This window comes from Hippopotamus amphibius, chromosome 8 (genome assembly GCF_030028045.1).
Source record: "Hippopotamus amphibius kiboko isolate mHipAmp2 chromosome 8, mHipAmp2.hap2, whole genome shotgun sequence".
Classification (NCBI taxonomy): domain Eukaryota; kingdom Metazoa; phylum Chordata; class Mammalia; order Artiodactyla; family Hippopotamidae; genus Hippopotamus; species Hippopotamus amphibius.
In genome coordinates, this window is record NC_080193.1 from 129,562,290 (window position 1) to 129,634,378 (window position 72,089).

The following is a 72,089-nucleotide window of genomic DNA, read 5'->3' on the forward strand; positions in this document are numbered from 1 at the left end:
CATCAAGGAAATGGACAATTTAAAGTGGATAAATTCAATATCTGAGCATAATCCTTTTCTCTAGTCCTGAAACAGGCTGATTTCAACACAAATTCTTAGATATTTGCCACTTACCTTTCAGGCTTGTAGACAAGGTTGTGGTAACAGATCTCAAGATGTGGAGTTGATTCAATGACAAAATTCATTTGAGCACTTTCCTTCATGGCTACTGCAACCACAAAATCAATTTCTCTCAAGGAGATTTCAGTCTCAGAGGGCTCACATATAATCTCAATCAGTGAAAATAATAGGCAGCTTTCTGTTTATTCTTTAAACTAAAGATATCTTAGATGGAAGGAAAAAAGGGAGTAAAACAAAAATTAACCTAGGAAAAATTTTTTCACTGACATAGATATCTAGACATCAGTTCATAAAGCACTGGGAGATCTACAGTATACTATATGGTATATTTAAGGCACAAAGCGTTAAGAAATTTGAGATGGCTGCTCACAACAGGAGCTTAAAGAAAGATATGAAAAAAAGATACCTTATAAAAGAGACAGAATTTAATAAAATCTTAATTGCAAGGAGTAAATCAAAATGAAAATTTGAAAAGTTAAAGCATATTTGTTTTTATTTATAGTTATCACATGAATTATAAAGAAAAAAGAGTATCAGAATGGAACTGGATAGACATATTCATGCTATGGCTAAGAATAAACAATATTCCTATATATTATGGTTAGTGAGAACATTATCAGTATAACAGGGAATTGTGATTATTTAAAAATATGTAGAACTTATTTAGTCTGTGCTTTAGAAATAACTGTATATAGTGCTATAAGCTGAAAAGACTTCAAAAGAATAATACCAAATATACACCTGTGTATAAGAATTCAGAAAAGGCTGCATTCTGTAAAGTCAATCAGCTGTATTAAAATGACACGAATCCAAAACAAGATGCATGTTATATAAAAAGAACTTTGTAAGATTTGCTTGCTGCATTAAATCCACAGTTCAATCCATGAAACTTCCTTTTAATTATCATTTAGACAGAAGCATGCAAATAGTTCTAGGATCTACTTAAGAGTCTTCCCCAAATCCACTAAGGCTACATATTCCCTTTCCAGGAGCTAAGCAGGTATTCGGGTAGCTGCTTCCTCCTCTGCATCCGCTCGGTTTGCGTTAATTTCTGCAAGTGTTCGGCCAAACCGTGCCCATTCATCATTTCGGGGGACAGCAATCTGCTGTTAAAAGAAATACAATGTTTTATGTACACTGAAATAAAAGATCATCTTACCCACTATTATTCAGTGTTTTCAAATAATTTTTCCATTAAGAAGTAATAACTGACCTGAATGACCTTTCCATATTACAGAGACTATACCAATGATTTATAACATTTCAAAACAAAAGATAGTGTTTGTGAAGTGTGTTGTGACAGCCTCAGAAATGATTCTGCTATTATGATCCTCTGTGCGAGAGAGAATGACAATGATGCTCTGTAAATATAACTCCTATGTACTATCTCATGGATTTTGCTGGTGGGCAGGAATTCCTAAAAAAATTTTAATTCTTGCACCATTCCTAGTATGAAATAATTTGTGAAGCATGGTTCATAAGAGCTGGTTTCTTATAAATATTTTTGTTTGGAGCATAAGATAACCTTTCTTGATATCTTAATCCATCTTCATCAAAAGGTATGCTACTTCTTACCACTTTAGTGATGTACCAACAGCAAAAGGGGAAAGGAGGCTTGCGATGCTTCTGCCTCACTAAAGCAGTCCAATAACCAAAAATTTTTGACAGTTGTCATTATGATACTGGAGGAATCTGGCATGCCATATTAGGGCACAAAGCATTCAGTGTGGCAAATGGATGTGCCTACTTCTAAATCTTTATGACTTTAGACTAGATTGCAAAGTGATACCCAATACAGTAGCTACCAGACAAATGTGACTATTTACATTTAAATTACTTAAAATGAAATAAAATTGAAAATTCAGTTCTTATGTTGTTCTAGCCACATTTTAAGTGTTCAATAGCCAAAAGTGGACAATGGCTACCACGTTGGATGGTGCAGATACAGAGTAATTCTATCTGTGCAGATAGTTCAACTGGCTGTTCTACATGATTCACTCTACCTCCCTCCAGATCCAGTTGCTAGAGGCTGTGGGGTTTCCAGAGAGGATGTAGAGTCATAAGACACAGCAAAAGAAAGAGTGACTAAGGCGCTAGCCACGGCTCAAACATGAGGAAATCACTCCTAAACATTGTGTACAGTTAACCCAAACAGTAAAGATGAGAAAGCTGCAACTCATCCTGTTGGGTTCAATACTAATGGCTTTGCAACAAGGCTCAAGGAGTCAAGACTGACATTTCACACAGTCATCAGATAACTCTTTTTTTTTTTTTTTTAAATTATTTTTTTGGGGGGTACACCAAGTTCAATCATCTGTTTTTATACACATATCCCCGTATTCCCTCCCTTCCTTGACTCCCCCCACCCCGAGTCCTCCCCACCCTCCCCGCCCCAGTCCTCTAAGGCATCTTCCATCCTCGAGTTGGACTCCCTTTGTTATACAACTTCCCACTGACTATCTATTTTACAGTTGGTAGTATATATATACACAGTCATCAGATAACTTAAAAGATATTACTTCTGATTTCCACTACCTGGCCCAAACAAATCTACAAATACAGAAAAATAAAATCTTATCTCAATATCAATCCTGTAAAGCCTCAAAGCTCAACTATAACTCTAAATTTCTTCTGCCTGAAGAATTTCTAATTTCCAGTAATGCATGCTTGAAGGTACTTCTAACATACGATACTGCCCTCAAAATCTGTTTTATGGGGACATGGGACACTTAATTTAGAAAGAAAATTAATCTCAAGAGTTGCTTCTGTAGTGAAAAGTAAGTTTTATCTTTATAAACATATGGTTTATACAATTCATGAACCTCAAAGACTAGTTTTAGCCACAAAGATACTGTCACTACAATGCCGTGAAAGCTAAATAGATGTGTCAAAATTATAGGCAGTGAGCCCCATACCTCTCCCACATCATATATAACAATCTGTCCTTCAGAATCACCCACGGCAATCTCTCTTCCAGAATGGGTCCATCTTACACGATTAAGAGCAGGATTACCCTCCACAGAAATGCTGGCAGTTGGCACCTAGAGTCATTTAAAATATAGTGCAGTGTTAAAAGTTTCATCAGGATTTCTATAAACATGTAAAACAGTAATTCTTCTTTCTTCCATTTTGGCTACATTTTTAAAAACAAAGATGAAAATAGATAAGGAATTTTCCCAACTTTCTTCCTGTTCAGTGATACATTCTGAATGACATTATAGTCAATCCTTGAAAACAGTTTGGGAAAATAACTTAAGTCCTTATATAAGAAATTTTCACATGACTGGACACATCATTTTGAAAGATCTTCTCTTTAATAAAGGATTCTTTGTTGTTTTAACAACTTCTTTAAGAAGTCAAGCCATTTGAAAACAGATGGCCAAAACCTCATTTAAAGAAACATCTCAAAAGCCCTCATAAACAGATTATGGTTCAATTTTAGAGGACAGGAATTACTTTTGTAGCTTGCATCTCTGTCAGCTAAAACCTGTCATTTGATCCACAGTTCCTAGGAACAGTTCATACTGAAGATGCAGTATGGGTCTTTCCAAAGCCCTTGTTCCCATGAACTGTCTGGAGCAGGGCAGGATGATGGTAACAACACGATGGCCCCATCCCTTGGAATCTGACTGTACCCTCTGCTATGCTGAGGAAAAAGAAATTATTTGCCAGGCAAAGAGCAAACCTTCAATGTTTGACTCAGAACAGAATCACAGTAACATTTTTAAATTTTTGAAATCTGATTAAAAATAATCCTATTTGTCACAGTCATCCCCAAATGATTACTTGTAGAATACCAGAACTGTTGTAAGAGAAAAATTATAACAGATATTTTCTCTGAGTTAGCAAATCATAGAAAAGATCCAAATTTAATTGTAACCACATATGTCTAACACCAAAATCCAAATTAAGAAAATAAAATTGGTACCATTTTAGGTAACTAGAAATGTATAATCAAGTCCAATCATTTAGCCAGGGCTCAATACCTTTCCCTAGCAGTATGTGAATGTTCCTCTTCAAACTACTAAAGCAGGAGTTAGCATGGTGTTAAAATTCTTACATTTCCAATACATAATTTCCTTGTCCTGTAAAACCAACTAATTTACTTCAAGGGATTTTAGACACTTGCCAATAGAAATGTGAAGAGATGTGGGAAAAAGTGGGCTGTGGGGAAGGTACCAAGAGACTTTCTCCTCAAAAACTTTTACTGATAGAACTGCTAACATTACCTCTTACCACAACACAGCAATACAGTAGAACTCTAAGGACACTTTAAGCCTCTCTACATTAGTAAAAATAAACCTGGTTAAAAATAAATAATAGCTGCAGTTAAATTTCATTCCTAATAAGTCATTTTAGTATAGCAGTTAGGAAATTTGACGATTTCTATATTAATTTTATAGTAACAGTAATACTGTTTTCAATCTTTCATGGGACAAATCATCAAAATACATTTTGCTTCATTCATATAATTCAGCCTAAGACTAATATTTATGGATGATATACAATTCTATCAAGACTAAGAGATAATTCAGAAATTCAGAATTAAGGTTAACATACGTCAAGAGTCTGCAACTATCTTTGCTTTCTAGCCTATGAACAAAAAATATCCCAGGTGCCTTATGAATGAGACTTTGCCAGGACATTAGAGACACGATAGTGCTTTTTAGAAGTAAAAGGAAATGCCCCAGTGCTCTTGGCAACAACATTTCTCCCTTCAGTTCTGCACAGTATGCTGTTTATTATTTAGGGTACAAAGCTTATTTGGTTTCTTTGTAATGAAGCTACAATCACAGAGTTCTTTTACATTCCTTGGGATAAAAGAAATTTCACAAATTATTCAATAAATCTCCAATTTTCTATTTTCAGTGCAATTTTTGTTATTTTCCTGCTCACCTCTGTGTCATTATTGAGATTCCACAAATCCAGCCTACCCATGCCATCCACACAGGCAAACAGGGCTGGGTGGGTGGGTGACCACATAACATCATAAACATAGTCTGAATTATCTTCAAATGAGTACAAAGGCTTGTTATTCTGAAAGGGAAAAGTTGATTTTTAGCACAGTCAAAATATGGCATACATTCAACAGGTATGATAACATTTTATGATACTTAACTCAGCCTAGAAAAAAGTTCCTATAATTTGTTTCACTACAGAATTATCTGGTGTTATGAACTAAGAATCAACTGGACTGCATTTTCTGTTTAACCTGTGGACACCACACTGTTTACAAAAAGGAACAGAATGTGCTTTAAAAACATTTCAATGAAGGATTCCAGAAAGATGAGAGCAATGGCAGTACACTTTTTGAATCTCCTCTAAATCTCCCCATAAACCCAGACAAAGCGATGACGATAGCAAACCCAAAGATTCACAGACAACATCTACAACAAAAGCAGGAGACAGAACTCCAAATGTAAGCAGTAGTCTTAGTAAGCAGGACTACCATGAGACCTGTGCAGTTACACCTGTGTGGGAAGAAGTATGGGAAGGTGCGAGGGCTTCTGACAGCTGAAGAATAGAAGAGAAGAGCCTCACAGTCCACAGCAGGTGCTCTGGACAGCGTGGGGGGCCGTCTGAGAAGAGCAGCAGAGACTGGGAGGGAGTTCAACACAATTCCATTTATAAACAATTGCAGGCAGACTCCAGTGTGACATAACTAAGGTCTAATGATGCAGTCTGAGCCTGATAAACTCACAAAATTAACAAATCAAAGTTCTCTTTTCAAGACAAAGTCTTATCAAAAAGAAAACTGCCGGGAATGGAATCCAAGTTGCGGAATACAGCACAATAAGGACAAAGGGAAGAGAAGATTCAGATAAAGGTGGTGGTGAAGAACAGAAAAGGTACATTTCAGAAAGCACAAGACAGAGAGATATACATCCACTTTGCAAAAAACCCAGGAGAGTTTTCACCTAGACTATGAAACAGAAAAGCTATCCTTGCCCATTCTCTCCTTCTTAAATGGAAAGAAAAACATTTCACTACTAGACAATAAGCAACAAAAAAAGGATCTCAGTCAAATCTCACACAAAGTTATCGTGGCAGATCTTTGATAAGGGTGCCATGACAATTAGATTTCAACAAATGACGTTGGGACAACTGGATATGCACGTGCAAAAGAATGAAGCTGGATCCCTGCTTCCTCACATCACGCACAGAATTAACTCAAAATATGTCTTAGATCTAAATGTAAGAGGTAAAAACTATAAAACTCAGGACAAAGCATAGGAATAAATCATTGTGACTTTGAACTTGACAATGATTTCTTAGATAACAAAAGCACAAATGACAAAAAAAAAGTAGATAAATTGGGCTAAATCAAAATTAAATACCCTCCAAATGTACTTCAAATAATACCCTCAAGAAAGTGAAAAGACAACCTATACAACGGGCAAAAATATTTGGAAATAATATATCTGATAAGCTACTTGTATCTAGAACTCTTACAACACTTTAATAAAAAGGCAAATAACCCAATTTAAACTTGGGCAAAGTTTTAACAGACATTTCTCCAAAGATCTGCAAATAAAAATAAGCACTTGAAAAGATGCCCAACATCATTATCCATGAGGGGAATGCAAATTAAAACCACAATGGAATAATATCATTTTCATATCACCAGGATGGCTCTAATAAAAACCAAAAACCACTGAATTGTATACTATAAAAGTTAGTCCTATGGTATATGAATTATATCTCAATAGCACTGTTACTTTAAAAAAGAAAGAAGAAATAAAGTGAGTTTTTAAAAAAGTGACAAAGAAGATTAACAAAGGTACAATGGCAGGCCCTAAAAAAGAAAACCAAAGCAATACTACAGAATACAAAAATAATAATTTTAGAGCACTCTCCTAAAATAAAAGGCAGCTCGAAATTTCATACTAAAGAGTATCCTGTGTATCTAGGACAATCAACCCTTAAAAAAAATAAAAGAAAAAAATGATTTGATCATCCAGATTTTTAAAGACCAAGTCATGAGTAAAGAAAAAAAAAATCAGACTGTCATCAGACTTTCTGATAATGCCTTTTGCCAGAAAACAATAAAGTAACATATTTAAGGTAATCAAAAAATATAAACTGTGGATTTTATATACAGCCAAACTGACCTACACAAATAGACAGACTCTTGTGAATATGGGAATAATGCACCCATGAGCACCTCCTGAAGAATATACTGCAAAGTAAGCTTCAGATGACCAAAAAGAATGAAGAGATGTCAACAAAAGGACTGGGGACACCAAGTGATTCATGAGGGTAAGCTTCTCTTTACAGAATTATAAACAATCTACAACTGTACACAACAATATGAACAATACCATAAGAATGCAAAACCGAGCCCGTGAGAAACTAACAGGACAACCAACCTGGTTTCTTCAACAGCAGCAGCAGAAAAACAAGACAGGAAAGGAAACCCTATTTTAAGAGAGAGCCTCAAAAGATATGTCAATTGCAAATAAACGAACCTCATTTGGATCCTGCTTCAAACAAATAAATAGTGAAAAAAATTTTTAATTGAACACTGATTGGCTATTTGATGAAATTAAGGAATCACTATTCCTCTTGGGGGGTGCAACAATGTTATGGTAGTATTACAGTTATTTTTTTAAAAAAGATATATACTGCATATTTATAGATGAAATATCTCTGCATTTAAAATAATCCAGGGGTAGTAAGGGAATGTACCCAGGAATAGGTCAAACAAGATTGGTCACGTGTTGATAATTTTAGAAGCTAGGTAACGAGTACAATGGTTTCATTATACTCTTCTTTCTGCTTTTGTGTCTATTTGGAATCTTCCATAATAAAAAGTTTAAGATCATAAATTTAAAAATTTCAGATATCATTGTAAATGTCAACTGCATGATTATCTTAATAGCCAAAAATGTCTGCTTGTAATTAAGAAAACAAAAATGTTAACAAAACTTAAAAGTAAGCTAAACACAGAAACTAAGAGGTTTTTTTTTTTCCCTTCTTAAGATCATTATTTTCCTATAACTCTCCTTGGCAGCAATGCCAGGTGAAGGCTCCCTCTGAGGCAGTGGTTTTCAACTGGGGATGAGAATCACAATCATCTTCAGAGCTTTTAAAAAATCCAGATGCAGGGCCCCACCATCAATGTACCTCATCAGTCTTTTTGGTGTTGCTCCACTAGAGATTCTGGTGCACATCAACGATTAAGAAACATCGTGCTACAGTCTGTAAATCCTGAGGTGACTGTATACTTCTTCGAGAAAATTTCATTTTTAGGCAATTTTATGGTCTCTCATCAAAGACTTAAAACAGAAGTTGTTCACAGTCATGTGCACATGCTTGACATACGCAATATGTATCGGTCTGCAAGACTTTTTTAAATTTTCAATTTTTATTTTTAAAGAAGGGGTTATCAACAGAAAAATGGGCAAAGACTTGAACAGGCACTTCACAAAATGACCAATAAACACATGGAAAGGAGCTTAAGATAACCTCATTAGTATCAAGGAAATACAAATGAAAACCACAATGCAATGCAATGATACCCATCAGAATAATTAAAATGAAAAAAAAAGCAGAAAATACCATGTGTCAGCAAGGTTGTAGAGCAAGGGGAACTTTCATATGCTACTGGTGAATTATAAACTGGTAAAACTATTTTGGAAAATTGCTTGGCAGTATCAACTAAAGCAGAACGCACGCATATCTTATGGCCAAGTATTTCCCTCCTAGTATATGACCGACAGAAATGAGTGCTCATGTCCATCAATAGACACCTACAACTATGCTCATAGAAGCATTATCCATAACAACCCTGAACTACAATCAACCCAAATACCATCAGCAGCAGAATGGATAAATAAATAATCTCAGTATATATCTGAGAGAATGAACAACCTACAATTACATTCAACAATATGGAATGACTCTCACAAACATAATGTTGAACAAAAGAAGCCAGACACAAGTAAGTACATATCATATGATTCCACTTTTTATAAAATATGAAAAATGTTGTTCACAAATTAGATTAAGATGTACATAAAATTATATTTAAAAAGAAAACTGCTGAGTATCTCTGGAAATTATTAAATAAAATAGTTCATCTATTCAGTGGACTATGATGCAGCCAGAGGAAAAAAGCAGGATGTACTATAACTGGGTAAAAGATTATATTAAAAATGAAAATAAAAATACAATAAATGGCAACATGTTCCCAAATTTTAAAAATGTAATTAGAAACATTTTGTAATTTTTTTTCAAGTTTAACTTAAAGAACATAGTCATGGGACTTCCCTGATGGTCCAGTGGTGAAGAATCCGCCTTACAATGCAGGAGACGTGGGTTCGATCCCTGGTCAGGGAACTAAGATCCCACATGCTGTGGGGCAACCAAGCCTGTGTGCCACAACTACTGAGCCGGTGTGTCTCAACTAGAGAGCCTGTGTGCCACAAACTACAGAGCCCACATGCTCTGGAATCTGCATGCCACAACTACAGAGAAGCCTGGGCACCACAATGAAGAGCCCCCGCACCACAATGAAAGATCCTGCATGCTGCAACTAAGATCTGATGCAGCCATAAATAAATAAATAAATTAATGAATGAATAAATGAATAAATCTTAAAAAATAAATAAATAAAAAGATAAAATAGGGACTTCCTAGATAGCCAAGTGGTTAAGAATCTGCCTGCCAATGCAGGGGACATGGGTTCGATCTCTGCTCCAGGAGGATCCCACATGCCGTGGAGCAACTAAACCCGTGCACCACAACTATTGAGCCCATGTGCCGCAACTCCTGAAGTGCGTGCACCTAGAGCCCATGCTCTGCAACAAGAGAAGCCACTGCAATGAGAAACCCACACATCGCAACGAAGAGTAGCCCCTGCTCGCCACAATTAGAGAAAGCCAGCGTGCAGCAATAAAGATCCAATGCAGCCAAAACAAAAACAAAAACAAAAGACTGTAGTGTTCTTTGAATGATAGATAGCATCTGAATAATCAAAGGTAGCTCATTCTAGTACAATGGCGAAAATAAACACTGTATAGTCAAGGAATGAACCATGTTTTTTTCCTGAGTTCTTTACAGTACAGTAATGTATTGGGTTAAATAGTGTTCCCCGCTCCCAACCCCCTGCCAAATACAAGTCCACCTGGAACATGGAAATGTACTGATACTGGAAAAAGGGTCCTTGCAGATGTAATTAAGCTGAGGCCCTAAACCTAGCATGACTGTTGTCCTAAAAGAAAAATCTGGACAGAGACAATAGGAAGAGCTCTATGTGATGACAGAGGCAGAAAATGGAGTGATGCAACTGGAAGCCAAAAAGCACAAGATTGCTGGCAACCACCAAAAACTAGAAAAGAGGCATGCAAAGAGGAACAGATTCTTCCTCAGAGTCTCCAAAAGTAAGCAACCTTGTCAACAGCTTGATTTCAGACTTCTAGCCTACTGTGAAAGAATAAATTTCTGTTGTTTTAAGTTATCCAGTTTGTGGCAATTTGTTACAACAGCTGCAGGAAACTAATACAGTAATTCTATATTTTTCTGGGTTATCTGGGAAGTTCTAGATTAATAACCAGAAGAGCCCCTGTAGTAAATTCATGAACATAAGAGTGAGGTGTTCTTCAGAGAAATGGGAAATAAGTATGTCCTCACTTGGATCAGGACAGAAATAAACAGATTCTCATTAAAAAGAAATAATTCCAAGGGCAGAAATACCTTCCTATATAACCTGATGGAAGATACTAACTTTTTGAGAAGGAATGTGTCTGTTAAAAATAATGGAAATACAAAGAAGCAGTCTTATAAGAAAAATGAAGACAGTGCCCAATTCATGCACTGTTCAGGAGAGAGCATCTCAGTCAATGGATTCTAGGATTACCACCCATGGCAAGGTTACTGCTATGTGAAGAGGAACGAATCAGGCTATCTTTGCTTGATGCCATTAAACATTCAAATTAGAAAACTTCTTTTGTTCCAATTCCGTGCTCACCAAGCAACCTTCTGATTATAATTTGGCTTCCCTTGTGGGTTGTCTACAGGGAAACAATGAGCTTGGTCAGGCAAGCATGAGTATCTGGGCCTTCTGGCAGTTGTTTCTCATTGTAAATTAATAAATTGACCTTCTCCAATGTATCAGTGTCTTAGAAGCCTGTGAGTTCTCATCAGCACTCCCAAGCTAATCAGCTCTAGCAGACTGACAAAAGTGAGTTTCTGGATATGCAAAGGACAGGCTGGACACTGACCAATAACAAGTTACTATTGTATTTTCTAAGAGTTAAACAGGTTAAAGCTTTTCAAATAAGTGTTGAGGTTAGAATACACTGTGCATACATTAAAACATTTTGTCCTCCAAATAAATAATTCTTACATTTTAAGAGTAAATTGTAACAAGTATGGTTAAATGTGGTTGGAATATTAAGCTCATTCATCAGGTCTACCCCTAATCAAGTGCTTATGGAATCCTCAGGTTACCTTCAAGAACCTTCTACCCCTCACATATTCTTTCTACCATTTTTCAGGTCTGCCAAGTGCTTCTGTTGTGAATTCTTAAATCTGGTATTTTAAAAAGTTAACAGTGTCCTTCAAATATATTTGAAGCAATATCTTGATTGGTTTAAATTCACCAAAATGTGGAAAACCATCTATCTTCTTTTGTTTATCTTCTTTACTAAAAATAACAGAGTTTAAAAAAGTAAAGAAAACAATTTGATGATCCAGAACCCTGTCACTGCATTAAAATTCCTGACTCTGAAAAAATTAGCAGCACACAACAGAAGTAGATTACTTGAAACTAAATTTGAGGCAGTGCTAAACTGAGATTTCTAGGGATCTTTTAGAGGGCTTACAGAAAGGGAGAAAATGAATCATGTTTCACTATTGGGGCACAGCCAGATCTTAAAGGATATAAAGATACAGCAATATCTAATGATTCATTCTTCCAGTTTATGGGGCTCAATTCCTAGAGTCAGAAAACACTTAAAAAGCAGAGGCAAAGAACAACATTTAAAGTTTGTTAAATTCATGAATGTGAAGATACTGGTTTAAAAAGCTTAAAATGGAACTGGAACAACGTTTTTAAGAAGAGATTGTTTTAAAACCATTGTGTTGGAAAGCACAGAGGCGCTACCAAGTTTTCAGGGAAGAAATGAACACCAGCAACACAATTAACTATAAAGTATAATTCCAAGATCAAAACAATGACCTTGGGAGCCATAATACAGCCAAATAAAAAAAAAAAAATGTACTCAGCAGATTGTTGCTGTTCCAGTCTTCATAGAGTAGAACCATTTGTGTGAAGAAAAGTCAGAATAAAAGGTAATTCTTCTGATAAAGTTTTAGAAAGTACCTCCTCTTCTATAAAAACACCCTATTTTGTGTTGGCCTATTCTCCGGCCACTAACATTGGAGAGGTATGTATGTATCGGGTGCGGGGGAGCAGAGAGCCATATATCATAATTGAATGAATAAATGAGTCTTCTATACAAAGCTCACAGAAGGAAGCAAGGCCTAAAAAAGAGATATGCCTGGCTGTCACTGTTATTCAGGAGGCAGTTCTACGTTGAAATACAACAAAATACAAGAACGAAAAATATCGACCACCAATCAACCAGCTGTGTAGTACCACAAAAGCATCAATCAGTCTGCTATCACAGATATAAGTTCTCTTCTTGTTTAGGCAAGATGAAGTCTTGATCTTCCGATTCTACTTGGTAATATATATAAGAATGGAAGCCTCAAACTTAAAAATAAAAGGATGGCAAACTGAAGCCCTGAGATATTAAAAAATAATAATAAATCTACAAATAGATAAAAGATTCTTTTCAATTACTGGAAAAGGAAGCTGGCCAACAATCTAAGAAAGATGTAACCTCTCCTGTGTCTCTATAAAGGACAACTAAGGTGAAAGCATAACCAGAAATCTAGCCACTTATGTGGCTGCCTACAGCCTAAACAGAAACAGTTGGCTTCATCTTTACAATTCTACATCTTGCTTTGGTTTTACTAGCTGAATTATGCATTTCTTTGCTTGTGGTTGTGAGAATCTTCTACCTCTACCTTTTTCCACTGTATAAATCTCATTCAAAAAAACAAAAATTCAAGAACAATCCAGGAAAGAAAACAGATGATTGACTAAATGCATTCAGGCTCTGTCTGATATCCATGAATGGGAAAAGGAAGAATTGAATGAACATTATTAAGTGCCTATCATGCTAGACACTGTGTTAATAAGCACTTTTTAATGTTTTTCTTCATTAGACTTAAATGCTATTTTTATGCCTGCTAATTAACCCAAAACCTGAAAACATTTAATTTTAAGAGGCAAAGTTTTCTAACTCACTTCCTATTAGACTTAAAGAAAGCATCAAGAAAGGACAAGAGTGAATAGTGAGTTCATCCATGATTTCTGAAGCCAGCCAGCACTTGATAAATAAATGAGTTCCACTGTAAGAGTGAAGAATATCTCTTAAGAGCACTAGGTTTTCTCAAAGAAACTGAAGAATCAAAGTTAGAATGAGACAGATGGAAAGAAGAAAAAAGATAGCTTAAAATTTAACTTAATTTAAATAGACTCTGATATTCCAAGTGTGCAGCTTTGCCAGCAACAACGTAATACTGCAGAAAAGATAGACAGCAAAGTCAAGGCACTTTAATTTTTAAATGAAGTCAAATGAAACTACAAGGCCTATCACAGGGAGAAATGTTCCCCACCTGGATCTGCCTTGAGACTTGCAGTGAGGCAGGGCAGTGTCACATTTATCTGGAACTGCTGGAGGATCAGGAAGCACTTTATAACATAAATGGTTTTTCAAAGTTTATTAAAACCCAAACAAGCTATTTAAATTATGTACTGTGGAAAACAAAAATACATATGCATCCATATATATTTATATAGAGGTATTTATACAATCCTTTCTTGACGATTCAAGTTTATAATGTATAGTCTTATTGTATAAGACATACTGTACATCAGCTTTTATCTATCTTTTCTCCAGTTTCCATCAGCTCTGTGAGCCACTGCAGTTCCAAACAGCCTCTAAAAGAGCAAATGCACAGTTTTTGTGTTGGGCTACAGGGCAAATACATGAGTGCCACGTGAGACCCTCAGGGGCCTTTCCCGCAACTCAGTTCAGGGTAAGCAGTTCTGTGCTTAAAAAGCCTGAAGTGGTGGGAAGACTGGTCTTGGTTATGTGTGGGATTACCATACCTGTCAGTATACTTTCAAGCAAACTTCAGCATCTACTTGTTCACTCATGTTCTGTGTAACTTATTAGTTCTGATCTATCATTAAATCACTCTAAGCTTTTAGGAGGCTTTCTGTCTTTCCCATGTAGTAATAGAGCACCACCTTGTGTCAGAAACCTGAGCACCTGACTAGACATCTGTTTTTAGATACCTTAGTTGTCCAAAGTTTTACTGTCCAGTCAAATGATGAAGTGACAAAAAGATGTGAGAAGTCCACTGCTCCAACAGCTGCATGACAATGAATGCCAGTAATTGGTCCTTGATGTCCCTCGAACATCTCACTGATTCCAGCTTTGCTGTTTCATTAAGAGTGAAAACAGGGATATCTCTTGTAAGTAGACCACTTATAAATATATGTAACCATGGGTTTATTTATTACACTTTGACATAATTTCAACAAACTTAACTCTGTGCTCATAACACATCAGAATAATTATGTTGAGTGTTACTCTATTCAGATTTGATAATGCTACTAAAGCAGTAAGTATATTTTAGAGCCATAAATATCATGCTATTGATGACAGAACTCAAAAGTCCAATATCTGAGGTGGTAGAATAGAGACAAAGGGATGCTACATGTAAGGGAGAGAATCTGGGCTACTTTTAAATCAAAAGCTTTGAAGTGAAGGTGATCTGTATTTGAGATGAAATCTGGATGCTCAATTTTTTTTAAAGGAAGCAATTGATAAGGTACAGCTAGACAATTTCAAAACAGATTGAACAGCAGGAGAAATACCCGTCAATTTAAAATGTGTACGTGACATTACTGTACAATTATCAGGAGGGCTGAACTAAGGCTCAAAGTCCAAGTAAATCGAAATGGAAAAACGGCTGAAAACCTAATTTACAACTTTAAAGGTCAGTATGTGGCATGTGTATTTTGTATTTGTAATTGCTGAATACCACTAACTTTTGTGAGTACGTCCACATGAACAAAAACCACAACATACCACAACCCTCAAAATCCAGAACACAACACGATCCAAAATAGCCTTTTATTTTTAAAAAGTATTTAAGTTTTAATTTTATATACCTGAACTTAAATAATTTGTCACAAATAACGAGTGGCTCTAGGACAGATTTCTACTTGAATAAGAGGCAGTTTGTTTTAATGAGATTATTCAAGGGAAAATTTTAAATAATTGCAAATTCCAGCTTAGATTTACCTTCCATGGCGGCATGCTGTGTACACAGAACCTTCTTCACTCCCAACAACGAAGTTGTTGACATCTCCAACAGGGAAGGACATAGATGTCACAGCGACTGCCTTTGACTGTTTATGAACCAATTCCATGCTATCCTACACAGAAAAAATTGAGCATATTATTTTGTAAACTTACGATTTTTTTAAGAAAACTTTCTAGTCTTAATTAGTCTGTGACTAGTTCTTTTACTATACTGCTCATAAAAATTTAGTTTTATTAAGTGAAGCAGGTTTCAAAATGAAGTATATACACCACAAATTATATTTAATACATGTTTAGATTTATACACTACTACTATAATACTATTATAAAACATTTATGATAAACATAAGCTGGGGTTTATATAGACTTAAAGTACCAATATTTGCCTCAAAATTTCAGAGTTTTCCAAGTTTAACCTACCTGTGGATGGGAAAGCATGTCCAGACTCCATGAACAAATTTTTCCATCAGTAGAGATACTAATCAGATTGTGAGCATTCTGTGTTCCAACAACATTTACACAATATACAGGGTGCTAAAGAAAGAGATATTAAAGAAAGTTTTCTGGGATTATTTTACCAAAAAAAGAAAGAAAGAAAGAAAGAATTTTTACTGTATAATCACAGGTATTCTGTTTCATATCCAAACAGTCTAGTATCTTGAAGGCATTTTTAATGTGAAGTTTCATGCTAGTCTGTGGATTAACAAAAGATTATCTCAGAAGAGACATGAGTTTCTAATAAAACAGATTCCCAAAAATACAAAAAAAAAAAAGAGCCTTCATTCTTGGCTGCTAAATAATAAGGAATTCACACATCAAAGGAAACACATTTTGAGACTACTCTGATGGATATTACTAAGTATTTAATGGTGAAGGAAGACAGAAATCTAATGGAAATAACCTCTTTAACTTACTGTGTGTGCCGCAGCTGACAGTGGAGTTCTTTGCACTGGAGTTCTTTTATTGCTACGGTTATCCCACAGCACAATTTGGCCTGAATATGTGCCACCAACAACCAGATTGGGATGAAATTTTGCAAATGTAGCAGACATAACAGCTGACTGCAAATAAGCAAGATTTTTATATTTAAGGTTCAAGTGGAAGAAGTGTGACAAGTTATAAAAATGAATCTATCTCCAAAACATTTTCCCCTTTATTGTAAGGTATCAGACATTATAAAAACCAGTAAACAAATATTCTTAAAAATTTCATTTTGCTTTAGAACATAAAGATACAGCTTTGGAATAGTTTTACTTAAAAGTCAAATGTAATGACTGTTTACAGAAATGCTTAAGCAATTTATCAAAGAAAGCAAAAATTATTTGATTACATCATTAAATCGAAAGATACCTGGCTCTACTTTAGCCTCTGACAGTAATCTGACAACAGAGTATATGCTAGTTTTGATTCAGTTAAGTTTTTGCAGAATTATGATATTATTAAAAGATTATAACTTATGCAACCAGAAAGGCCTGCAAATTCTAACCTCCCATTAAATCCACTTTAAAAATCTGCATCTGTTTCCTACTTCAAACATATGTTTCTACTTAAAACTATCTAGTTCCAACTCCTCAGGCCATGTACAAGTAATTCAGTGGGCCAACCATCTAATTGTATATTCAGCAAATAAGTTCCTGAGAAATTCCCCGTAGAAGAGACATTTTATAAAAGATTCCTTTTATACAATCAATCACAATAATAGAAAATCACAACTGCAAAGGACTTTAGGTGTGATTAAACATAAGAGATGTCAGAAAAGCTAGAAAACACAGATCTTGTTGAACTGAGAAATCTTCAGTTTTTTGTTAACATCTGTTTGCAAATATGGGGTGGTTGAGTAAATGCCAATCCAATGATATCATTATGTTGACAAGAAAAGAAAAAAGGCACTTGTCTAAATTCATTAGTGTATTCTTAAACTTGAGGAAGACTGCTAAAAGACCATCTTACCTGGCAGTGAAACACATACTCCGGAGTAGTTTTCTTATATTTCATATTCCACACAAGGGCCACACCATCAGGCTCGTGAGGAGCATCTTCGTTGTTATTGTAGGAAGCCACAAGTAACTCTGGGTACTGCTCAAGTGGGAAGAAAATGCTATGCATAATAAGAACTGTTTCACATTCCTAGTTATTCAACTGTCTTTATCAAATTATTCTGAAAATACAAATTCCTCACACTTCACCAAGAAATATATATCTAGAGTTATGCTCACTGGAATGTTAGAAAAACTTTAAATTAGTATAGTTATTTTAAATGTTTTAATGCTAAAATATTTTATTAAAATATGTGTTGCAATTCTATCCAAAGGATTTGGTGAGCAATTAAAATTAGCAAAACTGGGCTGTGGCATAAATAAAATCTTGATTTTTTTTTTTTGTTTGTTTTTGTTTTTTTTTTTTTATTTTTTTATTTTTTTTTTGGGGGGGGTACACCAGGAATAAAATCTTGATTTTTAAATATAGTGTTTCCAATCCTCTCTTCCTATGTATGTAAGACAACCATAACATTAGAACGATCATCGGTATTTTTAATAATATAATTGATTTAATTATACAGTTTCCATAATTAAAACTACCTGCTTCTTGTAATTCAAAAATCAGTTAATAGCAACCAATTTTGTTATAATTTACCTGAGATGACCAATCCAAACAACTAACAACTCGATGCTTTGACCAACGTTCATCAAAAAATTGTCGATTTAATGACAGTTTAGCACCTGCCTGAATCTCTCTACAGAAAAAGATGGGGGAAAAAAAGAAAAAAAAAAACCAACAACTGTTACAACTTCCCATCTTAATCTGAAAGTAATTCAACACTGCTGAAGCCATAATTTTAGCAATTAAACATTACCCTTCTTTGTCTTCCAAATCTCTTCCACTGTAGTCAAAGAAGATGTTAATCTGCTCAGAAAGAGCTCTTTCTACAATTCTTGTAGAATGGTCAAAGAAACTTAAAAATTCCTCAGAGTGCAAGATTTGCTGCTTTTCTTCTTCAGTCAGCTCATGAGGGGGGGCTGTAAAACAAATGTTTTTCTGAAGTCTGATTTATGTCACTCAAATCATGTCATCTCACTATCACAATTTGGATCAATGAATGCTACTCATTTTTTTTCCAAGCAGATTCACCTCTTTGATTTAGAGCATTTTATTCTACTTTAATACATAAATAATAAAGGCAATCATAACAGGAATCAACAAAATTTTTTAAATTCTTTTTTTTTAAGTTAAATTCTTTAAGATACCTTTACTATCACTTTCTTCATCTTTCTTTAAAGTTTTCTCTTCCTCAGGTTCAATAGGTGGTTTAGGAGTCACTACATCATCTTCTTCCTCTTCATCTGAAAAAAAAGAATAACACAATTATTTTTATGAAAATAACTGATAACTCTTGAGGTAATTATTTCAGAAAGTATCACAACTTTTTAGATAAAAGCAAACCGCTGATAAGATAGAACAAGTACAAATAATATAAATTTTATCAATACAACTTTAAAAAAAGAATTAAGTGGAACTTCTTGGTTTTTATACATACCTATGTGGTAACTCAGCAATAGTCATATCAAATTCTGTAGCTACATAAACTGAAATAAGATATATAAGCAACTAGGATGAGTTCCTCATGGAAATCTCTAAAAGCTTGCAAGCATTTATTCCAGACAGAACAACATGCAACTCCTACACAGTTTTATGTAGCATGCTGACACATTAATGCTGTAAAATGAAGAAAATCAAACGTCTAAAATAGCCTACAGAGCTGGCTGCTTACTTGTGATCTGACACCATCAGTGTCTAATGGGTGTTCATATGGCATAAAGACGGCTTACATTAACTCTCAGGTTGCTATTTGAGAGGCAGATTTTAAAGATAATAGCTATGAGGCCACATTTTCTGTTCTGTCATTTTAAATGCAAGTCTCATTATCTACCGTTATATGATGTGGCAATAAGTGCTTAAAATACTGTTTTCTTAACTTGAATAAAAATACATATTGAGATAATATACAATGTTTATAAGACTTTTAAAAATTATTAAATCTCCTTATACCCCCAAACCAGGAAATAACTTTAAATTACTTATTTTAAAATGTTCTAGAACATACAACTTTGCCTACCTTCTCTTTCACTACATACTGAGGTGGATTTTTATAAAGAAAACGCTTATTTTTATTGCCTAAACAGATATGTCATTTGTCTATGAGGGAATGGCAGTAGGCATCTGCAGCAGCATGCATCTCAAGTAATGAGAGCCCATTCAATAAGGGGACTTTACTTGTTAGTTATAGTCATTTCCCTGACCCACGTTCAAAATTATCTAAAACACACACACACATGACACACACAAAAGAGTGGTCAAGGATGGGAACCAGCTGCCAAGTCATGGTCCCAGCAGCCAGGCCAGCTGACTAGATAGCGACAACCAGATGGCACTGCTGGGATTGTGTCTTTCTGCTACAAGGTGGCAATGGGATGGCATAACATTCTTCCGCTTGACTGCTTCCAATCCTCTCTCTCCCCAATGGCGAGCCTGTGCAATTACCCACACTCCAGGAGGGCTACAGATAAGCCTTTACCCTGCAAACAAAATGCAGCTTGTAGGCCACACCAGCTGCCAAACCACACACATAGTGTTAGGTTTGGAGAGCTATGAAAATCTTTCTAACTCTATAGTATAAGCAATAAAAATATAACTGTACCTGTAGGAAAGAAAGCTTTAAATGACACTGTATAATGCACACAATGATACAACCTCCAACTTAATCAAAATGATAATGACGTATGCCAATCCTACATTACTTGAAATTGAGCGATTTTTACGTTCTGACAAGTTTACAGAACTAGGATAAATGGCACGAATGATTTCAATATATGCTCATACTTTTGAACCAAATGGTGAAGGTTAAAATTTTTCCTTTCAAGGGCCTCAATCAGCCACAAAGGAAAACAGTAATCACTGTCTTTTCAGCCAGCCCAACCGCATTTGTCAGCCCTTTCTCCGTCAATGCAGCCAGAGCAATCAACCTGCCAAACATTCAGAATAGAAAAACAATCTGAAAATACAGGGTATAATGCACCTGCCAGTGAAAATGGCCATTTCAAGAAAAGCTAGTGATCTCAGTGACCCCGCTGAGGAGGCGGTGGTGCAAAGGGGAAAGAACACGTAAAAGAATTCTTAGTGATCACCACTCTCTTGCACACTGACACTTCCTTACAAAGCATGCCAATTACAGCTTTTGTGCTACTTAAAAAAATGAAAGCTTTTTTTGGGCAAAATAATCACACAGAAAAACAGAAAGACAGTACTCCTTTTTAGATGAATTCTCATATACAATGGATTATTAATCTGAAAACTATAACTGGTAACACCTCTATGGTGTACTGCTCAAACATTACGATGAAATTCTACCATAAAGTCACCTGCCAGTGTAATGTAATAAAATAATTTAATTATATTTAAGTTGACTTTTAGAATAACAAGATATTTACTTCAATTAAAAATTAAGTCTGGGGACTTCCTAGGTGGCACAGTCGTTAAGAATCCACCTGCCAATGCAGGGGACACGGGTTCGAGCCCTGCTCTGGGAAGATTCCACATGCCACCGAGCAACTAAGCCTGTGCGCCACAACTATTGAGCCCGTGTGCTGCAACTACTGAAGCCCATGCACCTAGAGCCTGTGCTCCACAACAAGAGAAGCCACTACAATGAGGAGCCTGCATACCACAGTGAAGAGTTAGCAGCCCCTCTCAGCAGCTAGAGAAAGCCTGTGTGCAGTAATAAAGACCCAATGCAGCCAAGAAATTAAATAAATAAATTTATTAAAAAAAATTAAGTCTGAAAATATGTACTTTTCTATTTTCTGCTGATACTGTCAGTTATCCTAATCAATTCTGTTGACTAGTAGGGTTCACTGTATGTAAATCCTAAAATCAAAGATAGGGAATCTGAGTCACCCTGGACAGGTCATTCTTTTTTTTTTTTTTTTTTTTAATTTATTTATTACTTTTTTGGGGGTACACCAAGTTCAATCATCTGTTTTTATACACATATCCCTGTATGAGGTCATTCTTAAGCAATGTGAATTATAAATTATAGCCTCCTATCCACACCATATTTTCCTTCCTCAACTTGGTTGCATTATACAGCTTCTAACTATCATTTCCAATGACAGGTGTCAAATTCCTGTCATAATGCATATGGTCAGTACTTTGGTGCTAAGTGACCTCGTAATCTACATATTTAACAGAAAAGATCGTGCTTATAGACACTCTTTTCCTTTTAAAATTTAAAATGTAGATGAAGTATGGTAGACAGTGATCTATATCTGCCTACTTTATGGCATTTGCCATGCTTATTTGCCCATACAGATTATCTTCGTTGTATCTGAATGATGAGTATAATCTACTTAAATACTTGTTTTTAGGACTTTATTTTAGAATGAATGTACACACCTCTCTTCCTACATGAACTAAAAACTGATTTAAAAACTATGATAGATACTTAAATCCAAGCTTCATGAAAATGACTAAGCTAAATAAAAATTCCAGGAACATTACAAAATGACCTGTCTTTAAAAAGTACAAAACAATATTTTTATTATAAAGCTGATTATCTATATATACCAAATATTTGGGAAGAAATGCCTAACATCAGTAACAACAGAGACTATTCCTCTGAAACAAATACATTTCTCTTATTAAAAACTAATACAATTAGCTACTAAAAAACTATTAACATGACCAAAAATATAGTATTACAATTCTAAAGATTTTCTAAGCTAGTCCCTATTATATGATAAGCTATAATATATTTAAAACTGAAAAAGACTGCAATAGAGCAGGAAGACTGAAAAATGGGAATGCCATGTCACATCAATTTATTGATGAATATTCATTGCAATACGCTAAGTGGTTAACTCCATGCTTTCTCTGACAGGGAATCTAAGGTTATAAACTGAACAGTAAAGAATGTATAAAAGTACCAGTTACTTTTAAAATGACAAATCTCTTGTCAATGAATGCTAAGACTAGGTTTAATGAACCATTGAATTTTTACTGAGTTAACATCAAAATTGTGATATATTTTGGTGAGATGGAAAGAAAAGCAGTGCTGTAAATTAAGCTGCACCTAGAAATAACACCGAAGAATGAAATTCCAGTTGTTGGAATAATCTGTTACAATGGAGTAGGCTAATCAAAGTTAAATCATCTGTGAAATGGGTGGCTTGTTAAGCTGAAGGAAGGAGTCTTCAGAGCAAGTTTTCTCATCTGTATGTCATGCTATGTTTAAGAGACATCTAAGAATAAGCCACAAACACACTTTGAATTATTTTAAAATATTACAACACATTTAACAGGTAACATGCAAGATCCTAGAAAATCCTCACTAAACACTTTATCACTTATCACAATTCTCAGTGTGGGGGGTCAAAAATAAATCTCATCATCAGGGCATTAATGTTGTTTAGGAAATACATTTGTTGTCTTTAAATTTATTAACTAGTTTCATCATACTGGTGTACTGTATTTTAAGATAGTTTAATATCCTATGAAGAATCCCTAATTTACAAAGTAGTCTGATTACTCATGGTACAAAGGAAGTTGCTACTAAGTTCCAAAAATCAGGAAATGTGTTGCATATAAAAACATAATTTACAAAAATTCAACTTATAAATAACTTCACAAACAAAATGAGAATATTAAGAGGGAAATGCTTCAATCATAAGTTTAAAAATACATGTTAGATATGAATGATTTTCCTTTAATATTTGCAAAATAATCCTTTCTTTTCTGGATCAACATTCTTTTGAATTACTTCATTTTGATCCATTTGTCCATAATTTCACCATCTCATACCTTACTCTTTAAAATCAATATTAAGAAAATCTTATATTAGGACAGAACTTCATGAATATGTATCAACAGAATTCATTCCTTTTATTTTTTCTAAACACCTAGAATCAGATGCAAGGTCACTTGGATTTCCTCAGTAATTCAGATCTTCAACAATGGAAAATTTTAATTAGGAAATACTTTGAGTACAGATCTAAAGCTAATTTGGGAGATAAATAAAAAGGGAGTAATAATTTAATTATACCATTTACTTTAACACAGAATCCGTCTCTCTACATTGTCTCTTTTTATGTAAAATTCAGATTTTATTTAGGCAGTATTGGCATCATTAACACAGATCCTGTTATCTGTGATCTCATAAATATTACATTTTTCTGAAGCCACAATTTCAGATATGCTGATTAAAGTCTTTCAATCAAGGTTAAGAACAAATGCTTCAACTTTCAATTATTTTTATATTCTCACAGATTCTCTGAGGGTTAAAACTAATTTATTACATGTGTTATTTATCCCAGAATTTTTTTTAAAAATCCATTTTAGACAAGGGTACTATTAACCACAAGATCCACAGATTTAGTCTACTTGGGAAGTGTGGGCTCCAGATGTTAAGATCATGCAGTAAAAAGTTAAGAGCTATTTACATATAACATTTTTCTACACATTATAAATGTGTAGAAAGTCAACATGTACCTGCGGAAAAATATCTGACTACTAACTCAATACCAAAAATAATTACAAAATTCCACACAGATAAGAAAGTGGAATGATATGAGAAACAAAGCACTTCACTGGAAATCAAAAACCAGGTTCTGGCTGTAGCCTGATATTCTCTTATATTGTGACCACAGGGTCATCACTGAACTTCCTTGGCTCTCAGTTTCCTCAGATGTAAACAAGCTGATTAAACTTTGGAATTTCTTCCTCTTTAAAAATCTGTGTCTAAAAATTGCAACAAAAAAATCCATACTGAGGATGTGAATAAGAAAAAATAACCGCATTTTCAAAGAGTTAAAAACTTTTAAGAGGTAAGAGAAGAAAGTAACTTTTCCAGGAGCATACCTGTGGGCACCATACTCCTGCCATGAGAAGTTTTTTCTTGCCTGCCGAGAGTGACATTGACTGAGGTCACATGTTCCTAGTCAATTTCATTCACAGTAGGTGCTTTAAGACAGCAAAGTACCTCAGTTCAGAAACAGTGCTACCAACTTACACAATAAACTTGAAAGCAAGAAGATGGCTAGAATGGGGGAAAAAAGGGGAAAGAGCAGGATAAAAACTGCTTTTTAAAAGAATATATTCAGCCATTTAAAAAAAAATGAGAAAAACAGTTACGTCTAAGACCAATTTTTATCTTCAATTTGGTAACTCACATTACTTCTGCACTAATTACACTGTCTACCCAAGTTCAATTTAGTGTCTGTTACACTCAAACTGTGATTTCAGCAATTTTGTCTCATGGTAAGTTTTGGAATTTGTTACATAATTCGTAAATGCAAGCCAACCAGGCTAAGTTTGAGAGGCACTGTACTAAACCAATGGATAAGCAGAAGTACAGTTAAGCACAAAGTGTTTTCATTATAAAACCGTAAATTCAGGGGTTTTTTCTTTCCCTCTTTCTAAAACCTCCACAAATTGGGAAAAGAAACAATGTAAGAGCCTTGGACATGAAAATCATTGTAATGATATAGAGAGGAAATGATTTCACTTTTATAAATAGTTTCATAGGCTAAGGATGGCTCCAAGGTATCGGGGTACGTTTCTCATTTTCCTTCACTTATATACCTCAACCTGAAACTAAAAAAAACAAAGAAATAATCGAGTATATACCATATACTCAATAAACTTGTAGAATCTGTGAATTCTTATTAGGTTGCAAATGAATAAACGTGGACCTTTATAAAACTAACATCTAAGTTTAGTCCACCCAGGAAAATTTTAAAGATAGTTGTGTTAAATAGACATACCCGTTAGAAACTGGGCTCAGCTCACCCATCTTGCCATCTTCACCTACTATCAGTGAAGATAAGAAAAACTGTACTTAACACCATGAAAGATCAAAGCTGTTTATTCATTACTCTTAGCCAATCACTACAAAATGATGTTATCCTGATGCAACTTTACCAATAAGTAAGTTAACTAAGCCATGCTATCTTTTAATGAAGTGTTTTCCAAACTACAGGTCTAAGCCAATAAATTTAGTATGTTATAATCAACACTGAAAAAAATGAAATATAGCAAGAGCGGAGAAAGCGTTATTTCATAAAACTTTTGTATCAGTTACAAGTTTCCCCCACTATCCTGAAAGTACAGCAATCCTATGAAAACTTTCTTAAGCTGAAATGGTGTAAAGTGAAGAAGTAATTACTTCAGGACACATCCTATTAACAGATGCACAAAATAAATACAGCACAGATGCTCAGAGACACAGTTCAAAGCTATGGCAGCTTTCTGCTGAGATGCTGAGTGTAGTTCCCAGAGAAGAAGCTTGGCAGTGCCACACTCTCTGCTCTGGTGGGCACCACCTCCCAGTGAGGTGTAAAGTGAACTTTTGAAATTTGAGGGATACCTGTACACATCTGTATCTATGTTTGTACTGGATTGTAATGTAAATTGAATTTCTTACCATAGATGACTATCATAAAAGCATGAAAATGCACTTCAGTGGCAGCATGAGAGAGAAAGCACACCTTGGAATCAGTCAAACTTGGTTTAGAATCTTAGATACTAGCTATGGGACCCTTGATAAGCTCTCTCTTTCAGCTTCTGCTTCTTCATATGTAAACAGAACCAGTATTTAACTCTCAAGGTTTTGGTAAGAGGATTAGAGAGAATGTAAAGTGCCTTACACTATACCTGATATGTAGGAGGCACTCTTTGCTGTTAAAATTTTCAGTCATCAATTTGAACATGAGGTTTGAAGAACTGTTACAAACAAGTAGCTAAGATAATATATTTGAAACATGCTAACAGGTCCAATTTTGTTCATAGCATTCAGAGGGATACACAGAATATAAAAGAACAGCACATGTTTGTATCTACATACTATGTCATCATAGAATTCAAGAAGGCTATAAAGGAGAATGAATGTTCCATTTATGGATCTAAGGGCAAATAATGATTAGAACATGATATATTCATATTAAAACCAAGAACTGAGACTAATTACACTTTTTCACCTGATTTCATCGATAATTATATTGTAGCATTAACATTTGAAAATAACCTATTTTCCCTGCAGTTACTTTCAGACTAAAGGCATGGGGGAAAAAAAAAAACCCCAAGTAAGTAAATCGTTCTCCTGATTAGGTAAAAGCAATTAATTCCTTCACCAAATATTTACTGAGTTTGTACTCCCTACATGCCATACACTATTCAGACCAGAAATTATAACAATGAAGAAGAATCAGTCCCTATACTCATGGAAAATTTGTCAAAGAAGCTGAAGTACGATGATGCTAAAAGTCTTGCCTTAAATAATTTCAGAGTGAAAAAAACACAGTTTATCTTGAACTTCTGGGTCATCAGCTTAGTTTACAAATCACAATCTTTTAAAATTTCCAATTACTTGAAAAATAAAAATGGGAAAAAGAATTTTTTGAAAACTGCCAGTCACATACTATGTAGCGATACATTAAAATTTGTTCAAAGACATTGCTACATGTTCACACTTCAAAATTTATATGCACGTCAAAAATAAGCAATTAAAAACGCAAATTTCAGGTAGAAAATAAGAGCATATGTGTGTACATATGTGTGTCTGTGTGTCTAAATGTATACATATATAATTTTTGAAAAAATGTATCATGGAAAACAGACTAGAAACACAATATCGTTTGGCTATTACAATATTGTATGGCTTTTACACAGTGGTATCATAGACATTTCCTATCCTTTCTGTCTTCTCTAAATTCTCTATGATATACTACTACAATAATGGAAAAAATTATTTTTAAAAATGGAAGTCTTTCACTTTAAATATAATTATAGGTATATTATAATAGGTATTATCCAAAACAGCTTCAGAATGGTTTCTATTTCAAACAATCTAAAAAGCATTTCATAAGTAAAACTAAATCTCCAAATTACTATTAAAAGGAAAAAAAGCCTAATTTTTTTTAAATGAGTCACTGTACCCTCATTTTGGCTAATCTGCTCACTTTCTGAGTTAACATATCTAATAATGTAACTCCCAGAAGACAGACACTATAACACTTCAATAATAATAAAATAATATTCTCTGGAAATTATAGAATCCTACAGTATTACTTTTCTCCATACTGGTAGTTCAACACTTTATCTTTCCTCTTCTCTTCTTTTAAAGTTGTTTATGTCTCAAAGAAGTTTACCATCAAGGTTTCTTTTTTTTCCAATAAGATGAGGATTTTGTACCTGTAAAAGCTATCTTATCAATCGATGGAGCAGCATGAATGAAAAAAATGTATCCATAGAAATGGACATTCACATGGTCAGTAAAAAACAACAACTACTACTCTTGGATAAAAATGTTATCCTGATTTCCTCAAAATTTTTACATTTAATTGCATATACGATAATGTCAACTCCTTTTGGGAACAAGATGAAAGTGAAAGGAAAAGTTTAAGATATTTTTATTTTATGTCCATCCTTAGTGGGCATGGAAAGGAGAGTTGTTAAAAGTGCATGTGATGATCTACCATTAAGTTAAAAAAGGCTGTAAATAGTTATAATCCTAATTTTCTTTTGACGTATATATAAATATGAAAATTTAAAGATTTTCATTGGAATAGCTAGGGAGTTAAAAGTTTTTTTCCCCTCTTTTCCTCACTTGTATTTTCTGGGCTTTCTGCAATGAATATTACTTCTGTTTCTTCTAAATGGAGAAATGTGGTAATTTAACTGAAATTTTAAAGATAAATTAATTTAAGCATTTGATAAAGTGCTTAGTTTGACATTCTATAATTAAACAGGAGTAAATCTTCCTGGCTAAGGAGAAAAAAATGTTCTTTATGCACGGACTGCTAAAAGGATTATTTATTATAGACTGATAATTCCAAAATAACATCAACTCTAAAATCCATAATTCATTTGGTGGTAAACCCTGACATGACCAGAGGTAAAGCTATTTATAATCATTATTTATCTCATTCAGTTTGAATATTCATATCTTTTGCTGCTGAAATATTAATGCCCAAGATGCTGCTGGAGTGTTTGTATGTGGTATGTATACTTTACTACTTTTCTGAAATGTGAAAAATTCTGAATTCCTATATATATACACCTTCAAAGGATTCAGATGAGACACTGAATCTGTATTAAGGATCTTAAGTAAACCTTTTATATGTCTAACATAAATTTATTAGATTCCCTTGGAAAAACAACTATCGTATTAACTTTATGCTTAAATCATTAGCTTTCTGATGAGATTTCAAAAATTAGTCCCCACTGTAAAAATGTTAACTCGTTCTGGTTTAAGAATCAAAGAACTCTACATTTAATATAATGTCTATGTATACTCCCTCTGTTTCACAGAGATTAAAAGCTGCTATATAATCAACAAAGTAGAGCCCTTAGATCATAAAAGAGCAAGTTTATGAATTAGGTTTAGATTTGTTCATTAATATGGATAACAATGACAGTATATCAGAATACAGTATGTTCCACAGAAAATACTGAATAATTTACATGATTTCATTTACTATGGGATATACTGATACTCTCATTTTGGGAAGAATTATGTTCATGACACAGAAACAGAACATTAAGTTTTTCTGCTTCTAAAACAGCACACAGCAACAATAAAATGAACACTGAAATATTTACATTTACATTAACAAAATTAAAAACATACATACAGCTTATACTTCTATTAACTTCTAAAGAAAAAGTTTTAAAACTTTAAAGAACAAATATATAAATATAGAAACCCAAAGCATTACTTTTATATAAAACAAAAAAGGAAGGAAAAAAAAGAATCAACTTACTTAACATGACGGCTTAATGACAATCATATTAAGAAAAGATACTCACCTTCTTTGGGTTGAGCCATAACTGGAGTCTGAGTTTCCTTTGTGTATGTGACAATTTCACGAGGAGGAAAGTCAACTTGCGTAATTTTAGCCATTCCAAGTTTAATAGGTCCTCGTCTAAATAAAGTGAACACATATGTTTTTAAATACTACAAATGATACACTTAAATTACACCAAACCATGTTATTTTGGAAAAGGAAGAATTAAACATTGTATATCCAACAGTGTAATTTAAGTACCCATTCTATTCAAGAAATTTTAAATGAACAATTAATTGGCTTTATTTTAACAAAAGAATTAGAAGGTAGCAAAAAGAAAAGATATTTCTGAATCATTCAAGGTGTTTATTTTTCACTTTAAAGAGGCAAATAATTTAGTTTCTTAGAACAAATGTGTGGGTGATAACAGTAAGAGGATAGAAATTTCAGAGTAGACTGCTGAATATGGTTGGTTATGAGAACTGTTTTTAAGCAGGGATGTGATTCTGGACTTGTTTTCAAGAGTCAAATATATGGATCTCACTCAGACCACATTTAGTTCCCTTCACCATTAGAAGACTTCAGCTTTAAGAGTGAGAAAGACGTTTCTGTTGAAAACTATTTTTTCTAATTATATTCTGCAGAAATTGAGAATCATATAGTCAATTTAGATTTTAAAATAAAATATTTAAACTTTAAATCTCTAATCTCTGCATGGTCAATACGGTCCTTGATTCACATATGGACAAACTACTGTGCAGATATTTTAGACCTAAATCAAAGCCACATATCTTCTGAATACCATGAAACTACTAAAGTCACTTCTGTTTTAAATGGGGGGAATATTCTTTTTTGACAAACAGAAGAAGAGAGTTGTGGCTATTATAGTAGACATCTAAATTCTAACCAAATATAGCATGCTTCCCAACTCCCAAAGTTCTCAATAATGAATATGTATTAAAAAAAAATACCTAGTAAAAACACTGGTGTAACTTCTAGAATATAAAGCAGGGTATCTGAAATATATATACACGTGTGTGTGTGTATATATATGTATCTCATTGGTAATATAACTTTTTCCTTATATAAACATCCTTTTCAAAATCCTGTACAAAAATGTTTAATAAAATTAGTACATTTAAAGGATTACTTTTCTCTAAGGTCCCAAATGTGGACCATAAGAAATTTTTAATGTGTTTTCTACCCTGTGATTTTCTTACTTAGCCTTAAAGAAAAAAAAAAGCATAATCAAAGAATTAAATGGGAAAATTTAAGTACATCTGAAGTAATCTAATATTCTAAGAACAAAATCTGAAATAAGAAACTTTATATTCTGATTTTTAATACGTAAACCATATGAAAAGTAAATCACTCACATAACTGAAAACAAAATAGTCAAGCCAACAACATTCGGAACAAGTTACTAACCTGAGTACATATAGGGTTTAATAGATAAAAATCACAATACTAGAACAAACAAAATATTCTAAGATTTAGGGATAGATTCAGGGAGGTAATACCTCACTTATCCAAAACCGCTTTTACTGAGAACAGGCAAGCAACTGGGGGTGAGGGAGCCTCAGGGCAGCCAATAGAGAGGCCTTCCAGCTAATGTACAAGAAGCTCATATACTTTTCTTATATGGCCTAATTCAAGGCTTATTTACTCTTACTTTAGACATAACTTCTAAAGGTATTGGTTATATGTTTTAGAAGCTGCAAATTATCAAGGGGAAAGAGCTATCTGAGTCAGGCACAATGGCAGCAGCAAACATCATAGTTTGCACTGGAGACTAGAATAAATAAATGAATGAATGAATAAATGAATTAATGAATAAATCAACAGCAATCTGGAGCCATGGTGTAGAAACCAACAGCTCTGCTCCTCTCAAAACCTTAGAAATCATCAGGGAATCTTAATAAAGGGAAATAAATTAATATTCATGTTGAGTAACTTAGAAAAGGTTCCATTACATGTGGAGTATGTACCAGAAAAAGTTTGGGAAGTTTGCAATACATTTGTAATACACAGAAAAACTTACATCAAAAATATAGAAATAATAAAAGCAATTTGGACATTTAAGTGGGTAGACTTAGGGTACCTATAAAATCAGATATATAAAATATTTCACTAACGATAGAGGATAAATGAGGTGTCACAGTAAGATATCACTCTTTTCCTATTATCTGAATATTAGGATTAATTTAAGCAAAATGTAAAATTAGGACAATTTCACAAAGAATCAAATTAATTATAAAAGAGGGAAGGTAATAAATCTATTCAATACCCCAAATCGGAATCTGAGTGAAGCTGAAGAACTGATGGATCTGTATCCCAATGCAGCGTCCTAAATGGTTGTAGGACAACCATGAAGCATTAGCAAAAAAGGCCATAAGTTAGTCAAGCAAATACATTCTATGAATAGCTAAAGTACTGTTCACAATTAAAAACCACATGTTCTGGTTAGTACAAAACACCAGGTATCACTCAATGCTCTAGTGCATGCAATAAGCATAATATGTTAAAGATGCAAACATACAACCTAGAATAGTTAAAAGTATTTTCAGATTATGTGAAACTAATACTGCATAATAATGGATAACAACAGCCAAAACATGCAACATCCCAAATAACATATTATTTTTGGATGATAAGCTAGGTTACAAAAAATAGTAGAAATTTTAAGTTTCCTAATGAAAAAAACATTAGTAAAAACATCTAAATTAACATATTATAATCTTGCCCAAAGCATTAAATGTGTGCAGGAAATTGTCATATTGGTAAAGGAAATGAGTCAACACATAAGCCTTTAGGTAAGAAAACCAAAGCCTATTCTACGGGGATACAAAATAGCTAAAGTTTCCAAAATGTGACCCTCACGTAATTTATGGGTTAAGCACTGCCTTGGGCTTACATGTCATCTGCTTTAGAAAGCAGCTAAAGATTTCTGTCTCTAGGAAAAAGTAGATTTTTTCCCCAGGAAAAATATTTTACGTTCAAAGGATTTACCTAAACTAACTAAACTTTTCTGGAATATCAATCGTAAATAAATATTCAGTTGTGTTTTAGCCTTGCCTATTGGGTAATAACTTACATGAGATCTTTTCCAAAAGATTTAAGGCAAATGTAGTCATTACTAGAATAAAGGGTACTTTATCACGTTGGCACTCTTGTAAGATTAGCAATATATAAGATAATTATGTACAGTACTGTATGATGCCCACAGTCCCCATTAAAAAGTTAAGCACAATACATTCAGTGCTACCCATCTTTGTCAAATATATTTGTTTCTCACTTATATAACAAATTATAATGTACAACTAAAACTGCTATAATATTTAAATAAGAGAAATGATTTCTATACTTGGCTATACAATTTATCAGTAAAAGCAATCAGATGAACTGAACTAGAGAAATTCTTCATTTTAAAAATACAAAAAAAGATCTTGGGATTTAAACGGTATTGTGTGTACGCAAAAGGCCACAGTGAAGATTTACTTTATACTAAGCAATGAACCAGCAACAAACTTAGGCTTTGTTAAACCAGAAGGGGTTATATGAGATGCTCTCCAAGGAATGTTCTGTACATAGCCTTTATATTCTATAAGAGCTCTAGCTATTACCAATGACATAGAACTCCTTGTTAAGGATGTCACTTTAGTCTAAGGATGTCATTTTAGTTTAAAATCAAGTAAAACTCTACTTCAAAATAGAGCCAGTACTGAAAACACACTGCACAACATATGGGATCATATTTATTGAAGGCATCTGCAGACATATAAACTAAAATTCCAATATAATCCTGAGACATATAATCAAAAGTCTAAGAGATAAACTGATCAATGGAAAAAAGGAACAAGAGGCATAGATTACTTAATTGAATAATTGTCACCTAAATTTTAGAGATAACAGAAGTGACTGAGAAAGTGAGTGACATGCAACTTCCCAATCTGCAAAGTTAGAGAAAAATCATTTTTCATGGCCTCTTACATATTTATTCATAAATTACCACCAGGCCCAATAGAAATTTTTGGCATTTAGAAACAGTGATTTAGATGTTTTGATATCCTACTCCCCAAGATTACTACAATAATCTTAGAATGTCTTGGCCAGCTAATGGAGTTGAGTGTGTAGGTTCACACATCTCACATATCTTCATGCATTTTCCTGTTTATTCTTTCATTATCACCACACCTGCTCAATTCCAGTTCGTTCTGTTTCATTCTCAGACACTAGCATTCTTTTAAAATGCCACATTTTTTAAGCTCTTTATTGGAATATAATTGCTTCATACTTTTGTACCAGCTTATGTGGTACACCAAAGTGAATCAGCTGTATTTATACACATATCCCCATATCCCCTCCCTCCCATGACTCCCCCCCCACCCTCCCCGTTCTGGCCCTCTAAGGCATCACCCATCATCGAGTTGATTTCCCTTTGTTATACAGCAACTTCCCACTAGCTATCTATTTTACAGTTGGTAGTACATATGTCTACACTACTGTCTTGCTTCGTCCCAGCTTCCCCTTCACTCCTCGCCCCCACAACCCCATGTCCTCCAGTCCGTTCTCTGCATCTGCATCCTTATTCTTGTCCTGTCACTGGGTTCATCAGTACCTTTTTTTTTTTTTAAGATTCTGTATATATGAGTTAGCATACAATATTTGTTTTTCTCTTTCTGACTTACTTTGCTCTGTATGACAGACTCTAGCTCTATCCACCTCATTACATATAGCTTCATTTCATTCCTTTTTACAGTTGAGTAATATTCCATTGTATATATGTGCCACATCTTCTTTATCCATTCATCTGTTGATAGGCATTTAGGTTGCTTCCATGTCCTGGCTATTGTAAATAGTTCTGCAATAAACATTATGGTACATGTTTCTTTTTGGATTATGGTTTTCTCTGGGTATATGCCCAGTAGTGGGATTACTGGATCATATGGTAGTTCTATCTTTAGTTTTATAAGGATCCTCCAAACTGTTTTCCATAGTGGCTGTACCAACTTACATTCCCTTTTCTCCACACCGTCTCCAACATTTGTTGTTTCTAGATTTTTTGATGATGGCCATTCTGACTGGTGTGAGATGATACCCACTGTGGCTTAAAAAGCCACATATTTTAAAATGCTATTATTTCACTGCCGATAGCACCAATTAATCAACAATATTATCACTCTATTACGGAATCTGGAGATGATTTAATGGAATTCATAGTTTTCTGTTGTGTGTATACATATATATTAAAAAGTGAACAGACTTAGCCCTCTTGAAAATTAACACTTAAAAATGAGTCTGGGGGGCTTCCTAGGTGGCGCAGTGGTTAAGAATCCACCTGCCAATACAGGGGACACGGGTTCAATCCCTGCTCCAGGAAGATCCCACATGCCGCGGAGCAACTAAGCCTGTGAGCCACAACTATTGAGCCCATGTGCTGCAGCTACTGAAGCCCTAGAGCCTATGCTCTGCAACAAGAGAAGCCACGGCAATGAAGAGCCCGTGTACCACAATGACGAGTAGCCCCCACTCACTGCAACTAAAGAAAGCCCGGGCATAGCAAAAAAGACCCAACACAGCCAATAAAATAAATTAATTAATTAAAAAAAATGAGTCTGGGGCTTCCTAGGTGGCGCAGTGGTTGAGAATCCGCCTGCCAATGCAGGAGACGGGTTTGATCCCTGCTCCAGGAAGATCCCACATGCCGCAGAGCAACTAAGCCCGTGCGCCACAATTATTGAGCCCGTGTGTGTGTGCTGCAACTACTAAAGCCCACGTGCCTAGAGCCCGTGCTCCACAACAAGAGAAGCCACGGCAATGAGAAGCCTGTGCACCACAATGAAGAGTAGCCCCCACTCATGGCAACTAAAAAAAAAAGAAAGCCTGCGCACAGCAGAAAAGACCCAACACAGCCAATAAAATATAAATAAATAAATAAAATTTAAAAAAAAATGAGTCTGTGCTCTCAGAGGAGACAATATATATATTAAGACTAAAACAAGGGGTGGGATAGGGAGGGTGGGAGGGAGTTGCAGGAGGGAGGGGATATGGGGATATATGTATAAATACAGCTGATTCACTTTGTTGTACAGCAAAAACTGGCACAACAGTGTAAAGCAATTATGTTCCAAAAAAGAGCTTAAAAAAATTAAAAAATTCAAAAAAAGACTAAAACGATATCAAGTCACCTCATTCAAAAAGAAAAGTTATTTCCTCTCCTGTTAAACTTAAAAGAAATTAATTTTGTACTCATTCTCTAATAAAAATACCTCTAAAAATATCTGAATACCTGTTTTCTTGTTTTACATCTTATTACAAATCTACACTTTAAATATAAATTAGCACACTATAGTCTTAGGATTTTTCAATATAGTGAGTAGTACCTTTAAATTAATGATGTAAATTAATGAACACTAGAATGTAAGTCCACGAAGGCAAGGATCATGAATATTATTTTTTTGTGGTAACCTATAGCATTTAACATTAAATTGGCAACTCAATTATTATGTATTCTAACACAATAAATATTTTTCTTAACAGTTATTTACTTCCTCTATCAATTTACAATATTCCAATGGGTCTCTCTAATAATCTCTAGGTTTTCCAATGAAATTCATATAGATATTACATAGTATGTTTTAAAGCAAAGTTGCTGATGCTGCATTAAAATAATCTTCCCATTCCTATTCAAAATCAAGAACAAGTTCAGAATTAACACAATACAGTATCTACATTAAAATAATATATAATATCAAATAAATAAATTTTAAAAATATCATTTTTTTTTACCTTGGGAAATGTTTTTATTATGGTAATGCTGTATAAGGGGAAAATAAAACCCTTCTCTTGAAAATGCCACTTTACTAGCAAAGAAATACTAACATATTTGCATAAAGATACAGAAGTACAAAAATATGAAACAAATTTAGCCTTTGAAAATGAATTTAGACTAAATAAATTTAGTCTTTAATCTGTAATACATACTATTTTATAAGGTAATATTATTTCTAAACAGAAAGTTTTGACTTTCCTTAAATGATAGAGTTACGTCATTTACCTCCAACAACAGTATTGCTTAGATTTGCAATTTCAGTTCTATAAACAGAACAGGTTTGGAAAGTATATCTCAGATTCAGACTGGTGAGCCTTTTGTGTCTTCTAATTATTAATGATAACCTGATTATTCAGAAACTGATTAAAGTACTGAGTTTATGGATTAGCTAGCCCCTTTGCTTCTTTTTTCTCGCCTTGTCTTTTACATACTCATTACTTGTTTGTAACTTTAATTAGAGGTACTTGGGCACAAAGAAGATAAAGCTTCTTGGTTTATTTCTCATTAAAAGGTGTGTTGAGGTTTTTCTGAGGAAGACATTAAACTTCCTAGACCAAAATAAGGATTCTAAATAAAGATTTTAAACTAGCTATGTTTAATCTCATTTCAGCTGCCATAAAAAGTCAAAATGTAAGATGACGTTAAACAAAGACTTGGTATTTTTGTGTATGTGACAAAGAGAAGTAAGTAATAATACTTTTCTCAGTATGATCTTTGGAATGAAGTTGAAACCTTACTGAACTTTTGAAAATCAAGTCCCAACATGTATGCAGCATCCTAAAACAAACATGATATATTGTTTTTACAAGACCCAAGTTCAGGAAAACTTGGCAGTAAACTTTTTTAAAAAATTGAGGTATAATTGACATATAATATTATATTAGCTTCACGTATATAACATAATGATTTAGTATTTGTATATATGGTGAAATGATCACCACAATAAGTCTAGTTAGCATCCATCATACAGTTACAAAATTTTTTTCTTGTGATTTTTTTCTTTCTTTTTAAGACGTACTCTCTCAGCAACTTTCAAATATACAATACAGTATTGTTAACTATAGTCTCCAAGTTGTACATCCCCATGATTTATTTATTTTAGAAAGTTTGTACCTTTTGACCCCTTCACCTATCTCATCCCCCCCACCAACCATCAAAAATTTAAAAAATGAAAATAAAAATGAACCAATCTGTTCTCTGTATCTATGAGCTTGTTTTGGTTTTGATTTCACATATAAGTGAGAGCATACAGTATCTGTCTTTCTCTTTCTGATTTATTTCACTTAGCATAATGCCCTCAAGCCAGTAAATGCTCTTTTTAAAAATTTTTTAAATTTGTTATTGAAGCCAGTAAATACGCAATGTTTCCTTAACAGTTATTCCTTATTCTTGATATTTTATGCATTATTATTTTCTACCTTAATTAGAACTAGTGACTTAATAGAACAGAATTAGGCTGTTTAACTGAATTGTTTAGATTTTCAATTACTCAATGGAAATTAAGTAGAGAGGTTTTTTACACTATTTGTACCCAAACATTCACATAATAACCAATACAAAGTCTGCTTAAACAGAAAAATTTTAATGAATTAACACTTCTTTTTTTAATATAAAATAATCAGCATAAAATCAGTTAACTAGTCAGTACTAAGTTAATCAAGTGTGACAGTAAAATATTGTTTTAAAAAAATTTCCCCCCAATTTACAACAAACAATTTCTGTGCCATTTAGATTTCAAAATGTTAGGACTAATTCAACATAACTATTTAGCGCTCCTCTACAGCACTGACATTATCTGGGCACTAATTGCATTCTATCATTAAAATACTGAATGAAAATTACTGTACCTAGATCCCACTGCGCCATCTCCAGAGTCCTGGCTTCCAGCTTCACTTGGTGTGCTCACAGATTTGGAGGATGGAGACATAGGAGGAGGGACTAAATAGTGAAACAGACAGGTATCCGCTGTTACTACACGGAGAGGTTGCTCAGCTTATGATGTTTCAAAAGTAATTTAACATGAAGTAATTAACAAAAAAGAAAAAAATAATGACAAACCAAAAACCAAAAGTATATGAATGAAAATGAACAGTAGAAAGAAGAGGAGAAAGACAAAGTTAACAATGCATGCTGACGATTCATGCAATTTCTCTGGCAAAATGCATTTGGGCTTTATATTAAAAAAAAAAAAAAAGCAAGATTATGGAACGATGCATCTTCATTTCGGCCAACATCAAATGTGGGTACTAATTTTCAAAGGAGAGCATTCCTTCTCCCCTTTCTAACTTTTTGCTTTTAATATCACCAGATCATATACAACTGGTGTAGAATCAAAATTCTGAACTCTGCTTCAAAAGTCATTTACTCTCTGGTTTTCTGAGATTTATTTGAAAATATTCACTTTTGTCAATTTTGTCTTTAAAAAAAAAATTAATGTCTTAAATGATAGCATTTTCCGCTCACCAAAAATAAAAAGGGCCAATTTAGAGAAATGACTATCGCTAAAGGAATGGCTCCTTTAAAAGTCCATTAGTTTCCAGCAATTTGGGAGAAAAATGCAAACAGGCCATAAAACAGCATGCCTTCTAGACATGATGCATAACATAAAGTGATGCATGCAACTTAAGGCAAGACTTAATGGTAACTTCCTTACCCCAGTATTCAGAAAAAACTGAAGTGTACAGACAAAGATACAGACACCCAAAATATTCTTAATCCCTTCTTATAGAAAAATACACATTTTTCATAGTATATAAAACAAACAGCAAATGCTTTCCCCTAATTTGTCACTTTTAACATTATATACCAACAGCTGAACATGCATATTTCATGCTATTACATTTGTAAAACTTTTTGATTACCACTGCAGGGCATATAGGAGGATCATCACTGCCATCTTCTGGTTAAATTTTACCATAAATGCCCCAATCCTAAGTATCTTTTTAAAATAATTTTTCAATGTACAACATTAAGAGACTAATACATTTTATGTTGAGCTGCAAGCCCTTCTTTTAACAGTTTACTAAAAAGAAGGTAAGTTCCTAGTTTTATAGGAACCAATCTAAAGAAACATCAAGTTAATTAAAAGTCTGTGGTTTTGGAATAGTCACATTCACTGAATCCTTAAAATTATGTTTAAATGTTTATACATGCTGCAGTAAAAACAGCGGGTTTGCTAATCTAACAAAATGCACTGGTATAGTATGATGAATTACATCCTAAACATAGGAACAAAACTGATCATCCTTATTTTTCAATACCAAATTCTACTGGAAACTAATAAGAAAATTAAAAAAAAAAAATCATAGCCAGAATGTTTGTTTCCTGAGATACAGTGGTCAACTCTTGCTCAAATTTCAAAAGACCATAAAAACATAATAAAAGGTTTCTAATTTTGTGATTAAATCTCTCAGAAACAATGTTAAAACCAGACTGCCTTCATATAATTCACATGTGAATAGCACTGTGCTAGGGGTTGCATGCATAACTCAAAGTAGCTAAACGTAACTTGTATCTGAAGTAAAAGAACATTAATGTCCTTTAACTTCTCTTGGTTACGTTTTTCCTCATCTTTTTGTCCACCTCTCACTGTGAGGCTTCCCCTAGTCTAAGTCCCAACTGCCAGAGGAATAAAGAGTAATATCTAACAGTGGTTTGTCTACTGCACTGTAAGTACAAATATGTTTATTAAATTATAGTTAGGTAGTACCTTTTCATATTAAAGATTTCTAACAAAGAAGTTTTGAAATTTTTAAATTACAAAGTTAACTTCAGGCTTAGGGAAATAACTTTTCTAAGTATACTTAATTTTTCTAAGTATAAATCTAAGAAAGATTTGAGGAAAATAGTAATATTCCTATTAATTTAGTTATTTGTGATAAATTATAAAATTCTCTTCCAGTTAATATGTTTCTTCCCCTTTCTGGTGACTTCAAATATCAACGACTCCACTCAATAAGTTCATCACCAGTGTCTTAATTGGTTAAGACTACATTAAAAGAAAAATATGTTACCTCATACCCTTTATGAAAACAGGTTAAATAGTAATTATACATACATAAATAAATACACTAAACTAGTCAATTCTCAAATAAAAATTTCAGAAATAAAAAATAAATTACAAGGGTGATGCAAATTATCACAGTTTCTCAGCCAGAAGCAAAATAAATCACCATAACTTCAAATTTGTAATTAGATAAAAATCTCCATCCCAGAACTATATTCTTTCAACCAAAGATAGTTTTCAAGCCACCTGATAAGAGACTCATTAAGGCCTCAACATTATTATCTGGCCCACCGTATTCATCTTGCAATATTAAATAGTCTATACCACAGAAGGGACAAACCTAGAAAAAGAAAATCACTATCATTGAAAAAGGAGGAATGTTAATAGGAAAAAAGGAAAAGGTGGCATTATTTGATGACTACCATATTTTAACCCAATTAGTCTAGAAAAATCAAAGAATATAGTAATTGCACAGTAAGGCAATGCCACTATACTTCCAGACTCCAATAAACAACCCCCAAGAATAAAAGCATGCATTCAAGGAGCTTACAAAAAACTAAATAACTCATAGCCTCTCAAATCTCAGAAAAGATTTAATTCTAGAATTCATTTTTAAAAGATTGTTTAAGAGTATAATCAGCTTTAGAAATAACAAGCTATTTGCCAAATATCTGACATATGATTTGCACAATAAGAACAGTGATTCAATCACATTACCTTCACTCTACAGTTCTGTATATAAAATAGCCTAAAACAAGGCTTTAAAACTGGTACAAAAGAAAAGATTTAATATTAACATATATGAGTGAATCATGTGAATGAATTTAAGCTTCTTAGAAGTTTAGAGCAAAGATATCTATTTCTTTCTTCGAAAACCAAGGAAGAAATGTGAAGTAAACTGAAAGACAAATCTATACCATGGCATTCACTGATCATGCAAGTAATAACAAAAGGCTTTGACTCTGATTCTTTAGGACAAAAAGCCAACCAAGAACCAAGAAGGCCCTTCCTGCTAGCTCAGATCTTGGCCTTCCAAGGACATAAAATTAACATTGCTGCCATTGAGCCTGTGAAGGAACAACTAGACATTTTGAAACTGCAAAAGATCTGGGAATGCACCTAGATTTAGAAACCAGAGGTAACTTTGAGTCAACCACTCAAAGCTATACAGAAATCTCAGAGATGAATAAGGATGGTGCCCAGACTAATTTTTAAGTAGAAGAAAATCTCTAGCAAGAAGCGGCTCTTGCCAGGAAAAAGAACCTGGAAAAGGTAGACAGCCAAAGAAAGTAAACGTAGCAAGTGCTGGCAGAGCACAAATGGGAGGAGTGAACTTCTGAGATAAACAAAGGTTGTGAGGCCTCTTGTAGCTCAACTATGAATTATACTTAGCACTCAAACACAGTCCAGGTTACACAGCAATGCCCTCTTGTGGATACAAGTGCTCCCAGGCTGGAATATTAACATTTAAATAACTGTTTAAGTTTTCATACTTTATTCTTTTTTGTCCTGAAAGATGATGCTTTAAATCTTAATTCTCCGAAATATTAATTTCTCCCTTTCCTATGACCCCTTCTCCTGATAACTTTAAATATCCTCTAATCTCCCCTAAATGTTCCCTTTATTCTCTTCAATGTAATTCAGAGCATCACGTAAATTTTTTAAAATTAATAAAAATAAAAATTTATAGTATTAATACTATAAGAAACTGTTGTTAAAATTAGGCTAAACTTGAAAACAATGACTTGATAACACAGAAATCATTCTATCTAAAAATCTGATTTACTAGCTATAAGATAAATAAGTGCTAGGGATGTGATGTACACATGATGACTAGAGTTAACACTGCTGTATGATATATAGGAAATTTAAGAGAGTAGATCCTAAGAGTTCTCATCACAAGGAGAAATTTTTTTTCTTTTCTTTCTTTTTATTGCATCTATGAGATGATGCATGTTAACCAAACCTACTGTAGTAATCATTTCACTATATATATATATATATATATCTCAAACCATTATGCTGTACACCTTAAATTTACACAGTGATGTATGTCAATTATTTCCCAATAAAACTAGAAAAATCAGATTCAAAATATTCAAAAGTTACAAGGGAGGGAAACAAATGAAGCAATACTTATTTTGACTATCGAACTTCTTTTGTTCATTCCTAATAAAAATAATTATCACACTAATCAACGTACTGTGCCCTACTGATATAAACTCAGGCTACAGAGTAATTGACAAAATCTGTTTTCATCTCCTTATAAGATGGTTAAAAGAGTAGTTACACATACAAAAAGAGATTCACTTTTTTTTGTTGTTGTTATTCATCAGTGTTTACTAACTCCATATTTGATAAAACATGTCTTGAAAGTTGTGCCTAAAATTAACTTTCTTAAGACTGGCCGCTTAAATTTTGTTAAAAACATCAAGCCTTACTTCTTTTCTGAAATATTCAAATTTCAATTTCCACTATGTAGGTTTCTGAAATTTAAACAAGATTTTGTTGTTATTGCTTTTTTTTTTTTTTAAACATAGACTTTTTTTTTTTTTTTGGCACCACGGGCTTAGTTGCTCCGTGGCATGTGGGATCTTCCTGGAGCAGGGATAGAACCTGTGTCCCCTGCATTGGCAGGCGGATTCTTAACCACTGCGCCACCTAGGAAGCCCTGTTGTTATTGCTTTTAAAGCAGATGGCTTTTATTTGGTCTTACGAGGTACAAAGACATATGACCTAAAAATCACTGAACAAACATTTAAGTGTCTAGTCTGTGCTGCACACCAGGGGAAAAAATGTAATATATTGTCCCTGCTCTCAAGGATCTCTGACAAAAAACAATCAAATGATCAAATAAATAATCTACCAGCAAAGAGAAGCTGAGAGGTTTTATTAGCTGTATCTTTTTTAAAAAACAAATTCTTTTTTTTTCGAATTTTTTAAAAAGGGAAAAAAGTCCATTTTAGGTAAAACCAGACATGTTTTTAATAAATCCTCTTGAATATTCTAGTGGTATTTTTATACTTACGTCTACAATTTAAAAATATTTAATAAATACATTCGCAGTGAAAAGAAAAACAAGTATCCACCCTGGGTCATGATAAAAAAATGTATTTTTATTGTTATTATCAAGAAAGTTCAACAGCCACTGCTTTCAACTGTATCCCGTATTCTCCAGGCCTAATTTTAAATAAATACTGGAAATGTCTTTAGATATCTGTGAGAGAACAGAAGACGGAAAACTGCACAACTCATTCAATGAGGCTACTATAACCATTATAATAAAACTAAACAAAATACAGTAAAAGAAAAAAAGACTACAGGCCCAAATGGCTTATGAATATAAATGAAAAGCTCCTAAATAAAATATAAGCAATATATAAGAAAAATATTATGTCATAACTAAGATGTGTTTATTCCAGAATGTAAGCATGCTTTTACATTTGAAAACCTACCAATATAAATTATCATATTAATACATTAAAAGAGAAAAAAAGCATATGATCATCTCAAAATATTAGGAGACCTATGAGTTTGTCATACATATTCTGGTGATTTTAAAGAATGTTGAAATTCTTTGTGAATGTGGGCTAGACTTAGTGACTTTCATCCAATACATGGAATGTGGCAGAAGTAATATTCTCTGACTTCCAAGGATAAGGCATAAAAAGGATAGCTTCCTTCTGGCTCTCTTTCTCTTTAGATTATTCACATTGGGAGAACCCAGCTGACATGCTGCAGGATACTCAGGCAGTTAGTTCTATCGAATGGCCCATATGGATAGGAACTCAGGCCTCCCACTAACAAACCAACACCAACCACTGGCCATGTGACTGAGCAAATCACAGAATCAGTAAAGCAAATCCTCAAGCCCCAATCAAGCCTTCAGATGACTACAGCTCTGACTGACATCTTGACTTCAACCCCATGAGAGACCCTGAGCCAGAACCACTGAGCTAAGCTACTGCCAAATTCCTGACTGGCAGAAAATGTGAGAGATAATAAACATTTACTATTGTTAAAAAAAAAAAAAATCAAACCAATACAAAAATAGAACACTTGAATAGACTATAACCATTAGAAAAACTTGAAATGATGAATAACTCCTGCTCTCCACTAACTTCTGGGGGAAAAATGCACAATCCGAGGCAGTTTTACAGTTGACTGCCACCAAGTGTTTAAGGAACAGGCAATATCTGTCTTTTACAACTGTTTCACAAAACAGCAAAAGAAAAAGTTATCCAATTTATTTTAAAACCGTAACCACTGTGGCCACTGAACATGAACAGCACAAGAAAAATATAGGCGAATTTCATTTTTGAGCATATACACAAAAACCCTAAATAAAATATTAGATAATCTATTTTTAAAATACATGGAAAAATTCTTCTGCCATCCCTAGATGTGACTATTAGCAACTAAAGTGAAAAAAAGTAAGTATGTCTTTTGCTTTTCTAATAGGACATGCATTTAGGGTAACCAAATAGCCCTCACTTACTGAGGGGAACCTCCCCTTTACAGAAGAATTTCAATCAATAAATGTAGAAGGAACAATGGTATTATAAAAACAATTTTACAACTCCTAATTAAATAACTGATTTACAAAAGAATCATCAATCAGTATTAAAACTACTTGGTAAAAAGCTGACAGAGAATTAATATTCACATGGTACCAAAGTATCACCTCCAGATATTACTTCCTAGATTTAAGAGGAAAAAAGTAACTACAATGGAGAATAGGTAATGGAGGTAGGCCATAAATTGAGAAATATGAGCAAGTAAATTTAGTGAAACTGAAGTGCTAGAAAGAGTAGAAAAGAGAAAAAAAAAATCCTACAAGAGAAAAACAAAGCCAAAGACTTAAAAAAAAAAGATCACTTAAAGACTATACAGCTAACAAGCAACTTGGTTTAGTTACTAGGGTATTTTTTTAACAAGATAAAAGTGTTCTGATTCATTTACTTTTAAAATTGCAATATGCAATGTAACCATATTAAATAAAGACACAGAAATTAAAGTACTTCAATCTTCAAATTTTACCAATAAGGAAAAGGCAAATAAGCTGAAAGAAATAACAATGAAGCTGACCATGAAAGTAACCAACTTTTTCATCTTGAAACCTTTTAACCAACTTTTTCATCTTGAAACCTTTTAGAAATAGTAGCTCTGAGACAGTTATGTTGCAGTTCACAACAATAGGCATATAACAGATACTACCTCTGGTATTTGTTCCCTGGACTAGCTGGAATTAGCCCACAAACTAACCTGAAATGTTGGGTCCCTAAATGACAAAGGCCATGTCAAACTAAAATACTATATAACAGCACCCTGCTCAGAATGATTTTATGTAAGCATTTAATGCTTTCTTATATGTAACTAGATTGTCCTCAATACCTCTTTTATTTTAGCTTTTTGGCCTAGTACTGTTATAAAAACTATCAGTCCAGAAAAAGAACAAAATTAAGTCAAATTGCTGCCAAAATAAGCTACAAATATTATTTCCCTTATTAGCATTGAGAGCAGAGGCTATAAGCTTCTCCTTACACTCCTATACCTTTGAATACTAATACACTTTTAGAACTTTGATTCACTATACCTTTCTTTAACCTACAGAAAGGATTATAGAGTTAAGATCAGGAATCACAGTCATCTTTGAGCTTAATACAATATGGCACAGAAAACTTGTTCAACAAATGTTTGTTGAAATAAAATGCTGATTTAACATGAAAAGTCAATTGGTTTATGTTAATAAATATAATTAGTCTTGCAGCTCTTCTGAACAAATAACTATGCACATCTGAAAAAAGTCAATTCCCAAATAAATTATAAGATTATGGTTTTTAAGAGGCTCAAATAAGAAAAATATTCAAAATACATTAAATCAACTCACTCATCTCATGTATGTCTGAGCTGAATAAGATATATGCCTATCTCTTATAAATGAATATATTCTTATCCTTACCAATGGGGGATTCTGGAGTTAGACCCATGCTTTGAAGCAATGCTTCAGCTTCTCTTCTTTTTTTTTCAAGATCTGATTCTTCCTGCACAGGAGCAACTGCTTCCTTCTTCTGATCAGTCTAAATTTGTTAAGTTAAAAACTTAAGTATGCATATGGTATGAAACATTTGTGTTTGCAAAAAATATAAATTTTTAAAATAACGTGCTAACACTATACTTTTGGAAGTGGACTTAATTTTGAATACACATTATAGTCATTAAGTGAAAATCACCCTCAATAGGGTTTTAGTAAGAATTTCCAAATGATATGTATTAAATTGATCCATTTTTATATGCAATCAAGGAGTTCTCACAAAAAATTTCTGAACTGATAAATTTAAAAATTACAGTTGATTTCTATTTATTTACAATACGAAACTGCTATCCATGGTCAGGAATTGTGGAAATCTTACAAATACATAAATACCACAACACTATGAAAAAAATTAAACTGAATCATATAAGAGATAAACTTTAAGTAAATGAACAATTTGATTTGTTGAAAAAGTACAAGCACCTCAAACTTCTATATGAAGTCTTCACTGTATTTATGCAACTTTATGTAGAGGATGTTTGTCAAAAATTCATCTGGAGAAAGGTTTTGTTTTTATTTTATAAACTACAGGTCTTACTTTTGTGATGATAAACACATGGTTTGGTTTGGTAAAATTAAAATTTACTCTTGCATAGAACAAAACATTTTTTGTTACTGAAATTTTTGCCAACGTTTATTTCAGCTATTTATAGTTTTAGCAAAATCTTCCAATTAAACTAGATAAGCCTCAATACTCTCAGATCATCCAAAACATCTCAAGTGAAGTTTAAGCCTTCAAGGGAAAACTTTTATATATACACCTCAAAAGTCTATTTCAGCTAGACAACTATTACTCATATAATTGTCTGCAGTGAATTTTGTTAGTCATAATATTATATAATACCATTTTAACTTAAAGAAGTTATCAGAAAATTTCATCAAAATAGCCAGACTATATTATCAAGCAGACACTTTACATGTATATAATACTAGTAGACTCATTGTTTAACAGTATTAAATTGTATGTTTACAATTTAACATCTCTTGTAATGTTTGATAAACTTTAAATTAGATGTAAAGCATGTAATAAATATCCCTTAGGCCCCTTACAGCCATCTTTAGAAAACAAAAACCAAATTTGCTCTCAGCCCTGAAGGGTTTAAGGCTATAGATACTAGTTTGGAATGGATTTGCCAGTCTGACTCATGTTTCTATCACTTAGCTTTTAATGAAATAGCGAACTTAAAGGTCCAACCCTCTAATAATAATAGATCACAAAAAGGTTCAGAATAAACTAAAAAATCCTTCAATTATAGGCCCTTAAAGCATTATAGCAAAGCTGCACATACAGTGTACCTTCGGTTTTTCTTTTTCCCTAAGAGATTTCCAGAAGTTTGGCTATTGTTTAGGTTATTGCATAGAAAAACTTGGTACTAATGTCACGCTTAGAACAAACTATCTTAACACTGGCCATTTAAAACACTTATAGTAGAAGTATACAAATCTGTCTAAATAGTTTCCATAGGGATAAATGTATATTTCAATACAGCAAGCAAAATACCTCCAGCTCAGGGTCAATGTATATTTGCCATACATGATGAAATGGTGATACCAAAAATCAGAAGATGTAAGTACCTAGTCCACCTTTATGATAGTATCAAACCCACTATTTGGTAAAGACATTTCAATGACCAACTCATGATAAAGGAAATAGGATTAATTAAAAAATCTCCTAGAAATTAACAAACTATTCTATATTTCTCTTTGCCATTATTTATTCCAACAACTAGCAGTTCGGGCTAGTAAAATATTCAGATAAGTTCATAGTCCAAACAAAGTTATAAAGTACAGGCCATATTTTATGAGCTGTTGGAAGGCAGATGCCCCTTACTTTATATAATAAACATATTCCTAGAAGACTAAATATGTACATTGAACTTTTCACCTAGAGTACTATATTTGCAGTCACAAATTATGTAATACCATTTTAACTTAAAGAAGTTAATGCTGGAATTTTAACTATTCTGAAAGTATTACATAAAGGTATAAGTACTTAAAAATCCAATTATTTTATATTATCTTTTAAAAAATCAAACATACTTCCTTTTTCTTTCTTTCTTCTTCTTTCCTCTTCTTTTCCTCTCTGATTTGGGCCAACCGCTGCTTCTTACGTTCCAACTCTGCCTTTAATTCACTTTTGTCAGACATGTTTGAGACCTTAAGAAGCATATAATCATTTACAATCATCATTACACTGATAAAAGCAGCACTCTTTAAAAAAATTAGTCTTTCAAGAAGAGCACTGTCTCCAAAGGACATGTAGTTCAATACTATCTAAAGAAAACATATAAACTCTACTTTTAAAGTAACAGAAGCATATATATTACCAAGACCTGGAAAAAATTATAAACAAATGTACATATGAAATAAATACTCAGAGTTGAGCATAGTAACTAGCACTGAGTAAGCACTTTAATGTTCACATGCTCAAATTAACACAACGTCTCTGGCTCTTAAAACAGAGGACACAGGCTGGCATTAAAAACTAAGCTATAAGACACAGATCAAATCTGTTACCAGAGTTTTGCATTCATTCCTAGAAATCTGATGAAACAGGTGGTCAGACAGAAAATCCCTATAAATTCTGAAACCACCATGTAATAGTAATATTAAAGAGACGCAAAACACAAATATTACCATCAATAACTATTAAAAATAGAGTTAAGTATGTTTTTAGTCAAAGCCCAACAACAAAGTCTGACCGAATAACTACATACAGCTGACAGGCCCGCTCACCCTCCTAGAGGCCGGAGCCTCCATGACTGACACGTTCACGTTCTCAAAACTCCAAGGAAGAGAAAATCTCGGGAATTCTGTGCTACAACCTCCGCGTTCGGGTACTTTCCAACACACACTGAGTAAAGGAAAACGCTGTCAACGCAAGTAGTACTAACTTTTATTCATAAAATGGAGCAAGGCGAAAAGGAGCCACTTCTCCCCTGGGGTCACGGCCAAGAGGGCGCGGTTCAGGCTAGCACGTCCAGGGGATGGGGCCTCGAACAAGCCTCGGAAGCTCCCGAAGGGAAAGGAGCGGACCCGTCTGCCCTGGCCTTCCTAAGTCACCGCACCCCCAGCTCTCCCCGCCTCTCCTTCCCGGAGCCGCGCCGGGCGGCGCTATCAGCAGGAACGGCCAAGCCGCGCTTCGAGTCCCGACGTTAAGAGAGCGGACAGAAGGGCCTAGAGGGAAGGACAGGCAACCCACCTGTCAGGTGGCGGGATGGGGAAGAGTCCGCCTGCCAGCAACTTCCCGGTAACGTCCCTCTCCTTTGCCCCCACGGCAACAGTCGCCGCCACTAGCTCTGCGGCTTCCCCAAGCACACAAAGAGGGATGGGCGGCGGCTGCTACGGCGAGAGCTTAGGGACAAATGTCTTTACCACAACGAGGTTACTCCCAGAAAGAAAGGGAGGAGCCCTGCTGCGAGGAATTGTAGCCCCTCTGTGACTTACCTGCGTAAAGCAAAAGCCCAGAGATGAGATAATGAATCTGCCCAGGGGCTCAAAGTGTTTCGGCTTTGCCAAAACCTGGAAGCCCAAGCCTTACAGCTTGGGGCTGGCTAAGCAGACGCCGCTCTCGCCGTGCGGATTGACTAAACCTGGGAAAACTACAAGTCCCAGCTGCAAAGGAAACCGGCGTACGGCGAGCAATGCACTCTGGGAGTTGTGGTCAATGGTATTTGCAAAGGATGCTGGGACATGCAATGTTTTCTAGTCTTTTGATTTCGCACTTGGAGGCCTTCCTTCAAGATTCCAAAGAGAAGCTTCCAGCAGTTCTCTTTAATGTGGCCTTGTCCGTTGGTCGTTGCTCACAGTGTTGTGTTATATCTTAAGATCTTTGACTGAACATTAGCCGAATTTTAAGAAATGTTATTTTCCAGCGGTGTACCTATGTCTTACGCTGCACATTTGGTGAACACTTTCTAGCATATTTACACCAGGATTAGAAAAAAACGCTAGCTTTAAGCAAAATCTAGAATACAAAATATAAAATTTGAAAATGTAGTGTAACCTCATCCTGTAAAAAATGTGAGAAATTGTCTTTAATTAGAAAAAGATTTGTACATCTTTACTCAGTTTTCACTCGTTTTTCACTAGCGTTTGTGGCTTTAAACTTGCTTAGCCAGAGTGTTACGGTTATGAAAATTAGCAAGAAAACCTCTGATTCCTGTATTTGCTCTTAAATTTCTTCAAGTACGCATGGAATATTTATTTGAGCCTGCAAATAAAATGATTACTGTTGCAATCAGTGAATCGATAAGAATATGTTAATCAGCATAGCAAATAATTCCTCAGCGTTTTGCTGCAGTGCCATAGGTAGCATTTGGGTTTTCTCTCAAAGAATTTTTGAAAAGAAAGCATGTCATACTATTGAAATCTATACCAAGCAAGGAGGTTTCCACAGATAGAGATTTTTTTAAGATACAAAGAAAGCAAAAGTTATTGGAATATGAATTTACCAGAAATTTGTGGATTCATACACATTTTTAAAAAATTTATTTAAATAATTTAAAGCATTATTTGGCAAGAATGAAAGCTGACACCAAAGCAATATCTTTCTTATATTCTAGAAGGACATTGCTCGAGTCTAGGAGTAATCCTTAGGATTCAGAATCTAAGTCCTTGGGCCTGTGTCTAGTCTTTTCCTTGTCTTGCTCTGCCTATATACAAGATAAATATCTCAGAAATAAATTTGAGAAAGAAAATCCTTCAATTCCAAGACCTTCCCTGCATGGGTGGTTCAGTGGTAGAATTCTCGCCTGCCAAGACTTTCCCCCATAACCTAAAATTTCAAAGAGCTTTATAACTATACTCCCTTTTTGTTTTCTTTCTTTTTTTCTTAATATTTAGTTTTCATTTATTAATTTGTTATTGATTACCTACTATGTGACAGAAATGGTGCCAGGTACTGTATGTAAGAGTATGTATCTCTGTTCTCAAGAGGGGAGGAGAGTCAGGACACTCGGTTCAGCTAAGTATTATGATGGAATTAAGTAGGGAAGTGATGGGAAAACTCTGAAAAATAAAGTTTTCAGGAGGAGGTGATTCCAGAGCTAAGTATTTGATTCTGGAAGGTTGAGTAGAAGTTGGCCAAGCAAAGTAGATGCATAAGGTTGCCTTAGGAAGAGGAAAGAATGTGGCCCATGTGCAGAAGTATGAGAGATGAGAGCAGGGACTACTGGAGAATCTGGAAAGAATTCAGAATATCTGTAGACTAAGACAAAAACTGGGGAATGAAGCCATAAACAGGGGTGAAGTTACGTATTCCAGTTTAGATTTAGTACTGAAGATGATGTGAATCCACTGATAGATTTTAAGTAGGAGAATGGTACGATAAATTTACCATATTAGACAACTGACCTTTCGAAGTGGTCCGAAGAAACGCTGGTGTGCTGTTATTTTCTGTTTGGCCCTTGGACTCATTTCCTGCCCTTCTCTGCCAGACTCATGCCTCTGGGGGCTGACCTCATCTTCTTTGAGGTTGGGTTTAATGAAAGAGAGGCTTAGGTAAGGTTATCAGAAGGCAGATGGAAAATGAAATTGGGCATCTCTTCCCCACTCCTCTCCTTTGATGTTATATGTCTAGCAGTAGCTTCATCCCTCTATGACTACAGCTTCTGCCAGGTGGCCCCTTCTCTATGGCTCTGCCCTTTACTGGGCCCTGGAAACTTTATCTTCTTCCATTGTCTCTTTAGCATCTCCTCTGTCTCTAAGTATTTCATCAACTCTTATTTGCTCCCTTACCTCTGCTAGTCCCTCTGTAACTGATCCTTTTATGAAAAGATCTTCGTTTGAACTATTAGGGTGAATTCTGTTTCTTGCTGAGTCCCTTACTGATCCTGCTTGGTTGAAGGGATGGGATATTGAGAGAAGAGGCAGAGTAGAGGCTAAAAGCAGGGAATGTAGTTGGAAGGCTTTTGGATAGAACCAGAAATTACATGTGTATGAGCCAATGTATTAGCAGTGGGGATTAAGAAAAATAGATAGATTAGAGAAATATTAACATTGGTAAGACTTTTACAGCAATAAAGCAGACTGGGTACCCCAACTGACCTTCCCACTGAAAACAACTAAGGAGGATAAAATACCTTCCTTCTTACTTCAAGAAGCTGGCAAGACAGTAAGGAATACTTAGAATAAAAGAAGGTGAGAAGCTACAGGGCATTTACCTAACCTGGTGAACTTTCACAGTCTTGTAGGGGTCAGATCACAAAAGACAAAGCCCAAGGCCTACTCCAGACTGGGATTTTAAAAAGAAACTTCACAACACATCCTTAATATAAGAAATCCACTCCTACTCATGAAGGATTGCCCAACAACTCTGCCACTGAGAGGGGTGGGAATAAAAAGGCAAATTTCTGAGAATGTGCAGTCACAAATGGGCCTTCATGTGGATTTTCAGCCTGAAATGTCAGTAGTGGAATGGTTCATAAAAACACACACTGAGGACTTCCCTGGTGCCACAATGGTTAAGAATCCTCCTGCCAATGCAGGGGATACGGGTTCGATCCCTGGGCTGGGAAGATCTCACATGCCACAGAGCAAGTAAGCCCTTGCACCACAACTACTGAGCCTGCACTCTAGAGCCCATGAGTCACAACTACTGAGCCCATGTGCCACAACTACTGAAGCCTGCGCAGCCTAGAGCCTGTGCTCTACAACAAGAGAAGCCATCGCAAGGAGAAGCCTGTGCACCACAACGAAGAGTAGCCCCTGCTCACTGCTACTAGAAAAAGCCTGAGTGCAGCAATGAAGACCCAACACAGCCAATTAATTAATTAAAAAAAACACACAGACTGAAAATTTTGTTTAAAGTTCTCCCAGACTTGTCACGTACTCAGGTTCCTGGGAGAAGCCAGCATGAATCTTTTTTGTAGGAATCCATCCTTACTCCAGGCTTTGGAGAATTCTACATAGACAAATTTTAAGAAATTTGAGCTCAAAAATCACAAAACACATGACGAAAGAAGGCACCAAAAGCAAGAGCCAACCAACCAGAACAACACATAGCAGAATAAGACCCACAAGGACTTCAGATATTGGAATTATCAGACACAAAATATAAAATAAGTAAGGTTGACATGTTGAAAAAAATTAAAGAAGGAACTTAAAATATGAGTAAAACAGAAGATTGTTAAAACGACCAACCAGAACTTCCAGAAATCAATAATGTAATAACTGAAATTTAAAAACTCAACAGGGACTTCCCTGTTGGCGCAGTGGTTAAGAATCTGCCTGCCAATGCAGGGGACACAGGTTTGATCCCTGGGCCAGGAAGATCCCACATGCTGCGGAGCAACTAAGCCTGTGCTCCACAACTACTGAGCCTGAGCTCTACAGCCCGTGAGCCACAACTACTGAAGCCCACGCACCTAGAGTCCATGCGCAGCAACAAGAAAAGCCACCTCAGTGAGAAGCCCGCGCACCACAACGAAGAGTAGCCCCTACTCACCACAACTAGAGAAAGCCTGAGTGCAGCAATGAATACCCAACACAGCCAATAAATAAATAAAATAAAATAAAATAAAAACTCAATAGATTGGGGAAAAGAAACAAACTCAATAGATGCGTTAAACATAGCTAAAGAGAGCAGTTCTGCCTTTAAACAGCATTGGACTCTATACTTTGGAGGATGTGCAGCCTTCATCCAGCCACAAAAAATCTGCATGGCTAAGGATATGGTAAGTCGCACAGAATCTATATGCCCCCTCCTATAGCATACTCTTGGCACCAGGGGCCCTGAAATTCCCAGTTCCAGATGGCCCCAAGCCTGCTTCCAATTCCTCATGCAGACCACTTCCCTAGGTCTCTCCCTCTGAGAGTAGACTGTGCCCTCAAGGGGTGGCCAGGAAATGGTTCTCGTGGGACTATGGATGGAATTAGGATTTGTAAATTGGGTGTCTACATGTGTACACTTGATGTCCTTTGCAGTGTGGAATGAAGCTGAGGATAGAAGAGAGGGGTTTGGGGCTGACAGTTAGCTCTCCCTATACCACTATATTATAGGGCAGAGCTCTAGGTATCCAAGAATTTTAAATTCAAACCTGGTCTTTCTCAAGACCAGAGGATGTAACCTATTTTATTTAATACTTTATTAGCTTGATTGATAACTTTTAAATATATTTATATAGTATATTGCCTTCCATTTATACTCTTTTCCAGGGTCCTATGAATATTAGGAAGAGGTCAAGAAGAGAAATTTTGTGTATTGGAAGATAGTACTAAAGAAACCATCCAGATGCAATATAGAGAGAAAAAAGATATGAGAAAGATTTAGAAACATGGAAGATAGGAGGAGTAGGTCTAATAAGCATCTCATGAAGTTCTAGGAGGGCAGGGGAGAGAGAATAGAGCAGAGGCAATTTCAGATGTGAAGACAGTTTTCCACAACTGGTGAAAATCACCAACCCACAGATTCAAGAATTCCAATTAGTTGCAAACAGGATAAATGAAAAGAAATCCAGAACTTGACACAGCCAAATGAAACTGTAAAAAAGAAAAAACAAAACAAAACAACAAAAAAATCAGTCCTGGAAATAACCCAAATGTCCATCAACTGGTGAATGGATAAAACTGTAATACATTCAAACTGTGGAATACTACTCAGCAACAGAGAGGAATGAACTACTCACATACACAACAGCATGAATGAATCTTGAAAACATCACGCTAAGTAAAAGAAGCCAGACATAAATGACTATGTACTAATCACATTTCTGTGAAATCCTAGACAAGGCAGAATCCTAGACAATGACAAAAAGCAAATCAGGGGTTGTCTGGGCTGGGATGGAGAGAGTGACTAACTGCCAAGGAGGCAAAAGCAAACTTTTGGAGTCATGGAAGTACTCTGTTACTGTGGCTTTGTAGTATGTTTTGAAATCAGGATGTGTGAGATCTTCAACTTTTTTCTTTTTTGAGATTGTTTTGGCTATTTGGAATCCCTAGATATTATATATGAATTTTAGGATGGATGTTTTTATTCCCACAAAGAAAGGCCATTGGGATTTTGGTAGGGATTGTATTGAATCTATATATTGCTTTGGGGAGTACTGCCATTTGTCGTGTTTTGTTTTGTTTTGTTTTTTAATTTTTAAACCTTTAGCTAGACTCATCAAGAAAAAGAGGGAGAGGGTTCAAATCAATAAAATTAGAAACAAAAAAGGAGACATTACAACGGATACCACAGAAATACAAAGGATCGTAAGAGACTACTACAAGCAACTATACGCCAATAAAATGGACAACCTAGAAGAAAAGGACAAATAACCTTAGAAAGGCACAATCTCCAAAGACTGAAACAGGAAGAAAGAGAAAATATGAATAGACCAATCACAAGTACTGAAGTTGAAACAGTATTTTAAAAACTTCCAACAAACAAAAGTCCAGGACCAGATGGCTTCACAGGTGAATTCTCTCAAACATTTAGAGAAGAGTTAACACCTACCTTCTGAAACTCTTCCAAAAACATCACAGAGGAAGGAACGCTCCCAAACTCATTCTATGAAGCCACCATCACCCTGATACCAAAATCAGACAAAAATACCACAAAAAAAGAAAATTACAGGCCAATATCACTGATGAACATAGACACAAAAATTCTCAACAAAATACTAGCAAACCAAATCCAACAATATATTAAAAGGATAATACACTATGATCAAACAGGACACCCATTTAACACCCATTTATGATAAAAACTCTCCAGAGCATACTGCCATCTTAATATCAAGTCTTCTGATCTGTGACCACAGAATATCTTTCCATTGATTTAGTCCTTTACTTTCTTTCAGTAATTTTTTTTCTTGGTTTTCAGTGTACAGGTCTTGCTCTCCTTGGTTAAATTTTACCTAAGTATTTAATTCTTTTTGATGCTATTGTAAATGTATTGGTTTTTTAATTTCCTTTTTTGGATTGTTCATTGCTAGTGTATAAAAATACAACTGAGTTTTGTGTGTTCATCTTGTATCCTAAAAATTTGCTGTGTTTGTTTATTTGCTCTAACAGCTTTTTTTTTTGTAGATTCTTTAGGATTTTCTATATACTATAAGATTATGTCACTGGTGAATAGAGATAGTTTTACTTCTTCCTTTCCAATTTAGATTTTTTTTTTTCTTCGCCTGTTTTCTCTGGGTGGAACTTCCTGTACAGTGCTGAATAAAAGTGATGAAAGAGAACACCCTTGCCTTGTTCCCTAAGGTGAAAAACTGTCTTGAAACTACTGCTTTTTTAAAAGGGCAGAATACCTCCTCCTTAGATTGGAAGAGTAGCTAAGATTATTCTGTGGAGTCTGGTCTCTCTAAGACCATGGGAAACCTACTCACCCAGGGAACTCTGGGCTTGAGGAACTGAAGACTCCTGCTTTCAGGCAGGGAGCTGAAAGAGGTGTGGGAAATACCTAGATATTGTTGGAATTTCCATCCACTTAATAGGGAATAAAAAAAATATGTGAAACCTTTTAACTAGTTTCTATCTCTTAGTGTCCTGAAATTTCTCTCTCATTGTGATTAAAGAATCACTGACCAAACAGGGATGCATATCTGTTTTTCAGATTCTAAAATCTGATTAATAGAGGTATAGCCATAGAATGCAGTACCATGATACCTTTAAAATCAGCATGGTAGTTCTCTATATGCTGATGACAAATGACTTCCATCCTAATTTTTTAAAATTAATTTATTTTGTTGGCTGTGTTGGGTCTTTGTTGCTGCACAGGGGCTTTCTCTAGTTGAGGTGAGTGGGGGCTACTCTTCATTGTGGTGCGTGGGCTCCTCATTGTGGTGGCCTCTCTTGTTGTGGAGCAGGGGCTCTAGGCACATGGGCTTCAGTGGTTGTGGCACATGGGCTCAATAGTTGTGGCTCATGGACTTAGTTGCTCCGCAGCATGTGGTATCTTCCTGGGGCAGGGATCGAACCCATGTCCCCTGCATTGGCAGGCAGATTCTTAACCACTGCACCACCTAGGAAGTCCCTCCATTATAATTTATAAATGAAAAAAGTAAGGTACAGAATAATCTGCATAGAATTATTCCATTTCTGTAAAAAATAAGAAATATATCCATGTGTACTATTTTTGCAAGGATACATAAGAAGTGAGTAATAATGAATGTCTCTAGAGAAGAAGGTTAGATGTTGGGATCTAGGATAAAATGAAGACTTTATCCTGTGGCCCATTTGAATTAAAAAAAAAAAGTGTGTAATAACAAAAAAACCCAGCAAGTTTTTATTCTGTTTCATTTTTAACACTTTTAAAAAAACTCATTATAGGCATTGATTAGAAAGACTGTAATGGCTGAGAAAAGGTCAGTACAGCAGATATTATTTAGTTCAAACCACCATGCCATTCCTACTTCTGAAACTGGCAGGGCTGAGGAGGAATCATAGCAAGCATTACTACTGAAGGGGTTTTTTGTCTGGGGAGAGAAATGGGGAGCTTGAGTTTTAAAACTTCTCAGAATAGTTTGTAAGAGAAAGTAAAACAGATAAAAACTGCATTTGTTGAACACACTCACACCTAAAATTACACTTGAACTCAATATGCCAAAATATAGAAAATTTTATAAAAGTAACATACTGAACACACGGCAGGATTTCACGTATGTGAAAGTTTAAAGCAGGAAAAACTAAGCTCGTGATATAAGTCAGAATAGTAACTGTGAGGTACGGGGGTACTGACTTGAAGGGGAAATGGGAGGTTTGTGGGGTGCTGGGTAGTGTTCCATACTGTGGTCTGGGTGGGGGTCATACAAATTTATATGAGCTATAAAACATTCATTGTACAACTGTACACTGTGAAATTGTATACATTTTATGGATTTCTATAATCTGTAAAAAATTCTACCTTACGTAGGGTCCTTTACCGTATATAGGTTATAGTCAATAGAGAAGTTAAGAAAAAAGTAGCATATTAAATGGCTGCACTTAAACAACTAAACTTACAAATCGTCAGAAAGATGTAGCACCCAAATCAGAAAAGGAAGGAATTTGAAAGGGTTAGAAATGTGTCACCCAGTGATCCAAGCATCACAAAATATTTAAGGGACTCCAGTAAGCCTTTCCCAGGTAGTGGACTATAGTGCTTGTAACTGTTGACAGCCTTGAGATATGTACCCTCATCGTACAAAGTTTATGAAGTTATGTTGTAAAAAAAGTTATAGCCACATTCGTGATACACAAAGCTTTCTCGTTATTCTTTTAGTATTTTTCCGTAAATGTCACTTGTTCAGTTATAACTCTGCTAAAATGAAATGTACTAAAATTGAATATATACATTCCTGTGACTTTTTTAGCAGGCAAAGAACATATTTCCTGGGATCTTTTCATAAATATTGCATTTCTTTTATTTTTTCCACATGTTAATCAGAGGTCCTATGAGAGTTCACCTTGGTTGTGTTCATGATGTTTCCACCACGCTGCCTTTGTGCCTTGAGACTGCTCATCCTATTTTTTTTTCTTTTTTTATAAACGTATTTATTTGTTTATTTTTATTTTTGGCTGCATTGAGCCTTCATTGCTGAGCATGGGCTTTCTCTAGTTGCAGAGATCAGGGGCTAGTCTTCCTTGCGGTGCGTGGGCTTCTTAGTGTGGTGGCTTCTCTTGCTGCGGAGCACGGGCTCTAGGCGCATGGGCTTCAGTAGCTGTGGCACTTGGGCTCAGTAGTTGTGGCTCTCGGGCTCCAGAGCACAGGCTCAGTAGTTGTGGCACATGGGCTTAGTTGCTCCTCGGCATGTGGGATCTTTCCAGACCAGGGATTGAACCCATGTCCCCTGCATTGGCAGGCAGATTCTTAACCACTGCGCCACCAGGGAAGTCCAAGACTGCTCATCTTTTGCATATTAACAATTCCTTCCAAGTCACTTGCATTTTTAATATTTTCTAAATAGCTTCACTTCACCTTCAGGAAATGTATCTGACCTTGTCTTTTTGAAACATTGGCACAACTATTTTCTTCCAACTTTGGAACTATCTTAACTTTCCTATTTCCTCTCATGCCTAAGGGAAACTCTTTAAGAAACTATCTTTACTCAGGAAAGTGTTTGTGAGCTGACCAGCAAATCTCTCATCATAATTTAACAGCATTACTTTTCTATTATCCTTATTATTGTTCTAGTCTGTAGTTTTCCCTTTGGAGTGTTTGCTGCATTGTTAGCTTAATATAGGTTTTTTTTTTCATTATTTCCTCTACTTGTCTTGATGCACATATTTCCTCTCTTAGTGTCAAAATAAGGTGATGGTGAATTATGAGTCCCTTCTGAGCTAAGGATACTTTTGTAATCTGGTAACCTTTGGCAGGAAGTACATATCCTAGTGAATGATGGAGCACTTAAGAGTGATTCACCACCGAGCATTACAGAAAATAGTCTGAGGGTTCAAAAATTCAAGGCAAGTTTCTTCTCCTCAGCGTGGTGTATATACTGTGCTCTCACTTTTCTACCCCCTATTATGTGGTTAAGAGAGAGGAGATAATGACAGCTTCTTAAAGTTACCTATAATGCACTCAAAACTCTGTTAGGTGTAATGGTTTTAAAAGGTAGGATGAAAACACAGCTAGGAGATCAACACAAAAGGAATCATTTTCTGATAGAGGCAGCAAGGCTTGTGTGCCTCTTGATACACACACACAACTTCCATTAACGGTAATGGGAATTACGAGTGCCCCATTAAAGGAGTATATACCCACCACCCCAAGTGTGGTAGGGAGATACCCTTCTCCCCCAGAATTTCTTGTATTGATTTAGTTTCTTGTGGTACAATCAAATCTTGTATCATTTTAAAAAAGTTAATCTTGCATATTCCATATGCTGTCTTTCTAATGTAGGGGTAGAAAACAACAATTACTAATGGGCAGGTGTAATAAAAACAACCACAAACCCTATGCAAAGCCCAAACCAGACCCAGATTGATTAATTTTTAGGTTAAAAGCACTGATCTGTACTATTCCTCTTTGAATAAATATTTATTCAACATTTGACCTCACTGACTTTAGGCAAATTTCAGGGTGGTTAAAACTTTCTACATTAACATAGAAATGAGCTTCTAATTATACAGAAATGTTGATTAACAACATGTACAGATTTGCATAATGGGAAAAGAACTTTGGTTTGTTCAGTGATCTTTCCAGCTATACATGAATATAGAAATCTTGGTCACTGACAAATGCTGAGCTTCATATATATATATATACACACACATATACATCACTATCCCCTGAGCTCCCAAGCCATACATCCAACTCTCCACTGGATATGTCCTTCAGATCTATAGGCACCAAAAATTCAGCATGTCTAAAACTGACCTGTCGTCTTTCTCAGCAAGCCTACTCCTGCCCTGTTCCCCGTATCACTGAACAAAACCGCAATTCCTTCCATTCCAGCCACAGTCATCCTTTTCAGATTTCATATCTCCCACATCTATCCCTGTTGATTCCATTCCCTAAATACTTTCTGTAGGAAACAGAAAACCATCCATGGTGCTAAGCAGGCTTACTGCAGGAAGCATGACTCTAGCTAGCATCAGATCCAGGCATATGGCCTTCATGAGCGAAGAGTGGCAGCAGGAAATGAGAATCCAGCCACAGGGATTAATGGGGCTAAGGTTCAACAGCCAAGACAGCCCAAGGCCCAGAGAACTAATAGATCAGGGGGAAAATTAGGTAGTGGTAAGGGAAGATAGAAGTTCCCAGAGCTGGGATGGCAGGCAAGGACTTGGTCACATGTGGCCTGAAAAACTGCGTCAGTTACTAGAAGATACAAGGTGAGAATTGGATCAGCATTAAGCATGACTTGCGGCAGAGCCACAGGGCAGTATATCCCATAGTCCTTCTGTTTCCCTGGCTTTGAAGCCAGTTAACCTCAGAGGCTGGAACTGGAGTGAAGGCGTCGGTGGAGTTAGATCCCAACTTTTGGCTTCTAGGACTTTGGGGCCAGTGGTCATCACATCAGCTGTCACTGGGTGCTGTCTATATCTCTCTCACTAACAGCGTCCTCATTGTTTTAACTTACTGCCTAAGAAGCTTTTCTCTGAATAATTGCACAATTTCAAAAGAACAGTATTTGTGCCATTGATTCAACTGTTTCAGGTGCATTCTAGACTATCAAGATACCGAAGTAAAGACGGTAAATTGCAGGGGCTCGGGATCCTGTCTTGCTTGGCGTCATGGCTTCCCTGGCCCTGAGAACAGTGTCTAGTCCCTGCTGAACACTCAAGAAAGAGTCCTTGAATTCTGCATGAATTACAATGTAATTATAGTGGTACTTACTACTTTGGACCTTACAGATTTACAATTCTATCAGTTCAAGACTCACAAACCATAATCTCACTTTCACACTGTAATACAACAAACAAGGAAACAGAAGTAATGGCCAATAGGTTGTTTCCAAACAGCTCTGAAGCAAAACATTTGTATTAAAATCAATGAATGTACTACTTATAAATTATTTTTTGACATTCAGAGAACTCACAGAAATCACAGGAAAATTACTAGAAGACTAGGACACAAACAGGCAAAGAAAAAGATGGTTTATAATCGAGTAACTACAAATGGCTAATAGGTGTGAAAATGTCCAATTCCTAGTAGTGATGATATGCAAATTTAAACAAGGAAATATAATTTTGTAACTCAAGTTAGAAGTTATTGGGCCTCCTAGGTGGCGCAGTGGTTAAGAATCCGCCTGCCAATGCAGGGGACACGGGTTCGATCGCTGCTCCAGGAAGATCCCACATGCCATGGAACAACTAAGCCCATGTGCTACAACTATTGAGCCCATGTGCTGCAACTACTGAAGCCCACATGCCTAGAGCCCGTGCTCTGCAGCAAGAGAAGCCACGGCAAGAAGGAGCCCGCGCACCACAACAAAGAGTAGCCCCCGTTCTCTGCAACTAGAGAAAGTGCAAGTGCAGCAATGAAGACCCAGCACAGCCAATAAATAAATAAATACATTTATAAAAAAAAAGTTATTTACAATTTCTAGGCCTCAATAGGTAGACAGACTCAGATGCTGTCAGTAAATGTGCACACTGTTGCCATCTATAGGAAAATAATTTTCAGTGTTTGAAAAATATTCGCATCATTCAACAGTTTATTCAATACCTGAGAGTGCATCCTAAAAAAATAATTTAAAAAATATTTACAAAGCTTTTTGTGACTTTAAAATAATTGTGAACAATTAGAAGCAATCTGGATGTCTAACTATAGAGGATAACTGGCATCAATTATGGTACAGGCAATATGGTGGAAACATTTATCACTGCTAAAAATGATGCTTCTGAGGAGTGTGATGATATGAGAAAATCCTTTGTTATAATGGCAAGTGAAAAAAGAAGAATATAAGTTTGTATACAGAGTATGGTTCCAATCACTTGTAAACAATTACACAGGGAAAAAACTAGAGAGAAATTCACCAAAAAGTTTCATTGTACTGCATTTTATGACTATACCTTTGTTTACTTAATCAGATTTCAGAACACCAGCATTCAAGGAAGAGGTGGAACAAAGTGATTATAAAAAGGTAATGGAGAAAAAAAAAAAGGTAATGGAGAAAGGTAGGTAGGAGAAAAGCCAAGAGAAGGTGGTATTACGTAAGCAAAGATTCCAGAAGAAGGAAACCACTACTACCCGCTAAACTAGGCTGCTCAAAGTTGTGAGACCATCTTTGACTATACTATTCATATCTAACTTGGTCAGGGTTACCTTAGTAAACTAGTTTTAGGAGGGACCCAATGGCTCAACAGGGACGAGACAGAACACAGGTGAAGGTATTCAGAAGAAGAGTTTCTGAGTTGAATTCAAATCAGTGGATTTTCATTATGCACATTTCCAAGGCGCAGCGACTGAGGGTGTAGTGGTACAGGGAATGCAAAAATTAGGAAGATGTGGGAATTTGCCCAAAGTTTGGGAAGATTCCTTGATTTAATTTTCTAGTCTCTCCTCAGGCTCTGGAACCTCTGACAGTGTCTGAGTCAGGGCAGTGGCAGTAGGGAGTCATTCAAGAGTGTGGCCTGGTCAGCTTTGGTAACAGTGAGATAGGGCCCAAATTTAGGAAAGATCAAAAAGTCAATGTCTCTACACCTTATTCATAGAGATTTTTTAAATTTAGGCAGGTGCAAAGCATTAAATGGCAAACCATCAAAGTAAAGTATCTATTATATCCAATTTCTCCACCAGACCAGTTTATTAAGATGTATTATTTCAAATCATAAATTTTGACACTGTGTTGGATTCTATTTAAAGAAAAATTAAAGGAAGTACATATATAAAGAGTAAATGCATCATCATACAAATTCTTGAAGCTAAGAACTAAAAGGAAAACAAGGTCCATGCCAAAACACATTTGTGTGTGTGCGTGTACGTGTTTGTGTGTGTGTATTTCTTACAATCATTCTACGACTGACCTATCTCTCTTATAGGGTTTTAGGGTGAAATAAGGAAAAAGAAGAAATACATGAAAAGTATTAGAAAAGTGACTATCACATAGTAAGTGTCCAATGAACATTTATTATTATTATTATCATTACTGTTACCACTACTCCTCCTCTTTTAGGAATACAGGGAGAGAGGAAGCGTGCATGTAGGTAGAATCTTTCTCCACCTATATTTCCAACAGACAATTTGAGATTTAGAAGCCTCTGGAGCCAGAGTTCCCTGGTGACGCAGTGGTTAAGAATCTGCCTGCCAATGCAGGGGTCATGGGCTCGATCCCTGGTCCGGGAAGATCCCATATGCTGCAGAGCAAATAAGCCCAACTGCAACTAAGCCCGTGTGTCACAACTACCGAGCCTGTGTGCTGCAACTACTGAAGCCCACGCGCCTAGAGCCTGTGCTCTGCAACAAGTGAAGCCACTGCACTAAGAAGCCCTTGGACCACAATGATGTGTAGTCCCTGTTCACTGCAACTAAAGAAAGCCTGCATGCAGCAACAAAGACCCAACGCAGCCAAAGAAAGAAAGAAAGAAGAAGCCACCTCTGGAGCAGTAGTTCTTAAACTTTTCTAACTCAGAGAGGCTGGTGAAAATTACAACCTCTCCTTGAATAAATTCACCTACACACGAAATATTGCAATCAATTTTGTAAGTTGGCTAAGGACCCTTAGAAGGGATAAGCCCTTTTAGCATAAGCTCTAGACTTCCCAGGGCGGTGGGACAGATAGCCAGTTGCAGTTACTACAGACAGTGTTTACAAGCACTACATTAAGTGTGGAGATAGAACACAGACACATTTAAAACAGACTTTAAAATAGCCACTAACCTCATGTAGCCAACATTCAACAGAGTAGTAATTAATGTGTGCCAGGCCTCTGTTGAACATTCTGGAAAATGCAAAGATCTGTAAGACTCTAGACATCAGGGTCTCAGATTCTTGTGATGGAGAAGTACTAGACCAGAGTCATGTTCAAAGTCCAGAGGCATAGGGCCAGGAGCCTGCTTGCTGGCAGTGGCGACTAAGTGGCTACAATCTTTGCTGTAAAGCTGATGGTGAATTACAAACATATTTACTGCTGTAGTCAACAAGAGCCCCAATTAAGGCACCAAAAGGGACTTAACAGCATAGTGGTGGGGAAGACATTCCTGAAAAGGTTTAATGATCTCAGATCCTAACATAGCCGGAAAGTCATTAGTCATTAATGCCACGTCTGGGTCTCAATTATGAAGCTCTCTATAAGAAAACACTTGGCATATATTAGCACACAAGATTGTATCTGATTTGTGACAGAGAGCAAGATATACCTTTTCAAACATATTTTTAAATCTCTGTTTTCAGGTAAGAAAAGTGAGCAGAATTATGAGCAGAAACTGCTGAGTGAAAATCCATAGCATGATCACATGCCAATTAGATGAGCATTACCATCGAGTAAAAAATAATAATGGAAATACAAAATGGAACATGGCATCATGCTGATTAATAGGACTGTGACTGTGCCTATAAAGTAATTTGCTTAATTCCCAGTGTAATGTGTGGAAACTCCTTCAACATAAAGCTGCATTGAATCTAAAGAAAATTAAGCAGATAGAGTCTCTGCCTTCTTGAGTATTCATGCACTTATTCATTCAACAGCTATTCGGTGAGAGCATCTGTGTAAGGCTTGGTCATGGGCACTGGGAAACAATGTGGATAATGCAGTCAAGGTACTCATGAACTGTACAGTCCAAATAAATGATGATCAGCTGTGATAAGTACTGTGAAGGCACAAACCTGGTGCAGGTAACAACACACTGAAGATCTTTTAAGATAAGGTGGTCAAGGGAAGGCCTCTGAGGAATTAGTTCAACAAAGACCTGAATTGTAAAGAGGCCAGTCTTGAAAAGGCAAGCAAGGGAAGAAATGAGAGGTGGAACTTTTTGGCTACTTAGTATCTGAATTCCTTTCCTGCATTCCTTCCCACAGTGTGAGTCTTGGTAAGGGGCAGGCTTCTCCAAAGCCCACCTACTCACTTTCCTAGCCTTCCTTGCAGCTAGGGTTTGGGAACATGACCCAGGCTTAGTCAGAGTCATCTGTCCAAGGCAATGAATCAGGAAGTAGTGATACCAAGAAGCAGAGCTGAGAATTTCTTTTGGTGGCAATGAGTGTGGTAGCAACATTCGATTTCTAGAGCAGTAATTCCGGGACTCCCTTGTCTAAGGAAGCTTTGCATTCAGAGGCAAAGGCAACAGAGCCCTCTTCAGTCTGGTTCTAGGTGTGATTTTGCCTGAAGTTCTGTTTGTCCAGCTTTGCTTTGTCTCTTCCTAATCTCCAAACCTTGCATTGCAGCCTCCCTGGAAATTCTGTGAGCCACCCAATACGCTCCATTTCTCTTAGGCTTAAATCAGCCAGAGTCAGTTTCTGATGAGTCCACCTAAAAATCCTCATAGATTGGAGTACACTGCAGGTAGAGGCATGTGCAATAGCCATAATATGGGAGGAGAGTGAAAGAGAGCTTGGAGGAACCAAGAAAAACCCCAGATAGCAGCATTAAGGGAGAAAGGTGGCAAGTGGATAAGATGGGTGCAGGCGGCAAGGCAGGCAAGAGCCAGAGCAAGCAGGTGTCCATAGCAGAAGCTGGAAGTGTGCTGAGCCCAGCCTTTTCTCAGGGAGACTCGACTAGCTCCTGTGTCGTGACGGGATGTGTCTCTACTGGCCTCGAGGACTCTGAGGCAGGGCTAAAGAAAGGGTTCTGGTTGGGTGGTTACCACTCTGCTGGGGCAAGGAATTCCAAACTGTACTCTACTAAGAAGACTAAGCCTGAATTTGCCATTTCCAGCTCTGTGAGATCTTTTTCTCTCTCTCTCTTTCTCTCCTTGAAGGACCAAGATATGTGTCTCTAAAGGCATTGGTAGCATTAATTTGGTTACATGTTCCTGAGTATCATATCCATCATTAGACACTAGCTAACTCCTCCCTGGGGTCACAGTGGGGAGTTGGGATGATTACATGCTCTGGGTTAAAACAGATCTGGATTTGAGGGGAAGTCCTGTCAATAACAAATTATATGATCTCAGACGTTGCTTCACTGCTCTGAACCACAGTTTTCTCATTTGAAAAACGAGGATACTAGTATCTCATTGAGGATTACATGCACTGTAAATTACTACACAGTTCCCACCATATAGTAGGTACTCTGTAATGTTAGTCCTTTGTTCCTTAGTATCTCATTGAATTGAATAGAATCTTCTTCAGCTAGGAAAACAATATAAAATCCTTGCTTTTGTGCTTACCTTACTGTAAAGTGCTAATTTAGAATAAGGTAACTTACATTGATTTCTTAGTTCAGAATTTGATCATGAAAATTTCCTTTTTCTTAACAATTCCCTGAAGAGTGATTGCCATTTACTCAGTTCACGCCAGCAAAATTACTAACCAAAAAAAGACATTTTTTTCCCTTCTAACATCCCTACATTAATGATGTAGAGTACAATTAAAACACTGCGTCCAAAACCAGAAGGTAGATTTTGTGATTCTTGAGAAGCAGAGGAAGATATTATTCAAGTCCTGATTATCTTAGCCAAAATATTCCCTTATGTAATATTCCCTGGGCTTGAGTCTTTTTCATTTTAAAAACTTGAAATCACAGATGCTCTATAGGTTTGTCATTAATTGAACAAATATATAACTCAGTTCTAAAGATATTAAAAACTTTAAAACATTACAAAACAAAAATCCTAGAGACTCTCAAGCCCCTTGCTTACTGACTTAAACACCTTAATTTAATGAGTCTTTTAGAATCCTTTTCTTTCCTTCTTGGCTCCTGGTCTTTTAACATACATTTGCTGATCTCCATCTTCCTCTGATTTCTTTTTTCTGTCTCCTTGGGTTTTGGTGTAGTTTCTCTTTTCTTGTCTGGGGCTATGTAGAGGGGAAAAAAAGGTTACATTGGCAAATGCATGATGTTTCCCTTCAAATGGCGAATGAGACAAAGCAGCCAGGATGCAGGATTCATTTTTCTTTCTTCCTGTAACTACTTTCTGTAAACTACAAGAATTTGCAACCAGTGAGAGGCCAGTCAAGGAAGGTCTTGATTTACATAAGGGGGTTGATAATGCCATTTTTGAAAACCTACACTCTTCTCTTTAAAAATTCCCATATTCTTGGCACTGTAGTAGCACTTCCAGTGCTGAAAATTTCTGCACAGCCCTGATGATTAGAGCTTCATGTGAAAACATTATCACAACTTCCCACAGAGGGAAGGGAAGAAGCTTTTATTGCTGTTAAGTACAAATGTGACAAATAATTAACAACTGAAGAATATTCTTATAGGATAATCAGGTGCTTGTAGTTATTTCTTGGCATGTTTGCCTTGGAATTCTAATCACTAACAACAGTTCAGATATTCAGAGAAAAGAGTATCTGCCTGTGAAAACCCCTAGGCAAGACAACTGGAAATACTTATTGCAAAGAAAAGCAAAAATACAGCAAGATATATTTGTAGCATGTGAAGGGAATGCATAGATGAAGGGACTGTTCTTCTGGTATTGGTCTTAAGGCATAATTGTTTTAGGAGGATTTAACCAAGTCAACTTTGAAAGCATCTTGTCTTCATGTAAAGAGTTAATCATACTTAATATGAGGAATCAATGCAAAATTCTGCTCTTTGGTGCAAGTTTTATGCACAAACAAGTAACTGATTTCCAGATCTCCAAACCCAACTCTAGTTAATGAGAGAAAGTGAACCCCTGACTCAACAAACAGACTAATTTAGGGGACTAGCAAAATTGTTCTATCTTTGTTTAACTGTAGGTTTCAGGTGGCATGTATTCACCTGACTTTCTGCCTCTCACATCCACATTTAAGGACCCATGTGATTTCATTGGGCCGACTCGAATCACATCATCATCTTCTTCTTTTAAGGTCAACTGATTAGCAACCTTCATTCCCTTTTGCCGTGTAACATAACATATTCACAAGTTTGGAGAGTCAGAACATGATTTGGGAGGTCCTTTTTCTGCCTACCACACTTCTCAATCAGACTGTAAACTCCTTATGTGCCTTATATTTTTCTCTGTATTTCTCATAGAAACAAGAATAGGTCTAACTATGTTTGTGTTTTGGTTGATTCTTGAACTAACAGAGTAAAGGTTCTCAAAGGGTGATCTAAGGAGCTTTGGTGGTCTTTGACTTTCAGGTATATTGCAAGTTGTATTAAAATTTAAGTCTGAAAAATATGTAGCTAAAAAACCCTCAATAAGTAGTTTTCATTGCCCATACGAGTTTATATTATTAAAAAAAAAGAAAAGAAATTTAATGACACTCTTCTGCAAAAACAAAGGAGCAAGACAAGAAAGAAGACATAGGGTTTGAGAAACAGGGGAGGCATGTAGGGCAGGGGAGAAGGGCATTCTCAGCTTCTAGCAGGACTGGACACAACCAAGTCAAATGGGAGCTGGATAATGTGGGACTCCAGCAGGATGTCTGTAAGATGATTAAAATGGAACAGCCTGATTACTTGGTGTGTCTAAATGTACTGGAAGGATATTTACACTTCTTTCAGAGAGTTTGGGGAGGTATTGCAGAAAATTAAACAAATAAAAATATGAGGCAATTATTGTCAGAGAACACAAAACACTGTACCATTAAGAAAATGTATTTCTAAAATACTGTGTAGCTTAGTTGTGAATAACATTAACAAAAGGATGAATATTGAATTAAATGAAATATTGATTAAATTGATATTGAATATTGATAAAATGAAAATTGTTATAAGTACATATGAGAATGAAGAGAAGATGGTGAGGAGAATATGCGGGTAAGAATTAAATTCTCATCTTCCATAGTAGGAAGTCAGATAAAACCTAAAACTGAAAAAAAAAATTAAGAAAGAGTAGCCTAAGAATATTATTTAGAAACAAGGATAAGCAGCTAAAAGAGCAGATATTGTTGGTGGGAGAGTTTGGGGCAAAGCCCTTGTAATATTATTTGACTGTTTAAACTACATATGTGCATTAATTAATTAATTAAAAATTAAAATTAAGACAAAATGTATCCACATTTTGAAAAAGAAAAATGGAGGGATTATCTATAAAAGCAAAATTCCTTTACATGTTGCCCTCTCTCTCTTCCTCTTTCTTTCTCTTTCTTTCTTTCTTTCTCTTTGTCTCTTTTGCCTATGACAAGTAGTCCACAGGAACTTTTATTCTAACCAGAGTGATGTTTATTTTATTCCTTGATTCTAAAAACTGAAAGACTTCAGTATGATTTAGCCTATTAATAAACCAACATGGCAGGCCAGGTAGAGGTCGTCAGGTGGTGCCTGTACAAAGTGATCAGGAAGAACTGTGCTAAGAAAGGCAGGGCATTTCAGGAAGAATGCCTAACGGAGATGAAGAGAGTATTAATAAGGAAACAATCTGGCTTAAGTTTCTGTCAGACTGAACTAGGTGTGCCAATGTTTTCTTTCCAGTCAGTTCTTTATATACATTTATAAACCAAACACAACTAGTCTCATCACTACTGATATTACCTTGGATATCAGAAGATGCTGAGCTACCTATGCTTGCATTATTAACCCTTTTACCTTATTTGTGGGGGGCTGTTTGTGCTTGCTTGGTGGGATTTTAAATTACTGCTAAAATGATATATCCAGAGGAGACAATTTAGTTCAATTAAGCTTCGGCAAAACCTCTTCCTTGCTTCCTGTTATCTCCCTACCTTGCAGTCTAATTATAATGAGCACATGGCTAAGCAATGATTTAAGGGCCAGTGAGACAAGATTTTTTTTTTTTTTTCAGTTGCAGCATGTGGGAATCTTTAATGACAGCATGTGGGATCTAGTTCCCTGACCAGGGATCAAACCCAGGATCCGCATTAGGAGCACGGAGTCAGCCACTAGACCACCAGGGAAGTTCCAGTGAGACAAGATTTTAAAACTTAGAACTGTCTCAGGAATTCCAGCAAATATGGTTATCCCAGGTTCTCAATTATGTATTTTTTTAAAGTACCAAGGTTGTTGGGCAAGATTATCAATTTATAGGTTAGTTTTCTTCTAATTGTTTTCTGAGTTAAGAAGCCCTAAACTTCATTATACATTTTCCCATTAAGTTATGCAGTTTGATGAGTCGGTCCTAGGAAGAGGTGTTTGGAAGCAGGAGGAACTGGAGCAACCAGCCCAAAGAAGCCAAAGAATGGCATGCTGTGGATATAACCAGGCAACAGGGCAGTGTTTCTCCCTGATACTGATGATATCCCATGACAATGGCTCTGCTCTATTACAGTTCCTTCAGTATTGACTGAGCATCCCAGTGCCTGCCACTGTCTAAGTTGCTGTGGACACAGGGTCATAATTCTGCCTGACTGTATCTTTTTTAGATGCAGCCGTGCAAATTAAGAAGAATACAGTTGAATTTTCTACCCCCTAATCAAAACCCAGTCCAGGGTTCTTACCTGGCTTCATTTGACCAAAAACTTCATGGAAAGAGCCTCTCCCATGAGATTTGCAGTGTTCCCAGCTTCTGATCCCTCAGGGGGAACAAGCTTTATTTCTGTGGTAGTGTGTCTGCTCCAAAGTGTTCTCCCACCCCACCACCTCTCGGATAAAGGACTAAACTCCATGAAAAGCCACAGCTACCCCGAAGTAGAAATCAGTCCCTAATGATATTACACTTGCACAGATTGAAATGGGGTTAAAAGCTCCGATTGTGGATTCTTAGATTTCTTGCTAAGCTGGAAGCTTTTATGGGCTCACTTTAAATTGAGAGGCAGAGTTTAGATCCTTTTGTTACTTAAGAGACTGAGCAAATTAGCAAGTCCAAGGCAAATCTTTTTTGATTACTGAACTATTACAAATGCCTCCTGGCCAAAGAATAACCTCTCTCTAGAGGGAAATGTTCAACGGGACCTTTTGCTTAAATTCATAAAATCTGTTAAAGCAAATCTCTCACATTTCCATTAAGCCAGTAAATTACTTCTAGGGGAAAAGGATAAAATGCTGGCAATAAAATGGCTGGACTATATTAATGATGGGAGGTGGGGCTGCAAAGGTGGAAGAATTGATGCTACATTTACGGTGCAGAGAATTTCAGGCTTTTTCACGTGTTGAGCTAAATGTAAATGATGTCACCTTCTCCTCCCCTAGTGAGAGGCAAAGTTATCTGTCCGCAGAGGCTTCACTGAATGCGTTGTGTGGCTGACATTAAAATGACTACAAGGTTATTTCTTTCCATATCTATCCCCTTGGGAAAATTTTCAAGATTTTATTGTAGATGGGAAAAACGCATAATGCTACAGGAAACAAAGCCCTCACTACATTCTCGCTACTGGATTACTGCCATTCTATCTCAATGCTGATTGAAATCCAAGATTTGGTATCAGAGCTTTAATGAGATGCTGGCAAAT

At 35.5% G+C, this 72,089-nt stretch overlaps 1 protein-coding gene across 3 annotated transcripts; it reads right to left on the reverse strand.

Moving 5' to 3' along the window:
- Positions 1 to 586: 586 nt before the first annotated feature.
- DYNC1I2 (dynein cytoplasmic 1 intermediate chain 2) lies at positions 587 to 49,890 on the reverse strand. Of its 3 annotated transcripts, XM_057745537.1 has the most exons (17): positions 49,503 to 49,659; positions 48,341 to 48,457; positions 46,169 to 46,286; positions 38,048 to 38,138; positions 31,656 to 31,715; positions 29,391 to 29,506; positions 18,779 to 18,874; positions 18,388 to 18,550; positions 18,168 to 18,267; positions 17,484 to 17,609; positions 16,448 to 16,594; positions 15,954 to 16,067; positions 15,513 to 15,646; positions 14,498 to 14,642; positions 5,017 to 5,157; positions 3,036 to 3,161; positions 587 to 1,226 (listed from the first exon to the last, which is right to left on the reverse strand). In XM_057745537.1, exons 2-17 carry the CDS (start codon positions 48,446 to 48,448, stop codon positions 1,113 to 1,115), a joined length of 1,899 nt encoding a protein of 632 aa, XP_057601520.1. In that variant the 5' UTR covers positions 48,449 to 48,457; positions 49,503 to 49,659; the 3' UTR covers positions 587 to 1,112. The 3 variants fall into 3 exon arrangements, with proteins under 3 accessions (XP_057601520.1, XP_057601519.1, XP_057601518.1); XM_057745536.1 differs by lacking the exons at positions 31,656 to 31,715; positions 49,503 to 49,659 and adding an exon at positions 49,748 to 49,890; XM_057745535.1 differs by lacking the exon at positions 31,656 to 31,715.
- Between the last annotated feature and the right edge of the window lie 22,199 nt (positions 49,891 to 72,089).

Bases quoted from the DNA above. Each gene is read 5' to 3' on its own strand.
- DYNC1I2 (XM_057745537.1), bottom strand. From the start codon at position 48,448: ATGTCTGACAAAAGTGAATTAAAGGCAGAGTTGGAACGTAAGAAGCAG. The intron at 46,287-48,340 runs GTATGTTTGATT...TAACAAATTTAG, and splicing joins AAGAAAGAAAGAAAAAGGAA to ACTGATCAGAAGAAGGAAGC. The intron at 18,551-18,778 runs GTATCTTAAAGA...TTTGTTTTACAG, and splicing joins TGAAGAAAGTGATAGTAAAG to CCCCCCCTCATGAGCTGACT.